At 38.1% G+C, this 72,089-nt stretch overlaps 1 pseudogene and 4 gene segments (V, D, J or C); all 5 read left to right on the top strand.

Annotated features, from left to right (window-relative positions):
* Window positions 1-8,011: 8,011 nt before the first annotated feature.
* LOC130882864 (immunoglobulin heavy variable 3-21-like) lies at window positions 8,012-8,539 on the top strand (annotated as a pseudogene).
* A 10,502-nt stretch (window positions 8,540-19,041) lies between these two features.
* On the top strand, window positions 19,042-19,592 carry LOC130882865 (Ig heavy chain V region PJ14-like). The segment is given in 2 exon segments: window positions 19,042-19,087; window positions 19,171-19,592. Coding segments are annotated over 2 exon segments (468 nt in total).
* Window positions 19,593-26,252: 6,660 nt separating this feature from the next.
* LOC130882525 (immunoglobulin heavy variable 3-74-like) lies at window positions 26,253-26,654 on the top strand. The segment is given in 2 exon segments: window positions 26,253-26,298; window positions 26,395-26,654. Coding segments are annotated over 2 exon segments (306 nt in total).
* A 9,573-nt stretch (window positions 26,655-36,227) lies between these two features.
* LOC130883027 (immunoglobulin heavy variable 3-21-like) lies at window positions 36,228-37,759 on the top strand. The segment is given in 3 exon segments: window positions 36,228-36,273; window positions 36,377-36,697; window positions 37,758-37,759. Coding segments are annotated over 3 exon segments (369 nt in total).
* Window positions 37,760-57,245: 19,486 nt separating this feature from the next.
* Window positions 57,246-57,796, top strand: LOC130882866 (Ig heavy chain V region PJ14-like). The segment is given in 2 exon segments: window positions 57,246-57,291; window positions 57,375-57,796. Coding segments are annotated over 2 exon segments (468 nt in total).
* The last annotated feature ends 14,293 nt before the right edge of the window (window positions 57,797-72,089 follow it).

The raw sequence follows: 72,089 nt of genomic DNA on the forward strand, positions 1-72,089 counted from the left end.
AATGCAGGGCTAGTTCAACATACGAAAATTGATCAACAAAATCCATCATATAAATTAACTGAAAAAACATGATCAATTCATTAAATGGTGAAAAAGCATTTGACAAAATTCAACACCCCTTTATGATAAAGGTCTTGGAAAGATTAGTGATACAAGGTTCATACCTAAATATAATAAAAGCAATATACAGCAAGGCAACAGCTAATTTCAAATTAAATGGAGAGAAACTTAAAGCCATTCCACTAAAATCAGGAACAAGACAAGGCTGTCCACTATCTCCATACCTCTTCAATGTAGTGCTTGAATTTCTAGCAATAGCAATAAGACAACATAAGGAGATCAAGGGGATTCAAATTGGAAAGGAAGAAGCCAAACTTCCATTTATTTGCAGATGATATGATAGTGTACATAAACGACCCCAAAAACTCTACCAAGGAACTCCTACAGCTGATAAACATCTTTAATAACGTGGCAGGATACAAGATCCACTCCAAAAAATCAGTTGCCCTCCTATACACAAAGAACAAAGAATCAGAGAGGGAAATCAGAGAAACATCACCTTTCACGATAGCCACAAATAGCATAAAGTATCTTGGGATAACTCTAACCAAGGAAGTGAAAGATCTATTTGACAAGAACTTTATGTCTTTGAAGAAAGAAATTAAGAGGATACCAGAAAATGGAAGGATCTCCCTTGCTCTAGGATTGGGAGGATCAACATAGTAACAATGGCAATTCTACCAAAAGCAATCTATAGATTCAATGCAATCCCCATCAAAATCCCAACAAAATTCTTCACAGACATTTAGAGAAAATTAACCAACGTTATATGGGAAAAAAACCCAGGATAGACAAAACAATCCTATACAATAAAATCTACTATTTGTTTTTAACCAAGGAGCATATACTAACACTGTCTTCTATACTTTTACCAATATGTTAGTGCTTCTCTCAGCCTTGGTCAGTGAAGCCTTTCTGAAGTGTGTGACATGTAAAGTATGTACCCATGACTGCGCTAATACTGAAAATAAGTGACTACAAAATACTCACCTCAAAATATACATATTATGTATTTTCTGAAGCCCAAGAAAGGTAGCAAGAGACTGCTGGAAGAATGTGATACAGTTGGGTACTTTCTTTAGATACAGTGTGTCATAACAATTATGCACATATAGCAGAAACAACTTGCTTCATGAAGCAAGAAACAAAGGAACTGAAGGAAGTGATGGAAGAAAGATATGGGAGAGAGTCAGAGGGAAGAGGGGAGAGTAAATGAGGAAGCAGAAGTTTAGCAAGGAGGCAGGGAAGAAGGAGATGAAAAAACAGAAAAAATCATAAGTATATTTGTGTCCATGGAAGGACATCAGAAGTGAGGAGCAGAGGAAAGAGGGAAGTAGGAATGACTGATTCGTAGATCAGCTTGAATAAGATTTATTCTGCATAAATATACAAAAATTTCTGCTTCTGCAACAAATTTCCTTTTCCTATTTCAATTAAAATATTCTCCAGTTACTTCCTTGATAATATAAAGGGAATTTATCATTCCAATGTCGCTAAAATGACACTAGAGGCTTGTCTACAGGCCATTCTGGTGGGAGTATTTTCTTCCAACTGAGGTTTTCAGTTCCCAGATGATCAGATTTTCCTACAAAGACCATACAAACATAATATCTTGTTTTGTCATTGTAACAGGAGCCATTAATTAAACGTCCATGAATCCTGGAGACATGAGTGAATAAATGACTGGAGAAAGTCAAGTACAAGAATGCAGCTCTTAAAGAGAAGGTAAGTGTAAGTAATGTGCAGCTTTACTCTGAAGGCCTTTTCTTAAACACTTTTTAGTGATTCCTCTTAGACAGTTTCGTGGAGAAGGGAACCCCTAGAAGCATGAGAGAACAAAATGTGGACACAAACTCTGTCTGATGTAACAAAAGAAAAAATTCTTGAGTAAAGGGTCACATACCAGTCCTCCAAAATGGTATGAAAAATATTCTTCCCAGCCTCGGGAGGCAGAGGCATGCGGATCTCTGTGAGTTCGAGACCAGCCTGGTCTACAGAGCTAGTTCCAGGACAGGCTCCAAAGCCACAGAGAAACCCTGTCTCAAAAAACCAAAAAAAAAAAAAAGAAGAAAAAAAAAGAAAAATATTCTTGTGATCTTTTGTAAAATCTAAAAAGCACAATGAAGAAAATTAAAAAAAAAAACTACAAGTGCAAATTTTAACTAATACATAATAATCATATGAAATTAAAAAAATATAAAAAAATAAAAAGCACAATGAAAAATCAGGCAAAGCAAAGATGAGACACACTGGGCATAATGTCTTAAAATGCTCTAACAAACAGTGTATCCTGAACAAGGTTGACAAAGCTCTTACAGGGGTGGATGTCCAACAGATCTGGGACAGGATGACAGTCTCCCCATGGTTAAGACCTGTCTCCACCGGGGCTACTCACAGTACAGAATATGCTCAGAGGAATAAGGGATAAAACATGTGGGGTGTCCAATGTGAAACCATTGGCGGATATTCTCTGGGATTTACTGATAGATTGTTTTGAGCTATTCTCTGCCATTCCCTGATTATTTACATTACTGAGGCATAGAGAAAAGCCATGAATTCCTTTTCTCTATGGTGATCTTCATCACAAGACAATCAGTTCCCATTGTTCAAGTATGTCCTCCTTTTCTTCTTGTCATCACTTAGGGTTCTCATATTTTTATTGCTTCAAGTAACATAACCCTGAAGACTGGCTCCATGCAACTGCTTTTAATGAGGTGTCATGAAGAGCTGACCCTCCATCACTCACCAATGCAGCAATCATATTTAGGAACCTTCTTTTGCAATGTGCTTCAAGTGGTAAAAAGACGAGGAAGGAAATACAAAAGAACATAATGACTTCTTCCTTTCCTATTCGAATCCCCTTGATCTCCTTATGTTGTCTTATTGCTAATGCTAGATCTTCAAGAACTATGCTGAAGAGATATGGTGAGAGTGGACAGCTTTGTCTTGTTCCTGATTTTAGTGGAATGGCTTTAATTGGGAACTTGGGTGTGGGTGTGGGATAGGGGTAAGTGGAGAGGGGAAGGGAGAAGGGAGAAGGGGAGGATGGGGAGAGCTTGGGGGAATGGCGTGGTTGGGATGGAGGAAGGGTGGATATGGGAGCAGGGAAGTATATATCTTAATTAAGGGAGCCATTTTAGGGTTGGCAAGAGACTTGACTCTAGAGGGGTTCCAAGGTGTTCAAGGAGATGTCCCCAGCTAGTTCCTTGGACAGCTGAGGAGAGGGCACCTGAACTGGCCCTATCCTATAGCCACACTGATGAATATCTTGCATATCACCATAGAACCTTCATATGGCAATGGAAGGAGATAGAGACAGAGACCCACATTGGAGCACCAGACTGAGCTCCCAAGGTTCAAATGAGGGGCAGAGGGAAGGAGAACATGAGCAAGGAAGTCAGGACTGCGAGGGGTGCGCTCACCCACTGTGATGGTTGAGCTAATCTAATGGGAGCTCACCAAGGCCAGCTGGACTGGGACTGATGGAGCATGTGATCAAACCAGACTCTCTGAAACTGGCTGACAATGAGGGCTGACTGAGAAGCCAAGGACAATGGTACTGGGTTTTGATTCTACTGCATGTACTGGCTTTGTGGGAGCCTAGCCTGTTTGGATGCTCAGCTTACTAGACCTGGATGGAGATGGGAGGACCTTGGACTTCCCACAGAGCAGGGAACCCTAACTGCCCTTTGATCTGGAGAGGGAGGGGGAGGGCGACTAGCGGGAGAGGGAGGGAAATAGGAGGAGGGGAGGAGGTGGAAATATTTAATTAAAAAAAAAGTACATAATGACAGAGACACAGACAAACAGAAACAGAAACTAGGATATATCCAGGTTTGGAGTTCCTGAATGGACAAGCAAATACTGTGAGACCACTTGTGTGAATGAAAATCAATTCTTTGATTTTTACCGCTGAGTAGTACTCTAATATGTATATATTCCACACTTTCTTCATCAATTGAATCTCCTCTCAGATAAAAAGTTAAAATCACATGCCTCTAGAGAGTTCTTATCTCTGCCAATGCTCAGACTAAATGGGGGAAGATCCTGTCTCTACAAATGTTCTCACTGAATGTTTTCTCTCCAAAACCTCAGACAGCTTCTCTTACTGAATCCTCAGACTACATCTGAGCTCTTGTCTCTTCCTGTCTTATATTCCTCTTCTGCCCATCCATGTTACTCCTGTCGCTGCCTCCCTATTGCTAGGACTAAAGACATATGATCCCTGGTGCTGGGATAACCTTTGTCTGAACTCTGTTTCTGTTTTGTGAATATTCAATCTCTTGTAGCCGAGGTTAAGGTTTTACTCACAGAGATCCATTCACCTCTTTCTCCCTAGTGCTGGGATTATGGGTGTGTGGTACCATTTTCTGGCCTCTACGGCTAACTAGTGTCTTAGTTCTGCAGTCTGATCTTCAGGAAGCTTTATTTGTAATATGACAAACATAATATCACTACACCTGCAGGAGCTGTGTTTTCATAAACCTGAACAATCTGCATACTTCAGACACAGCCATGTTTTACTGTGCCAGAGGCACAGTGAGAGAACTCCAGTGTGAGCTTGGACAGAAACCTCACTACTCAGACCGGCATGGGATGCTGAGGACAAACAGGTACTTCCAGAAAAAGTGGTGGTCATTTTAGAAACTAGGAAGTTCAGGAATATGCTGCATTTACACCAGTTTGATATCGTATTTGTTTTTTTTTCCTCAGAAGTAAATCTTCTAGTGTACCCTTTACTCATAATAACATATTAATCTTGCTTTTTAATTGCACACTAAACTTCTTTGTTCCCCCACAATACTCTAAAATGTCTAATTGCCTCTTGTCAGACAACTGAGCACATTAATTATATATTTTATATATACATATATATGTATATCAGATTCTGAAATTATGAAACTTGTTGACTGTAAATTTTGTAAGACAGATTCAGAATTTTGAATAATCATTAATTCATCTTTATTTTATACTTGTGGTAGAGAAACCACAGCTTCCCTGAATTGATGCTAACTTCCACAGTTAGCTTAGAAAATAAACCATCCACAGATTTCTATTTCTGAACTAATAGGACCTTATAAAAGTGTACAATTGTTAAATTGCTCTAAGATTCTATTTTTGAGTCTTTGCATTTCTGTAAAAATTAGCTTGCACCTCAAAGTCCAGGCTAATGATTTCCATATAGACATATGGTGCAACTCAGACCACAAAATTCTCAGCACATCCCAGCAGACAACAGCTCCAGTCCCTGGTTCGTCTCTCTTCAACCCTTACCACAGACAACTGAGTTCTATGGTTTTCAGAGTTTGTGCTTTTGTTGGTACTTTTGTTTGCTCTCAGAATTACTCCTCTGCACTCTCTGATGTTGCTGACTAGAAGAGCCTGATGTCTCATATTTGAGTTAGAGACGTGTCCTTCAGAGAAGCCGTGTTGCCTGTAGGTTCCATGTTAGTAGATCATAGGCTTGGGGCAGGTTTAAAAAGGAAAAAAAGAATCTTTTCATCTGAGGCTTAAGCTTCTCTGGAAATTTACGCATAGACACCATTAGTGTGTGACAAAGCTTTGGAGACCACATTGACTAGATTCTTAGAATCCTGAAAGAAGAACACAAAACAGTGAATTGAATAACTCCACACTATATTGAACTCAAAGTTTCCACTCTCATATTTTCCAGGGTCAGTGTTAGGATCAGCTTACATGGTTGCTCCTGAAATGGATGAACAGGGTAAAACTTTTAATGAGTTTGTTGGGCATAAAATATATCAGAACCAATACCTTTATTTTAATAAGAATTATTTTACATTTGACCAAGAATCTCCAGAACATTTTATGGAGAGTCTACCAATATGAATTAAAAGACTTCACATATCTATATTAATGTAAAAAAAATTATTGAACAAATAGGCACAGGCAAAGTTTTCCCTCTGGAATAGAAAAAAACATAACAGTTCTTTATAGAGATGCCCTTGAAATTCTCTTCTCTTCAGTATGTCCTCTGATTTGTTCTAGATAATTTTAAAGAAAAAGGGAATCTAATATCAGAATAATTGTTATTGCAACATGAGCCCTGAAAGAGTAGCAGGAATTATGTGTATTTCTCCTAATTCTGATTGATGATGAGATAATGTCACCTTAGAATAAAGTAACAGTTAAACAATTGTGAAAAGAATTTTACAAATTATGTATAGGATTATCTGCAAATTGATTTATTTTAGAAATCAGTGAAGGACACCACCAGCCCTTAGTTGGATGGGAAGATGGTCCCTGATAAAGTTGGCCTACCAAGTTATTTGATTCTTACTAGTGTTCCTAAATCATTTTCTTTCTAAATTTATTGTTATGAACCTCAGTTATATAGGATTTACTATTTTTCCTTATTATATAGAATCTCTACATGTGGTATTTTTCCATTAAGCCCCTCCTGCATATTCCAAACATGGGGTCCTACCAACCTTACATGTGTTTAAGCACAGTTAGTGCTGTCCATTTGTGCATGAGTGTGAACTCAAGCACTGCATTATTGCAAACATACCAGGGACCATACCCTCAAAAAAGTGACTATATCCCTTGTCCAGAAAAATATATTTCCAACTGCTCCTCAGTAATAAGCAGGGACAAGGAATTATCAGTCCTACCTATATCAGGGTTTTGGCTGGCTTGTCTCTACTTACATCTATAAAGACAACAGCAGCTATTATGAGTCCATGATTGTCATACCCAGAAGACAGCATTTCAAAGTACCCCTCCCTGTGATCCACTCCTTACATTCTTCCTGCCTCCTCTTCCTCGGTGTTCTCTGAGCCTTGGAGGAACTTGAATGATACTGGAAATCTTATATCACACAACATATTGAAGATTGGGAAGGACACTTTCTGCCCTATGTAGAATCCGGATTGTATATTTGAGACTCTGTGTATGTGGTGTTTCGGCTTCTGTTTTGTAGGCTTGGAACTAGAATGGAAGACAAGACATCTGAAGTGAAGGACAAGAGGGAAATAACACTGGGTAATACATGGGTTTTCAAAGGAAAATTTGGGTGTAGTGAGAAATATGGGCTGAGTGGTTAGAAAGCATGAAAATTTGGAAAAATAAACAGAGCCTTCTGAAAATACCAAACTGATGCCAACATTCTGTGTTTTGCTATAAAAATTTATTAAATGCCCCATTATGCTGACTACATAAATATGCAGAAATAAAAACTGACCTAAGTCAACATGAAGGCAGCCATGTGTTGCCTGGTATCAGGTTTGGAAAAGGAAAGGCACAGTGAGGAATAAAAGTGATCATAGGGAGAACTTCAGGATGAAAACAATGGAGTGCTGTAAATACAAATATGTCTCCATAGCAATCACTGAGAGAAAGACAGACAGCAACAAGAAATGTTTTATTTGCAAACATCCAGGGTCCATAGGACAGGATCTCTCAGAACTGAGGAAAATTCAGAAAAATCTCATGTGTTCTTGTTACAAAAATGGAGTTCCACTTAGAGGCAGATGTCACCCTATCCAAGATTCACCTCAGGATGAAGCCATGTCCAGTAGAGACAAAGGGACAGACAGAGATAATAATATCTAGGAACACAGCTGTGTAGAGCTTTTAAATTTCACATTGATCCTAAAAAGACATGATGTGTGAAAACACAACATTTACTACGCATGTTGGTAAAGGGAAGAAAATACAGTGTGGTGAATCCCTAACAAGGAAAATGTGTACTCAGAGCTATGTTAATGCTTCCATTTCCATAACTGTCATCAGTGTATATGCTCTGAGTACTGCCTTCTGCCGAGGTCCAACTACAGAGCCTGCTGTAACAGGAAGATATGCAAATAAGGCTTCTTTGTACCCATAAATTCTAGGCCTGCCCTGACCCTGCAGCCCTGGCAGAGGAGACCAGCCCTGAATTCTTAAATCCTCCCAGTCAGGGTTCAGCACTGAACACAGGTCATTCATCATGGACTTAGGACTCATATTGGTTTTCTCTACCCTTATTTTAAAAGGTGATTCATAAAGATTAGATGCTGTGTGTTGTGTGGACATGAAAAAGAGAAAAATACCATCTGTATCAGTTTTCTAACCAGAATTCTTTATGTTTACAGGTGTCCAGTGTGAAGTACAGTTGCTGGAGTCTGGGGAAGACTTAGTGCAGCCTGGAAAGTCTCTAAAACTCTCCTGTGCAGCCTCTGGATTCACCTTCAGTAGTTATGCAATGAGCTGGGTCCGCTAGGCTCCAGGGAAGTGTCTGGAGTCTGTCGCATACATTAGTGGTAGTAGTAACTACATCTACTATACTGACACTGTGAAGGGCCGGTTCACAATCTCCAGAGACAATGCCATGAACACTCTGTACCTGGAAATGAGCAGTCTGAGATCTGAGGACACAGCCATGTATTACTGTGCAAGAGACACAGTGAGTGAATGTTACTGTGAGCTCAGACAAAAACATCCCTGTGGGGCACACAAGACCAGCAGGGGGCGTTGAGAGCACTTAGATATCTGGGTCACAGAAGTGCCTGCTCAGAGAAGCATGGAAGACTGGACTTCTTTGTGTCTGCACTGCCTCTCCGTATCACACTTAGGGATTTTCTCTACAGGTATAGAGTGTACTAATCCTCGAATGTCCAAATGTTTATTCCAATTTCATTTTCCTGCTGGGTTGTCTGTGTTTATTTATTACATTGTTTTCCCCTTAACTCTGTCTACCTGTCTCTCTCAGTGTCTCACTCTCTCTCACTCTCCCTCTTTCTCTCTCTGTTTTGCTCTCTCACACTTTATAACTTCTCTCTCTCTGTGTGTCTCTCTCTGTCTCTCTCTCTGTCTCTGTCTCTCTCTCTCTCTCTCTCTCTCTCTCTCTCTCTCTGTGTGTGTGTGTGTGGATGCTCAACAGTCTCTGTCTTTCTCTTTTCAGTGTGTGGCAGACACTGTTACTCATATGTGCAGTCTGCTCTCATTTTTACCTTTTTATTCAGGTGTGTGAGTTGAACATGAATAGTGAGATTCCAGCACATGTGTTCAACTACACAGTAGTCTTGAAAAGGTCAAAGAGTCCAGACTCAGAATAGGAGTCACCAGCTGAGTGTGAAGTTTCCCTCTACTTCTCCTTGTCCTCTTCCTTCTGTTTTCTTCGATTGTTTATCCTCCCTACCCCAACATTCTTGACATCCATGCTCAGAAGATTGATCCTTTACAGAATCTGGTAAAAGTGCTGGGCATAAAGGAAGAAAAAATTGTGGTTTTTGGTGTATATTTTAGTAGTGCATAAATGCAGTCTTCAAAAAATATTTTCTGTAGAATAATGTGATGTTTTAAAATATTTATCTAAGCTTGTAGCTCTGTGATAGAGTGCTTTGTGACCATGTGAAATTTCTTAAGTTTAAGAACCAAACACTCCTAAAAATAGGAATTAAGCACTTAGACATATATCATATCTCACTTTCAGAGACTTAAATGAGCCACTCTCATGGCTGGAAAAGGAATGGAAGCCCCCAGAATAGGAAGTGCAGTTGTAAAGTTGTTGAGAAGGAATAAGTATCCAGGAGTTTATCTCTTGACTTCCATAGCAAGCAGTTCATCCACGGTTTGCAACTTCCATGACACCGTTCCAAATAACTATAAACCACGAGTCCCATGCATGGTAAGGACAATGTTTGGATGGCTTGAAAGCACAACTGTCTAGACTGTGTATGCATTATGTATGGTTTACACATGTGTCTGAAGGCTAGAGTTGAGATTGAGTGTGTTTATTGGTTCATTTCTATCTTATTTTTGAGACAGGATCTCACAGTGAACCTGGAGCACAAATGTGCAGATGATTCTTAGGATGGCAAGTTTCAGAGAACCTCCAGCCACAACCCCCTCTAGTGCTGGGAATACAGGATAAACCATTACATCCAGCTTCTAAGATAAGTGTTGTGAATCAAGCTAAGCTACTAATACTGGAAGGCAGGTATCTTACCACTGAGCTAACTGTTGAGCCATGAATATTATCACTATATATTGATAAAAGAATTGTAATATGTAAAAACAAATACATGTATTGTAAAATAATTTTTAAAAGAGAAAATGTATTGCCAATTATGCATTTTTAAACCATTAACTGTCTATATTAAAATGAATGCCTCACGTCCAAACCCTTATATGTCCTCATAAATAACCCTCAAAACTGACCATTATGGAATTCTGGAAATGGCGAAATGGGTAGGATCTGAAAAAGAAGAGAGAATGTAAATAATTAACAGAATATATTATATTGAAGGTTTTCCAAGGAAATAGATGCTTTAATTATCGACAGCAATGCATTTGATGGTAGGGCACAGTGAAATATAGTCTTAATACATTCAATAGAGAGACAGAAGCAAGAAAATCTCTCATAGCTAGAGACCTAGATGACCCTGTTAAAAAATGAAAAAAAGTCATCCCTTCTACCAGTGAATCTGAGAGTGTTTCTGACTGTAGGTGTGTATGATGGGTATGGGACTGTATCTGGAAGTGGGAATCTCACTCTCTTTGGGTGTCTCTGTCTGTGTGTTGGAATGTGTGGCTGAGGTTGCAGAGAGTTGAAAATGACTAATGAAACATTTAAGAGTAAGGATCCACCTCTTAAATAGAAGATAATTGTAAATAATGTCTGGCTTTACCATCAACTCATTCCCTTTGAAATGACTTTTGCTTAGCGATTTCCTTTACCATTAACTCATTCCCTTTGCAAAATCTTTTGCTTAGTGAACTATTTCTAGGCAGATTCACAGAGACAGAAACCCAGAAATTAAGATAGTACAGAATACAAATGCAAACTATCTCTGCAACAGACAATGTCAAAAATATGTGAATAATAAGTTGACCTATAACAAGTTCCCAAATGTAGTATCAGAAATGTTTCTTTACTTCTCTGATATCCCTTCCCTGATTTTTGTAAGCACAGTGAGAATATCAGATGAACCCAAGATGTTACATACTAAACATGTCTAAAAAATATTCTTCTAATTTACTGAACATCACAAATGACTAGAACACAGCAATCATAGAGTTTTTGCATCAGTATTTGCATCAATATTCCCCATCAGTATTTGCAAGAATGACTGTCTTACCTATGTTAAATTCTATCTCCCCCACTGCCACTCACAGTAAATATATTGTGCACCACAACTTGAGGGACATAACATGTGGGATTCCAATAAAGGGAGTGGTGGGTGTTCTTTGGGAACTGACAGGGCAGGTTTGTTACAGCTCATTTCCCTTCCCTGGCGATTTATATTCCTAAGGCAAGGGACAAAGTCCTTCAATCCTTTGTCTTCTATAGTTATCCTCTCCACAAGGCAAGCAGAATCCCACTGTTCAAGTATACCCGGCTTCCATGTCTTGTCATCACATAGATTTCTCTGTCTTTTTATTACTTCAGATCATATAACTCTCAAGCCTGCCTGGATGCTATTTCTTTTCATGAGGTATTATTAACTGCAGGCTTTCTCATCCATCAACAATGCAGTAATCATAAAACCTAGTTCTTATGTGCTACAACCTGAGGATAGACAAAGTGAGAAATATAAAAATACAAAGAGAAAAGAAAAATCTGAAGTAAATAAAGATGTTCAAGGACAAGTTCCCAGGTATGGTGTCCCTAATTAGGAAGGTAAATAGTCTGAGCCTAATCAGATCAGATCCAAGTCAGTCACTTGTGTTTTATCCCAGATGAACACATGAGATCACATGTACTAAATGTTAGAAGTCACAAGTTATCTTCTAGATGAGGGATAAGAATAAGATGACACTACTGATACCAAAAGAATAAATTCTAAGTTTTCATAAGTATGATTTCTGATCTCTATGAACCCCAATTACATTCTAAATCAAATTTATGAATTTTCAGAGACATTCAAATACATCGAGTAAGTGATACCTTATTCTATTGTCATTGATTGAATGTGGACTTACCCTAAACATTTCCATCTTTTTCCTGGCAAATCTGCACAGTGTGACTCAAGTATTTTTTGTTTGTTAGGAGTTGGAAACCCAGCCAGAACCAGGAAAATGTTCCTGAGTATCCATTTCTATTTCTACTAAGAAGCAGAAAACAAATGTCAGTTACTGAAGGGGAAATGGAAACCTCCTATGCTTCCCTTTACACTGTGAAATTTCAGTTCACAGGACAACACATAACTCAGGGAACACAGGGTCATCCAGAGTGGATGCAGGAGAGAGAGGGTACTGGATGTATCAATATTATCAAGCTATATTATGAACGAACATGATATTTTAATTATAAAGAATGATATTCAAATAATATGTTGACATACATATATTTGCTTTAGTATATATGTCTTTGTGTAGGTTTTCCTCTGTTGTTATATGTCTGTCTGAGTCTATGTCTGGGAGTTTGTATTTGCTTAAGAGAGGTACATTTTCTCATACTATGTTAAAAGTTTACATTACTGAGGTTACCTCTGATTCCAGTGCCCAGCTCAGTTGTCAGTTGCCCTGGGAGACTTGGACTAGGGGATTGACTTCACAGCTGGGGCCTCCCTTTCCATTATAAAGGCTCTAAGCACAACCCAGATCCACTTTCTGCTTCAGATCCAAATTGACCATCAGAACACCAGTGATGGAGAGCACAACTCAATAGCCCCTGCCTTCCTCAGTTCAAAGGGTTCCAGACAATGAGTTTTTCATGTCACAGTACATTCTTATTTTTTACCATTTCATTCAAGTATGTGGTATTGAATATAAATAGGGAGATTCCTGCATGTTCTATGAATCTTTACATTACATGATTATTTTATTATTTAATGTACTCTAGATTGTGGATGGGAGACACAAGCTGGGAAGGAAGTTTCTTTCCCCTGGCCTCATTTTATTTCTTTGGTTTTATTTGTTCTTCCTACTCTACATTCTGGACATTGGTATTCAAAATATTGATCCTATACTATTTTTCTGCTGTGTTAAATGCAGTCATAAGTACTGGTTATCAAGTAGAACTTGGAGAGATTGGTGTTTGTTTTTTAATGTTTTTAACATTATTTTCTGATGTAAAATGTGATATTTTAAAGAATGGGAGGGCTAGGCTAGCTCTGAGTTATAGTACTTGCATTCCATCTACAAGGTATTAAGTTTAAGAATCAAGTTCAAACTAAAAAGAAAAATATCAGAATTATATACCAAAAGATATAATTTCTCACATTAACACACTTAAAACAAGCAATCTTATGAATGACTGGAGAAGGAATGATAATTCCTAGAATAGGAAGGGCAGAAGAATGTTTTGGAGTGGGAATAAGTATACAGTGAGTCAGATGAGTCTTGCTCTTGCTTTGCATAACAATCAGCTCTACCTAGGTCTGCAGCTTCCATTACTTGCTTCTAAATAACTATAAACTAAAAGCTCAACATATGGAAAGGGAAATGTTTGAATGAATGGAAACACTAATTATCACAGTGTATGTTTGCACATGTGTGTAGATGCCACCTGTTGATTCTGAGTGTATTCCTCAGTTGACATCTACCTTATTTTTTGAGGCTCTCACACTAAACCTGAAGTTCAGGAGGGTCAGATGGAATAGTTGGATAGCAAGATCCAGAGAAGCTCCTTTCTCTGCCTTACCAGTTCTGAGAATATAAGGATAAATCATCAGCACCAGCATCAGAGTTAAATGCTGAAAATCAAACTGAAACACTCATTCTGTGAGGCAGGCACCTTACTACTGAGCCATCTCCTCATCCCTGAATTGTTGCACTATTCATTGTAAAGATTAATAAAAAATATTGTAAACTATAAAACAAGCATATACATTATATAATAAATTTTAAAAGGAAATATATTTTCAATTCTGGATTTTCAAAACATTTATTGTCGATATAAAAATGAATGCCATGAGACCGGTCCCAAAATTAGCTGTAAAACTATGACGGTTATGGAGTTGGGCAAGTTGTAAAAGAGGAAATACATGAAAAGAGATGAGGGAAGAAAATAATGATCAGAACTTATAATATGAAAGAATTATTTTAATGTTTTAAGAACTCTGTATGATATGTTTGGGAGTGAAGGTGAACACCTTTGATTCAATCATCAGACAGTAAGATGGTTCAAAATCAGCTTGGTCTACATAGTGAGACCAAGTCAACCAGAGTGGCCCTGTGAAAAAGACAAGAAGAAAGAAATTAAGCCCCTCTGCTTATGAATAAATATTTCTGCATGTGAATGTGGTAGTGGTAAAGGTTGTGGTGGTGGTGGTGGTGGTGGTGTGTGTGTGTGTGTGTGTGTGTGTGCAAGTGTGTGTATGTACATTTGAGTGTATGGTATGCATCTGTATCTGTGTGTGTGTTTGCATGTGTAACTGCATCCATAAATGTGACTGTTGAGGTGTAATAATATTTGTGACTGTGTCTGTAAGTGTTACTCTGTGTGAGTGTGAATGTGTGTGTTGTGGATTATGGCTGTACCTAAAATTGTAACTGTATTGTGACTATGGTTGCAGTTGTTCATACTGTCTCCATTCCCATCCCCATTCTCTCATCAGAAAAAAATTTTAAATATGCCAGTCTGTTACCTACTAATGTGGTCAGCAACATGGAAAGGAAAGTGTTTGTGTAATCTTAAATATTACTGACAACTGTGACAGAAATTAGGACCTGAAATCAAGACAGAGACCTGAAAGTGGGAAGTGAATCAAAGATCACAAATAAACTCAATTTATAGACTTGTTCTCCATGGTTGTGCAGCCTGCTTCCTTATTCAATGCACAAACAGCACCTGCCCATGGATGGCAATGTCTACATCTGTCTGGGCCCTCTACATCAGTTATTAATCAAGAAAATGACATCACAGTCTTGTCTGCATACTAATCTAATGTGCGTATTTTTTCCAACTAAGGTTCCTTTTTCCTTAATGACCCTAGTTTATTTATTTATTTTTTATTACTTTATAAATAATACCAAACAAGATTTCCACTTCCTCTACTCCCCTCACTTCCTTCCTGCTCCCCAACACACCTTCCCTGCTCTCCCTCCAGCCCTGAATTAAGGCAAGGTATCCTGCTCTGTGTGAAGTTCAAGACCCTTTCCCTACATCCAGGCTTAGGAAGGTACGTATCCAAATAGAATAGGATCCCAAAAGCCAATACATGCAGTAGAGACAAATCTCAGTGCCATTATCATTGGCTTCTCAGTCTGCCCCAATTGTCAACATTCAGAGGGACCAGTTTGATCCCATGCTCTTTCAGTCCCAGTCCAGCTGGATTTGGTGAGCTCCCATTAGATCATGTATACTGTCTCAATGGGTGGACCAACCCACTGTGGTCCTGACTTCCTTGTTCATATTCTCCCCCCTTCTTTTCTTCAACTGTATTTTGGGAGCTCAGTCCAATGCTCTGATGATGGATGACCATAGTTTTTGTAATATAAAAAGTTTTTGACCACCATACAAGTGGACAGGCTGGATTGTTAATTCTACATGATCATTAAGTGAGTATCCATCTACCCCCTTTACATAACTAAACAAATGACTGAATAATCCCATTAAAAATTAGGATACACCTCTCAAATAGAATATAATAATAAATAATGTGTGACTTTACCAGGAATGAATTCCCTTTGCAAATTCTCTTTTCCCAGTGACTTTTTTCTAGAGAGTCTCATGGAAAAAGAGAAACCCAAGGAGTAAGAGAGTATGGAATATGGACACAAAATTTCTGTGGGAGTTTAATGAAATGGACCCACATAGTATCAAAGGGACTGACACTTTTAAGATATGTGGCATTGCAAGAGTGGGCATGGCCTGAATGGGGGAAATGTGTCACTGTGGAGGGTAGGCTTTGAGGTTTTCTATGCTCAGGAGGCTGCCCAGTCTGTAAGTTGACTTCTTGTTCCCTGCAAGATGTTAGACTCTCAGCTATTCTTTTTTTTATTATTATTCTTTTTTAATTAATATTTCCACCTGCTCCCCATTTCCCATTTCCCTCCCCTCCTCACAAATATTGCCCCCTCCCCCCACTCCCCTCTCCCTAACCCCACTCCTCTTCTCCACCCCCCACACCATTCCCCCTCCCTCTCGATACTGAAGAGCAGTCCAAATTCTCTGCCCTGCGGGAAGACGAAGGTCTTCTATCTACATCCAGGAAGGTGAGCTTCTAAACAGGCTAAGCTCCCACAAAGCCAGTTCATGTATTAGGATCGAAACCTAGTGCCATTGTCCTTGGCTTCTCATCAGCCTTCATTGTCCGCCATGCTCAGAGAGTCCAGTTTCAACCCATGCTTATTCAGTCCCAGACAAGCTGGCCTTGGTGGGCTCCCAATAAATCAGTTCCACTGTCACAGTGGGTGGGTGCATCCCTCGTGGTCCTGATTTCCTTGCTCATGTTCTCCCTCCTTCTGCTCCTCATTTGGACCTTAAGATCTCAGACCGTTGCTCCAAATTGAGTCTCTGTCTCTACCTCGATCTATCGCCAGATGAAGGTTCTAAGGTGATATGTAAGATATTCATCAGTATAGGATAGGGTCATTTCAGGTTCCCTCTCCTCAGTTGCCCAAGGCACCAACTGGGGACATCTCCCTGGACACCTGCGAACCCCTCTAGAGTCAAGTCTCTTGCCAATCCTAAGATGGCTCCCTTAGTTAGGATATATATTTCGCTGCTCCCGTATCCACCCTTCCTATATCCCAACCATCCCAATCCCCCAAGCTCCTCCCATCCTCCCCTTCTCATGTTTCTCATCACATTTCCCCTTTGCCCCATGCCACCTCACCCTCAAGTTCCCAGTTTTTGCCCTGCAATCTTGTCTACTTCCCCTCTCCAGGCGGATGACTATAAGATTTTCTTTGGGTTCACTTTCTTATTTAGCTTCTCTAGGATCACTAATTATATGCTCAATGTCCTTTATTTATGGCTAGAAACCGATTATGAGTGAGTACATCCCATGTTCCTCTTTTTGGGTCTGGGATACCTCACTCAGGATAGTGTTTTCTATTTCCATCCATTTGCACGCAAAATTCGAGAAGTCATTGTTTTTTACTGCTGAGTAGTACTCTAATATGTATATATTCCACACTTTCTTCATCCATTCCTCCATTGAAGGGCATCTAGGTTGTTTCCAGGTTTTGGCTATTACAAACAAGGCTGCTATGAACATAGTTGAACAGATACTTTTGTCATTTGATGAACTGAACAGAGAATTCTTAACAGAAGAAGTTCATATGGCCAAAAGACACTTAAGGTCATGCTCAACCTCCTTAGCGATCAGGGAAATGCAAATCAAAACAACTTTGAGATACCATCTTACACCTGTCAGAATGGCTAAAATCAAAAACACCAATGATAGCCTTTGCTGGAGAGGTTGTGGAGAAAGGGGCACACTCATTCATTGCTGGTGGGAATGCAAACTTGTGCAACCACTTTGGAAATCAGTGTGGCGATTTCTCAGGAAATTTGGGATCAACCTACCCCAAGATTCAGCTATTCTTACAGCACCATGACTTCCTGCACGCTGCCATTCTTCCTGCCATGAGGAGAATGGTCTGAACTTCTGGAGCTGCAGGAAAGCCCCCTAAATTATGTGGTTTCCTTATAACAGTTGTGGTCATGGTATCTTCTCACAGAAATGGAAACCTAACTTAGACATTATCTCTGAAGTATCTAAGAACAAAAAAAATTGAATGAGTGGATTTATATCTAGTTCCCCAATATAATATAATAAATGTGCATTTATTTCTGAGATACTCCTTCCCAGATAATTGTAACCACAATGAAATTATCAAACAAACCCAAGAAGAAACATACTAAGAATCATGTCTGAAAAAAGCTTTTTATAACTCTGAAGCATTCAAAAATATAGGGAACATTGAACTGATACTGTACATGATCATCAGTGCTTTCACAGGATGGCTATCTCCTTAAAGGCAAGAGCAGGTGTACCATAGCAACTCACAGTAAAAAGTGAAAAGACTATGCATAAAAAAATAATGGACATGAATTGTGACATCTCTAAGGCCAAATTAGATATATATTTCCTGAGTCTTGAATGAACAGGTTAGTTCCAGCTCTGCACTTCTCTTCCCTCGTGATTTGCATTAACAAGACACAGGGTTCTCCATGTCCATATCTGCTTTCCAGTTCTCTTCGTGTCACCACTTAATGTTCTCTGTCTTGTTATTACTTCAGTGAACATAACCCGCAAACATGGCTGCATGCTTTTGCTTTTTATGAAGTGTTATGAGTAGCTGAGCTTCCCGTAACTGACCAAAGCCACAGTCATATTTAGGAACATTGAATTGGCTACAAACTGAGAAGAGTAACAGAGAAAGATATGAAAGTACATGGATAGACTGACATAAATCAAGAGGAATGAAAACTAGTGTCCAGGTAGGATGTTCCTAAGTGAGAAGGTGAAATCTGAGACTAATAAGATGGGATCCAAATCAGTCCCAAATATTTCCTTTCAGATAAACATGTGAAATCACATGTATGAAATGTGTGTGAGTTGCTTCCTTACAAGTTATTTCCTGAAAAGTTATAAGAATGAGACAATTGCACAGATACCAAGACAAAGAATTTTAAGTAGTTCCTTAAACAGGATTTCTGATCACCAACAGTAACAATATCATTTAAATTCTCTGCTGGAAGTTACAGAGATACATAAATCCATTGAGAACCTGGTATCCTCCTCTGCCGTCACTGAATGAATGTGGACCTAGTTAATGTAAACACTTCCATGTTTTGCTTCTAAGGCATGTACTGTATGACTCATAATATTCTCTGTTTCTCTGGAATTGTAAATCCAGACAGCATCACAGCAATGTTCCTGATGCTGAATATTGAGTACCACTAAGACACACAAACCAAATCTCAGTTTCCTGGAGGAGAAATTGGAAACATTGCCTGTGCTTCATTTTATGCACTCTGGGACCTCCCCCAATGCAAAACAGTCCCCAAGCTCAGAATGAAATCCAAGGCCAAACTGAGAGGCCCCATCTCCTTCTGACTAGAGCCTCCAACACAGCATGGCTGTCCTGGTGCTGCTCCTCTGCCTGGTGATATTTCCAAGCTGTAAGCACTTCAGGGTTTCAGGAAAGGGACCCAGGTTTTTTATCTATGGGTTATTAACTGATGGTGATGCTGCTTCTTCCTAGGTGCCCTGTCCCAGATACAACTGAAGGAGGCAGGACCTGGCTTAGTGCAGCCCTCACAGACCCTGTCGCTTACCTGCACTGTCTCTGGATTCTCATTAACCAGCTGTAGTGTACACTGGGTCCGCCAACCTCCAAGAAAGGGTCTGGAGTGGATGGGAGAAATATTGGGTGATGGAAGCACATATTATAATTCAGCTCTCCAGTCCCGAATCACCATCACCAGGGACACTTCCAAGAGCCAAGTTTTCTTAAAACTTAACAGTCTGCAAACTGAGGACACAGCTATGTATTACTGTGCCAGATACACAGTGAGAGAACTCCAGTGTGAGCCTGTACAAAAACCTCCATATGGAGACACTCATTACCAGCAGGAGGTATTGGGAACCAACACTGTCTCCCAAAACCAGTATGTGGTTGCTTAATAAGATAAGAAGTTCTAGACTGTGCTGCATGAGAATATGTTTCAATATTAGAATCCGTGTTTTCCTCTTCCAAACACAAATAAGAAAAAAAAATTCTCTAGAGGCTACTCTTCACTGTCATAGTCTAATAAACTTCCTATTTGTTCAAATACTGTAACAAATAGCTTTTCCCACAAGACCTGTAAGAAAAAAATCTCCTTCTTGTTATTAGATAGAATGACATATAAAGTTGTATGCTTCACATACACACACATATACATACATATTCACACATTTTATTATATATTCAGATATTTTAAAGGAGTCAGCAGTTATGACACTTGTTGGATGTTAGGTTCAGTTATAAGCTAGAGAACTTTAAAAGAGCTGTAATTTGTCCTCTTTGTTTTTGCACCTTGATAGAGAATCCACAACTTCCCTAGTTTAAAGTCATTTTCCCACAACACCCTGGAAACTGAAATACCCGTAGTTTCCTTCTACACCAAGAAGCTCCCATAGAAGGATAGTACTGATTATCGCTTTTGACAGAACCCATTTCATGCATTTGTGTCTTAGTAAATTAGCTTTCCCATCAAACTTATAAGCAGTGGTTTCTCAGGCTAAATGAATAGTTATTTTTTGGGGGGGTCTGTCTAACTTTAAAACTGACATTGTCCATATATGCAAACAGTATGTGTTTGTATTAACTTTGGTCAACTTCTGTATAACTCATTATTTGGGATAATCAGTCCCAAGTAACTGATTAATCTTCCACTCTATGCTGTCCAAAACATAATCAGATTTCCTTAATTTTACTTTTCCTAAGATGAGCTTCTTAAGTTGCATAGGGTAAGTGGTCATCTTGTCCTCTTGATGCCTGGCTATTACTGATACAAGGCTCTCCATATTCATGCAGATTGGTTTTGTATTTCAACTATTGAGAACTGAGCTGCAGCAAACATAACAGGGAAGGATGCCACTGCTCATGTGCGCATTCGGGAAGCAACTCAGAGGTTCAGACAGCATACTGTTCTTGCAGGAAAACAGTTTCAATTTCTGGCACCCACAATTTTAAGGCATACCTACCTGTAAGCTAGAGAACCCATAGTCTCCATTTGTCCCCATGCACACTACACTACTCACATAATTAAAAACAAAATATTTCATTTTCTCATCCACTGTTAAGAGAACCCAAGGAAGGCAGGACCACGAGGGGTGCACCCACCCACTGAGACAGTGGGGCTGATCTATTGGGAGCTCACCAAGGCCAGCTGGACTGTGACTGAAAAAGCATGGGATAAAACCGGACTCTCTGAACATGGCGGACAATGAGAGCTGATGTGAGGCCAAGGACAATGGCACGGGGTTTTGCTCCTACTTCATGTTCTGGCTTTGTGGGAGCTAGAGAGTTTAGATGTTCACCTTCCTAGACCTGGATGGAGTGGGGAGGACCTTGGACTTTCCACAGGGCAGGGAACCCTGACTGCTCTTGGGGCTGGAGAGGGAGGAGAAGAGGAGGGAGGAAGGGGGAGAGGGGCGGGAGGAGGGGGAGGGAAATGGGAGGCGGGGAGGAGGTGGAAAATTTTTTTTCAATAAAAAAATAAAAAAAAGAAATAACCCTATAGCATTATGATCACTGTGAGTATTATTTATCAATAAAATTTCCATGAATGTTTAAATAACAAAAGAGAACCCAATGTGAGTGTTCCATAATTTATATGAAGCTTTGATACATAGAGAAAATTTCAAAAAGTATTCCTCATGTGGATTATTGAATATTGCTTTTGAAATACCACTACTTCTTATAAAAGGTTAGGACCTTTAACTCCTAAATTTTTGTCTCATCCAAGATATCAGTCTCGCCGGGCGATGGTGGCGCACGCCTTTAATCCCAGCACTCGGGAGGCAGAGGCAGGCGGATCTCTGTGAGTTCGAGACCAGCCTGGTCTACAGAGCTAGTTCCAGGACAGGCTTCAAAGCCACAGAGAAACCCTGTCTCGAAAATCTCTCTTATACAATATCTTCTTGTATCCCATGGTATTGAAAATAAGCACAAAGCATATATCTGTTAAATTTAACAGATAATTGAAATATAAAGATCTTCATGTTGTTATTGTCCACCTGTGAGACAACCTCCAACTGCTCCATAAGCCTGGGCAATGGAGACAACATCCTAAATCTCTTTGCTGACACTCACCAATGGGAAATCCTAAAATCTCCACCTACTGTCCACAACCTGGAGCACTCTGACAAGAATCCCTAGCACAGAAATACTTGTATTCAGAATGAATTTGAAGATGTGGATACTCGGTCCAATTTGCAGGCTTTATCAGAGAAGACCATGCTGTAAATATTGGGCTGCAATTTGGTCAAGGTTAGGCACCAGTTCTCATGTTTTCCTGATTCTCAGAGAGTTTAGAGAGAGTCCTATTTATTCATATGAGACAAAGTTATCCAGAAAATTTAAATTATAATATTTGGATTCTCATTGCTAAAATATATTCCGTTTCTATTAAATATGTAAGATATAACATTTTGTGGTTATAAATTTTGTAACTGCTACCCCCTCACTTTTCTCAACAAGGAAGCTTCTGCATGTTATAGCTTAAGATGACTTTAATGATTCTTCATTTGTCATCTAAAATATATTTGAAACTTTTATTTTTTGCCATGTTCACTTGAATTTTATCATCATATTTTCTCCAATGTATATAACACCTTCACAATGACTGCACCTGTAACTGCTGCTGTTTCAGAAAGTAATTGTGACTCCACGGTTCCTAGCCAGCCCAGGTCTGAGTCAATCAGATCCAAACCTGCCACTTCCACAAAATGTAATTTGTAGGTATATCTCTAATATTCTATATACCAATAAAGACTCCGAAACCAGAAGCTGGGCTGGCAACTCACTAGCTTGGAGAGTCGTGGAGCTGATATTTACTCTTCATCATGGTGTCAGAATTGAGAGCCTTCTACTACTCCATCAACTCAAAAATGATGGACACAAAGTCACCTCTTACATCTTCCTATGCATCTCTGTATCTGTACAAATATAGTTCAGTTCTCAAATCTTGAGTCGCCATCAGCAAGGACACCTCTTAAAATGCAACACTCTGCACACTGAGGGCACAGACATGTATTACTGTGCCTGACACACAGTGAGGGAAATCCAGTGTGAGCCTGCAGAAAGCCCCTCTTCAGAGGAGCATGGAAACGGGACTGGATGTAAAGGACCAACAGGAGTTCCAAGACCATTAGGGGTCACTTCAGAAATATGGAAGTTATAGACTATGCTGCATAAACTCTTGCTTTAATTTTAAAATGTGAGGATTTTTCTTTCTGTCAAAAAGGTCCAGTTGAGGTCCCTCTCAACAGTTGAAGCCTATAAAGCTTCCTATTTTTCCCAAGCTAGAACCAATGGATCATACCTACAAATCAAATCATCTGAGCTATACATTTGTTTCTTCTTGTCAGACAGATTGACATATAATTTTATATGTGCCATGTATTTACATATACCTTTCCACTTAATTCCATTCAATACATTATGTGTGTGTGTGTAAATGTGTATTTCAAAAGGAGACTTAAGTTAGGACACTTGTTAAGTGTAAGTTCATTAAGTATGCTTAGGAAGTTACAGTAATCTGTAATTTTTGGAATATTTTGTAGACATGATAGAAAAAACTATTTGTAGCCTGAATTAATGTTCCTTTCACAAAACATCTTGAAAAGTTAATATTCATTCTTTTCTTATCCTAAACCACCAGGGCTTAGAAGTGTTCACTTCATTATCATTTCTGACAATTCAAATTTTTATGTATTTCTCTCTTTGTAAAATTTATATTTCACATCAAAATACAAAGGACTGGTTCCTCTTCAGATGTGTCCTGAACCCCGAGATCACAAAATTCTCAGCCTCCAGTTTGCATGTTTCACCAGATGTCAGCTCCAGTCCTTGTCCCCTCTATCATCAGTGTTTATCATGGACAGCTTCAGTGACACAAGCAGTGAGTGTTGAAGATTCGGATAGATACAAAAGTGTCTAGATTCTTAGAATCTTGATATCAGGACTATAACAATGAATTGAATAATTCCACACAAAGCAGAAAGCAGCTTCTTCAGTTCATGTTACCCAGGGTGAGGCTGAGGATCAGAATTCATGACTGCTGGGGACTAGGTATGAGCAGGGAGAAAGTTTTAAACAAATAAACAGCAGGTGTCTCATGTATGAGCTAGACAAGTGTCTTCAGAGAAGTCATGTTGACTGTGGGTTAAATGTTAATGCATGACAGACTGGGGGCAGGTTTAAAAAGGAAATGATATTCTTTTCATCTGAGGCATCTCCTAAAATTCAGGTAGTAACACCAATAGTGTGTGATGAAACTTCGGAGACGACATTGACAACATTCTTAGAATCCTGACAGAAGAATACATAACCGTGAGTTGAATAACTCCACTCAATGTTGAACTAAAAGTTTCCACTGTCATATTTTCCTGGGTCAGTGTGAGGATCAGCATACATGGCTGCTCCTGAAATGGATAAATAGGGTAAGATTTTAATGAGTTTGTTGGACCTAAAATATGTCAGAACCAATACCACTATTCTAATACCAGGTTTATACTTTTGACCAAGAATATCCAGAACATTTTATGAAAGCCTACCAATATGAATTAAAAGGCTTCACATATTCACATTAAGGTAAATAAATTAATAAATAAATAGGCATAGGCAAAATTTTTCCTCTGGAGTAGAAAAGAAGTAACAATTGTTTATAGAAATGCCCTTGGTTTTCTCTTCTCTTCAGTATGTTCTCTGATTCATTCTAGATAATTTTAAAGAAAAGAGGATACCAATATGATACACATAAATGTATATGTATATATATATATATATATATTATATATACATATATATAAAATCTGACACCAGAATAACTGTACCTGCAGCATGAGCCCTGAAAGGGTAGGGAAAGAATGATATATTTCCCCTAATTCTGATTGAAGATGGGGTATTTTTACCTAAGGGTAAAGTAACAGCTAACTAAATGTGAAAAAAAGTATTTTAAAAATCATGTATAGGATTATATTCAAATAGATTTTTATACATCATTGAAGGACTCCACCAGTTCTTAGCTGGATTGAAAGATGGTCCCAGATAAAGTTGCCTACCAAGTTGTTTGATATTTACCAATATTCTTTAATCATTTGCTTTCTGAATTTTTCTTTTAACCCTCAGCTATACAGTTTTTACTAATTTTCTTTATTCTTTCAGTTTAGGATCCCTATATGCAAAGTTTTCCACCCAGCTCCTCCAACAACTTCCAAACATGGGTCCCTAACAACCGTATACTTAATTAAGAACTTAAGAACAGTTGCTTAGTAAGAAGTAGAATCAAGGAATTTTCAGCTTTATCTGTACCAGGGTTTTGGCTGACTTGTCCCTATTTGGGGTTAGACAGACAACAACAACCATTATGAATCCATGATTGTGATATCCATGTCATGTCCAGAAGACAGCATTTCACAGCACCCCTCCCTGTGCTCCACTCATTACATTCTTCCCACCTCCCCTTCATCAGTTGAGAATTGGAGGAACTTGAATGATACTGGAATCTTATATCATACAACATATTGAAGATTGGGAAGGACATTTTCTGCCTTATAGAGAATACAGACTGTGTGTTTGAAACTTCTGTTGTGTAGGCTTGGAACTAGAATGTAAGTCAAGACAGGAAAAGACATCTTAAGTGAAGGACGAAGTTAAAAATCACAGGGTAATACAAGGGTTTTCAAAGGAAAAGTTGGGTGTAGTGAGAAAGAGTTCCTGAGTGGGTAGAAAGCAAAACATGAGAATTTGCGAAAACAAAAACAAAACCTTCTGAAAATACAAAATTGATGCAGAAGTTTTGTGTTTGGTTATAGACACTTATGAAATGCCCACATTATGATGAAAATATAAATATGCAGAAATAAAAGTGAATTTAGACAACATGAAGCCAGCCATGTGTTGCCTGGTATTGAGGTGGAAAAGGCAGAGTGGGAAGTACAAAGTGATCATAGGGAGAACTTAAGGATGCAGACAACTAAGTGCTGAAAATACAAATATGTTTCCACTAAGAGGAAGACAGACAGAACAAGAAATGTATCATTTGCAAAATTCCATAGGGCGTATGATAGCACCTCTTAGAACTGAGTAGAATTCAAAAAAGTTTCAAGTGTTCCTGTCAGGATTCACCTCAAGAAGAAGCCATGCCAAGCAGAAACAGAGGGACAAACAGAGCTTATATCTAGAAACACAGCTTTGTTTGGAGGTTTTCTATTTCATATTGATCCTAAAGATACATGACAGTGTGGAAATACAATGTTTTCTATGCATATGGGGAAAAGGGAAGTAAATAAAGTATGGTGAATCCCTAACATGGAAATTATGTACACAAAGCTACATTAATGCTTCAGTATCATTAACTGTCATCATTGTATATGATGTCTTATACCTGCTCGGAGTACTGCCTTCTGGCCAGGTCCAACTACAGAGCCTGTTAAGGCAGGAAGATATGCAAATATGGCTTCTTTTGCCCATAAAAACCAGACCTGTCCTGACCCTGCAGCTCTGGCAGAGACCTGTCCTGAATTCCTAAGTCCTCCCAGTTGGGGTTCAGCACTAAACACAGGCCACTCACCATGGACTTAGGGCACATATTGGTTTTATTTGTCCTTATTTTAAAAGGTAATTCATAAAGATGAGAGGCTGTGTATTGTGTGCACATTAGAAAGAAAAAAATGTCTTTGTCAGTTTTCTAACCTGAATTCTTTGTGTTTACAGGTGTCCAGTGTGAGGTGCAATTGCTGGAGTCTGGAGGAGCCTTAGTTCAGCCTGAAAAGTCCCTGAAACTCTCCTGTGCAGCCTCTGGATTCACTTTCAGTAGATACTGGATGAGCTGGGTCCACCAGGCTTCAGGAAAGGGGCTGGAGTGGGTCGCATATATTAATACTGGTGGTGGTAGCACCTCCTATGTGGACTCTGTGAAGGGTCGGTTCACAATCTCCAGAGACAACGCCAAGAACACCTGTACCTGGAAATGAACAGTCTGAGATCTGAGGACATAGCCATGTATTACTGTACAAGATACACAGTGAATGAATGCTACTGAGAATTAAGACAAAAACACCTCTGTGGAGAACACAGGACCAGCAGGGGGCGCGGAGAGCACTTAGAAATCTGGGTCACAGAACAGCCTGTTCAGAAAAACATGGAAAACTGAACTTCTCTGTGTCTGCACTTCCTTTCCATATCACACTTAGGGATTTTCTCTACAGTTATAATGTGTAGTAATCCTTGAATGATCAAATGTTTATTCTAATTTCTGTTTCCTGTTGTGTTGTGTGTGCTGATTTATTATAGTGTTTCTCCCTATTACCCTTTATATCATTGTGTCTTTCTCAATCTCTCTTGCTCTCCGTATGTGTGTGTATGTGTATGTTGACATATGACGCAAATCTCTAAGAACCTGTAACACTTGTTTTGAGACAAATTCTATCTCCATGGGCCTGGATCTCAACCACTGGATTGTCTGATTTTACAGTTATTCGCAGTGATTTCTTAGTCTCCACATTACATACATGGTATACCTGGTTTGATATCACACCCATTTTTTTCTTCCTTCCTTCCTTCCTTCCTTCCTTCCTTCCTTCCTTCCTTCCTTTCTTCCTTCCTTTCTTCCTTCCATTCTTCCTTAGTTCTTTATTTATTATTCACTTATGTATTCTGAGTTCTGTGTTTAGAACTAACTGAAGGGTTCTTGTGTGTCAAAAACTTGATTTTCACAGCCCCATAATAGCTGCTTTTTAAATATAGGATGTCCTTTACCTGAACAAAATTCAGATCATCATACTGAGCTAGAGTGATCATGTCTTTTGACCTGCATCAGTTCCTGAAGAAGGCAAAGAAGATTAAAACCCTAGGTGACATAGGGAACTCAGAACCACAAGTGAGTCTAGAGGACTCTATGTTTGTCTCCATGAACACTACACTACCCACACAAAAGTAAATGCCCCTAATTAAAACAGTATATTTTTTAAAAGTTCTCATCCAATTCTGTGATTTAGTCCAATGATCTATTTCTTGTGTAGTTTATGTAAGACCTTGATTCAAATGGTAATTTGAGTTTTCAACAACAGTATTTATTATTCAATATGAGAAGTCCCATCTCCTTCTCACTGGAGCCTCCAACAGAGCATGACTGTCCTTGTTCTGCTCCTCTGCCTCATGAACTTTCCAACCTGGAAGTGTTTAAGGAAAGAGACCCAGGTACACCATGTTTGGAATGTATGACCGATGATTATATAGCTTGTCCCCAGGTGACCTGTTCCAGGTCCAGGTGAAGGAGTCAGGACCTGACCTGGTTCGGCCATCACAGACCCAGACCCTGTCTCTCACCTTCACTGTGTCTGTGTTCTCATTAACCAGCTGTCATATACACTGGGTTCATCAGACTCCAAGATAGGGTCTGGAGTTCATGGGAATACTATGGTATTATGAATAATTCAGTTCTCAAATCCTAAGTCACCATCAGCAGGGACACCTCCAAGTGTCAATTTCCTTAAAAGTGAACAGTCTGAAAACAGAGGGCACAGCCATATATTACTCTACCAGACACAGTGATGGAACTCTAGTGTGAACCTGCACAAAACTTTCCTACATAGACCTTGGGATGTGCAAGCGGTACTAAGAGCCAAAAGAGACTCCCCAGCACTAACACAAATCATTTCAGATGCTGCCCAAGACACACAGTGGGTGGATGTTACTGTGAGCTCAGACACAAACCTCCCTGCAGTGAATTCAGGACAAACAGAGGGCACTGAGAACACAGAGAGACCTTCGCATACAGTAATGGACTCCTTCCTCTTTGTCTGGACTGCTTCTTCATATCACATTCAGGTATTCTCTCTACAGGTGTAGTGTATAGGAATACTTGAAGTGCACAAAGGTTTATTCATTCAAATTTATTGATTCAAATTTCAGTTTTCTGCAGAGATGTGAGTCTGTGTGTTTATTGTTTATTATAGTATTTCTCTAGACCAATATCTGTATTTGTATGTATCTGTGTGTATATTTGTGTCTGTGACTGTGTCTATCTGTCTGTGTACATTTTGTCATGAGATTTCTTTCTCTGTAAATATACAATATACATGATAATTTTGAAATGAATTCCGTCACTGGTCATGGATCTCAACAACTGCCTAGACTGGTTGGCCAGTGAGTTTAAATGATCATTCTGTCTCCACTTACCATATATTTGATTGTTAGCTGACTAATATATCTTCTGATTTTTGTAATTACAGAGTACTAAACAAATTTCTTTGGTCTTGTGTGATTAGAGTTTGAACAACAGAGCTTTTTCAAAAGTCCCATTGTAAATGTATTTTTTAATATAGTATATACTCTCACTTGAACAAAATGCAGGGCATCACACAGGGCAGAAAATTCTTTTTTTTTTTTTTTTGAGACAGAGTTTCTCTTTGGCTTTGGAGCCTGTACTGGAACTAGCTCTTGTAGACCAGGCTGGTTTCGAACTCACAGAGATTCGCCTGCCTCTGCCTCCCAAGTGCTGGGATTAAAGGCGTGCGCCACCACCGCCCGGCCTCAGGGCAGAAAATTCTGTATGAAGAGCAGGATCAGATACTGAAAAAGCAAAAATCCCTGAAATTTTGGAATTCTAGACTCAGTGCAGAAACTAAGTAAGACTCTAATTTAATCACTATGTGGGATTCAAGTTAGAGCCAATAAATTAACCAGGCAGGGTCAGTGACACATGAAGCCCAATGACCTTCACACTGACCGTTATCCTCATGCAAATTATGAAACCCACTAACTCAACTGTGCTGCTTCTAATGAAATGTATGTGAGGCTCCAGCACTGAGGCTGTGAGAAGAATGTATCTAGTGACCCTTACTGAGGTTCGCTTATAAGCAAACATATCCTATCCTGCTTGTGGGTACTGTATCTTTTCTTTGCTTCTTTTCTATGGATCTGTTAGCATTTAGATTTTGTATTTCCAGCATACTTTAATGAGTGCAATGAATTTTCTGTTAACATAATTATTTCTTTTCTTCCCTCCTATCTTCTGTGTATCTAAGTGATATTGCTGCTCTGGGGAAATAGCATGAAAATGGTTCTCTGGTCATCTGTTCAACCATTACACAGAGATGTGAAAGAAGTAGGCAAAAACCAGGGCAATTTCTCCAAAGTGATTGTACCTTCTCTGTACTGCTCTGCCATCATCAGGTCCATCCACACATGTGAGGACAATGTTTCTAAGAAAGAATGGAGACTTTCCTTCACAACACAGCTTCACAGATTCAACAAGAGTGGTAAATGACGGAGTAACTGAAAACTGTTATGTGGAAAGATTTATGCCTGAAACTTGCAATTTTTGCAATTTCTTCTCAATTTCTAACAGGTCTTACTTAATCAACTCTAAAATATTTGATAGTGGATGTCTTCTGAGAACCAAAGACAGAAGATTTTACAATTTGTTAACATTTGCAAAGTAAATGTGTCTAGTTGGAGAGCAGTAGACAGGAAGAACACTCCAGAACCTGAGGAGGTAAGATGTAAGACTGAAATACTAAAGTAAATAAAAAGGGAAGTTTTGATGGAAGTTCCTGTCTTGCCTGCTCCCGCACTCAAACAGTCCCCCCAAAATACACAGAGGTTATGTTAATTTAAACTGTTTGCCCTGTTAGCTCATGATTATTATTAACTAGTTCTTTCATCTTAAATTATCCCATAATTCTTGTCTAAGTTTAGCCACATTGCTTGGTACCTTTTCTCAGTAAGGAATTCTCATCTTGCTTCCTCTCCATCTGCCTTATGACTACATCTCTGTCTTTCCTCCTCTCAGAATTTTCCTACTCTGGTTACTCCACCTATCCCACAGTAATCTGCTTTTTCTCTTTTCAAATCAAGAACCCTGAAACTAATCTTCTTGGTAAAGCTTCTTTCTGACCACTATCAATAATAATTTGTAACAAGCACTCCAAACAATGACAAACATTCATAATCCAAATTTTGGTAGCAGATATAGTTTTCCAGGCTACTTCCTGATGATTGGGGCACTTACAAACTTATGTGGACCCAAGGAAAATATAGGATTATGGCCAAGACTGGCCTAGAGAATTCTATGAGGTTGGATCATCAGAGTCAGCAGTCTTGAAGATATTCTGGATGTAAAACTTAGAGGAAACTGCAACAGAGCTGTTATAAATCATTGGATCGTATCCACTCCTATTTTTGATTTTTCAGGAGACTTTCTTGATCAAATCTTAATTGTCTTAAACTAGAATGCACCTACCAACTCTTGCACCTATCCTATCCAAGATAGGTCCCAAAAGCTGCCTGAGCTGTTTACAAGACAAAGATCCTCATTATGTGACCCATTTTCTTGACGCTCAATCCCTGAGCAATGGAGACCCAGAATGTGTGCTTAACTCATATGAATCACAAATGTTTACCTCACTACTAATTTTCACTGGTCATCTCGGTTCCTTCAAGCTTTCATTCACAGTATCCTAGTGAAAGAAAGGAGGCATCAGCAGGTTGTCATTTCACAAGAGTCTATGAAAAGCACATATTTGACCAAAGTGAATGGTCCACGAATTTTGTGTTTCTAGTTTTCAGATCTGTGAGTGATGAACTAAATTCAGCATATGCTTATTATTCTCATTTCCTGTGTGCTCCTAGAGATTCAGAGTGGGAGCTTAGCCTGTTTGGATGCTCACCTTCCTGGATGTAGATAGAAGACCTTCGTCTTCCCGCAGGGCAGGGAATTTGACTGCTCTTCAGTATCGAGAGGGAGGGGGAATGGTGTGGGGGGAGGAGAAGAGGAGTGGGGATAGGGGGAGGGGAGTGGGGGGAGGGGGGAATATTTGGGGGGAGGGGGAGGGAAATGGGAAACGGGGAGCAGGTGGAAATTTTAATTAAAAAAGAATAAATATATATATATATTTCTAAATAAAAAAAACAAAAATAGAAACAAGTATCTGATGAAGAAGGAGACTCCTGCTGTGACCACACTCTGAGTTGATGTGCTCCCAAATTATACCAGAGGATTCTACATGGGCTGAAAGCTTCAGTTTCAGTATATTAACCAAATATGGGAACCTTATGCAGGATCCACAACTACACTGGCAAGAACCATTGGGTTATAACACTGAAACCTCAAGTAAGTAGACTTTTCTGTGCTTTCAATTTGTCATTTCCCTAAAGAGCAAACATGTTTGGAACACAGTTCCAACATTCTGTGCTGATATCAGAGTAGCTCCTGTCTCCAGGTTCCTAGACTGCTTGATTACCTCTCGTAACTCCCTGTTATGATGAACAGAGATGTAGAATTGTAGTCAAATAACAACTTTCCTTCCCAGGTTGTGTGTCTAAAATATATTACAGCAACAGTAACCCAAATTAAGACAGCTTATTCTCCTGCAGACATGGCAGGTAGTCTTTTTGATAAAAGCCCAGGATCAGGGTCTTCTATCATATCTTCCCTGGCTACTTCATGTCTGAAAATAGAAAGTGGTTCTTATTTTCAGTAACTTTATTAAATTACTTCTTGTTAGAACCTTCTGAGAGACAAAATGGAAAAAAAAATGCATTGCATATGTGTTTCAATAAGGAAAGTATGCATCCTTTAAGATAAATGAGAGAGGGAGGTGGGACTCTCAGTACTACAAACCTTCCTGATGTAGGAGATGTTGGGGATAATTGAATGTTTCTATGCTTCTGAATTTATTTATAAAGAATTTTAGCAATGTAAGAAAGCAGTCCTTAGGACACAAGTGTCCCAAAGGATTCCAAGACCAAGGTTCTGTCTCTGCTTCAGTGTCACTGCAGAGTTTCACTCAATGAATGATAATGCCAATGAAGTTTATTCAGTACACAGTCACCAAATATGTTTGACACTCTGTATAGAAACAATAGAAACAAAACTGAGTCTAGAGTGCATTTAATGCAGGCTATGTTTAAGATGACTTCATCTCATCAGTGAAAGAAGGTCAGAATGGAAAACTCAGGATCACGTCCAGTGATTAAAGAGGGAGTGGTCTCACTGATTTGATGGGATGAGGACTCTGCCAAGATGATCAAGATGATCAAGGCTCTCACTATAATGTGAGAACACTTCTGTCATTTGTTACTCTCATACAGAGCATGGTCATCACATCCTCACTGATAAACATTGTAAAAAGCAGTTTATCGACTCTTCTATCTACCATTTGAGAATTTAATGCATATTTGTCTCAGTGATAAATATTGAAAAGTCTCATGACTGATAGAATTATTATAATCCCAAATACAAAGCTCTGATATTCTTAGATTCCATTTGACATTCACAATCTAAAGAAATGTGTCTCACAGTTTAGATTAGCACAATTATTTCATGGGACTCTCATATGGACATTTCAATGCATTTGTGTATTGGTTGGTAATGTTTGCCCACTTGAAATGCCATATTCTGAAGTCTTTGAAAAATTTGAAGAATCCCTATCCATCTGAAACTAACATGACTACAAGTTTGACTGTTATAGATGACTCTCTATTGACCTATATTACTTAATTACACATTACATTTTTCAGTTCTCTATATGCTTTTTCTTACTGTGACCCATTTAGAGGTCCTTTATGTCTGAATCTGACCTATTGTATATCTGTAATACTTACTTTGAGAAGCACTTTTTAAATAGCTAAGCACTTCTTATAAACTTAAGCTACGCCATTCCTAGGGGAAAATAGGCACTGCCCACTTGCCCCAACCAGTTTGACATGGCAGAACTGGTGGTTGTCTCTAAAAGCCATGCTCACTGCTCCATTTCTAGCCACACAGCGAGTTTAAGTTGCCATTAAGCAAGCTGTAGCACTCTCACCAACGCTGTGACCTATTTTAATGCTCCATAGCCGGACATCCAGAAAGAGTCAGAAGTTGCACTGGCAGCACAACCCAGAAAGCCTGCATTTCAAAGCCATGGTTTTTCTACTCACTCTGAATCAGGAAAACCTCCCTTAAAAGAGCCATGCCTCTGCTTGCTTTGAGCAAGCAGAGCCAACTCAAGAAAATGCCACTACCTAACCATGCTTAACTCTGTTCTTTTGTGTCTAGGATTTCTTTTAAAGTTTTCTTAGGTTTTACACACATTTAGTTTATCACATTGGCAGGGCAATTTGTTGGAGGATACCACTTTTCAGAATAACAAGCAAGTCAGTCTTTGTCTACAGCTTCCATGATTTGCTTCTAAATAGCTACAAAGTTCAAGAGAGGGGTAGGGAAATGTTTGAATGAATGGAAACAGTAATTGTCACAGTGTATGTTTGCACATGGTTGTGGACATCAGAAGTTGAACCTGAGAGTATCCCTCAGTTGACATCTATCTTATTTGTTGAGAGAGTCTCACACTGAACCTGGAGCTTGGAGGTTCAGGTAGAATGGTGGGATGGCAAGTCACAGAGAGTTTTCTGTCACCACCTCCCCAGTTATGGGTATGCCATCACACCCAGATTCATAGTGAAGTGCTTAGAATACAACTAAGGTACTCAAATTAGGAGGTATGTGTATTAATCATGAGCTATACTATCAGTCCTGAATTTTGTTGCTATATTTTGTGCACATTAATAAAACATTTTAAACTATAAGACAAATACATGCTTTATATAATATTTTTTTCTATGATAAAACATATTATCAATTATACTTTTAAACCATTTGTTTTCTGTTTAAAAATTAATGCCATGAGGCTGACCCCTTAAATCACCATAAAGCTCTGCCTTTTATGGGATTGGAAAAAGTTGGAAAAGAGGAAGGACCTGGGAAGTGATGAGGTTAGGAAATAACCTCATCTGTGTATACAGATGACCTTGAATTTCTCTTTTATTCTCTTCTCTTCTCTTCTCTTCTCTTCTCTTCTCTTCTCTTCTCTTCTCTTCTCTTCTCTTCTCTTCTCTTCTCTTCTCTATGTCCTCTGATTCGTTATAGACAATTTCAAAGAAAAGGGAATACCTAGAAGACACACAATGTATAATCTAACACCAGAATAACTGTTCCTGAGTATGAGCCCTGAAATGGTACGGCAAGAATGATGTTTTCCCCTGATTCTGATTGATGATGAGATATTGTCATCTTACAGTAAAGTAACAGCTAACTAAATGTGAAAAGATATTTTACAAATCATTTATAGGCTTATCTACGAATAGATTTTTCATACATAATTGAAGGACCCCACCAGTTCTTAGCTGGATGGAGGATGGTCCCAGATAAAGTTGCCTACCAAGTTATTTGATATTTACCAATATTCCTTAATCATTTGCTTTCTGAATTTTTTAAGCCTCAGATATACAGTTTTTTACTAATTTTCTTTATGCTTTCTGTTTAGGATCCCTATGTGTGAGGTTTTCCACCCAGCTCCTCCCACATCTTCCAAATTTGGGTCCCTACCAACCTTATATTTACTTAAGAACGGTTAGTGATGCCCATATCTGCATGTATGTAAACCCAAAGACTACAACATAGGAGATGTACCAGTGACAATAACATAAAAAATGACTATATATCTTGTCTTGAAAAATATATTTCCAACTGCTCCTCAATAAGAAGTACAACCAAGGAATTTTTGGCCCCATCTGTATCAGGGTTTTGTCTGACTTGGCCGTATTTGGGATAAAGAAATCTTGAGTAGAGGACAAGAGGGAAAAAGCACAGGGTAATACAGGGGTTTTCAAAGGAAAAGTTGGGTGTAGTGAGCAAAATGGACTGAGTGGTTAGAAAGCAAAGCATGAGAATTTGGGAAAATAAAAACAAAGCCTCTGAAAACACAAAATTGATGCAAAAGTTTTGTGTTTGGTTATAAACACTTATTAAATGTTCCCATTATGATAAAAATATAAATATGGAGAAATAAAAGGGACCTAAGAAGTCAGCCATGTGTCGCCTGGTATTGAGGTGGGAAAGGCAGATTGGGGGATAGAAAGTGATCATAGGGAGAACTTCAGGACATGAACAACTATGTGCTGTAAATACAAATATGTATCCATAGCAATCACTGAGAGGAAGACAGACAGAACAAGGAGTGTATCATTTGAAAAATTCTTTGTGGCATATGACAGCACTTCTCAGTACTGAGTAGAATTCAGAAAAGTTTCAAGTGATCCTATCGGGATTCACCTCAGGAAGAAACCATGTACAGCAGAGACAGAGTGACAGACTGAGTTAATATCTAGATACACAGCTGTGTATAGAGCTTTTAAATTTCACGTTGATCCTAAAAAGACATGACAGTGTGGACACATAACATTTTCCATGCATATGGGGAAAGGGGAACTAAAAAGAGTGTAGTGAATTCCTAACAAGGAAAATGTTTAAAGAGAGCTACATTAATGCTTCATTTTCTATAACTCTCACCTGTGTATATGATGTCTTATATCTGCTCTGGTTCCTGCGTTCTTCCAGATCCAAATACAGAGTGTGCTATAGCAGGAAGATATGCAAATAAGGCTTCTTTTGCCCTTTAAAACAAGCGCTGCCCTGACTCTGCAGCTCTGGCAGAGGAGACCAGCCCTGGATTCACAAGTCCTCCCACTCAGGGGTCAGCACTGAACACAGGCCACATACCATGGACTTAGGGCTCATATTGGTTTTCTCTGTTCTTATTTTAAAAGGTAATTCATAAATATGAGATGCTATGTGTTGTGTGGACATGAAAATTAGAAAAAAAATATTCTTCTGCATCAGTTTTCTTACCAGAATTCTTTGTGTTTACAGGTGTCCAGTGTGAAGTGCAGTTGTTAGAGTCTGGTGGAGGATTAGTGCAGCCTGGAAAGTCCCTGAAACTCTCCTGTGCAGCCTCTGGATTCACCTTTGGTGACTATGGAATGCACTGGGTCCGCCAGGCTCCAGGGAAGGGGCTGGAGTGGGTCGCATACATTAGTAGCGGTAGTAGCTACATCTACTATGCGGACGCTGTGAAGGGCCGGTTCACAATCTCCAGAGAAAATGCCAAGAACACTCTGTACCTTGAAATGAGCAGTCTGAAGTCTGAGGACACAGCCATGTATTACTGTGCAAGAGACACAGTGAGTGAATGCTACTGTGAGCTCAGACACAAACCTCTATTTGGGGAACACAGGACCAGCAGGGGGCGCTGAGAGCACTTAGAAATCCAGGTCACAGAAGAGCCTGCTCAGAGAAACATGGAAGACTGGACTTCTCTGTGTCTTCACTGCCTCTCCATATCACACGTAGTGATTTCCTATCCAGGTATAGTGTGTAGTAATCCTTGCATGACCAAATGTTTATTCAAATTTCTTTTTCCTGTTGTGTTGTGTTTATTTATTAGTGTTTCTCCCTGTTTCCTTTAATCTCTCTGTCTACCTACCTCTGTCTCAGTCTCTCTTACTCTCACTCTTTCTCTCTTACTACTCTCTGTACATGTGTTTGTGTTTACAGTGAAACATTTCTCTAGCAATCTGCACAACTTGTTTTGAGACAAATTCTATCTGAGGGCCTAGATCTCAATGACTGGATTATCTGATTTTCCAGTGAGTCCCAGTGGTTGTTCAGTCTCCACATTCCCTATATGGTATACCTGGTTTGCTGCCACACACATTTCTTTTGTTTTCTTTTTTTTTAGTTATGGATTCTGAGTTCTGTGTTTATAACCAGATGAAGGGTTCTAGTGTGTCAAAATCTTGATTTTTCACAGCCCCATTATAGTTGCTTTGAAATTTAGGATGTGCTTTTACCTGAAAAAAAATGTAGATCATCACACTAAGCTAGAGTAATCTTGTCTTTTGACCTGAATCAGTACCTGAAGAAGCCAAAGAAGATTATAAACTTTAGAAGACGCAGGCAGCTCAGAACCACATGTGAGTCTAGAGGACTTTGTGCTCTCTTTTTGACTCTATGAGCACTACACTACCCACACAGAAGTAAATACCCCTAATTAAAACAGTGTATTTTTAAAAAGTTCTCATCCAATTCTGTGATTTAGCCCAGTGGTCTAGTTCTTGTGTAGTTTATATGAGACTTTGATTCAAATGGTTATTTTTAATAATTATATTTCTCATATTGAATAATAAATACTGTCATAGAAACCTCCCTACCCCCTGTTAAAAGTTATAAGATTGTATTTGTCATCCAAGAGAACAGTTTAATTTTTCTTTCCAAGGAACTCTCCTTTCTCTCACTTCTCTAAGTTCTGAGTAAGGAGGTTAACAGATAGCTCTAGGAACCCAGAGTTGAGAGGTGATATTCTCATGATCACACATTATTCTGCCCTCCATGCTCTGATTGGGATGCTTTACCTTGACCTGGGCATGTGGGCAGAAGAGGTAGCATAAAGCTAACATTTCTAACAACCACAGAAATGGATCTTAAACTCAAAAGAATTGGTTGCCTGTAACCAATGATATGAGTGCCATTTACCCAAGGAAAGAATGACACCAAGTGTTATGGGAATGGAGGAAAGGGATGCCTGTGCTGTGGAAATGGATAGTGGTTCTATTAAAATCTGAGGGCCCCACAGAAAATTACACAAGATGCTGTGACCCTGTAATCCTGCTTCCGGATGAGCAGACAAAAGAAGCAGAGTTGGTGCAGTAAATAAGGAAAGGAGGGAGGAGAGAAGAGAAGAGAAGAGGAGAGGAGAGGAGAGGAGAGGAGAGGAGAGGAGAGGAGAGGAGAGGAGAGGAGAAGAGAAGAGAAGAGAAGAGAAGAGAAGAGAAGAGAAGAGAAGAGAAGAGAAGAGAAGAGAAGAGAAGAGACATGAGAGTAGGAGAGGCCAGAAGGGTCAAAGGAGTGAGAGAAAGAGGGAAGAGGGTAGTGGGGTAAATCAATATAGTCACAGTACATTATAAATGAGTGTAGTGATTTGTTTTTTAGCAGAATGAATGACATAGGTGGGAAAAGAAAATTTTCAAATAGCACAGGATGTTAATATACAGATACCCATCTGCTCTTGTAAGTGTGATTGTGGAAAGAATTGTCTCTATTGTTGTATACCTGTCTGTTTGTATATGTCTGTGTGTTTGAGTGCTGGCTTCAGAGATGCATACTTTCTCATCATCTATAGATAGTTTACATTATAAAAGTTCCCATAATATCATCAGACGACAGAAACCTGCTCTGAGGTCAGGTGAGCAGTGAGGCTAGGATTCTTGGTTTGACTTCAGGCTCAGGGCCTCTCTTACCATGAGCAAGCCCCTGAAGACCTTCCAGTTCCCATTCTTCTTTAAGAAGACTCTCCCAGTGACTCTCAAAGTACCAGAGGCGGAGAACACAACTTAACAGACCCTTTCTTCCTCTTTCCCGGTCTGTGGCAGACATTGTTACTAATATGTACAGTCTGCTCTCATTTTCACCTTTTCATTCAGGTGTGTGAGTTGAACATGAATAGTGAGATTCCAGCACAAGCTGTGGTTCAACTACGCAGTATTCTTGAAAATATCATGGAGTCCAGACTGAGAATAGGAGTCACCAGTTGAGGGTGAAGATTCCCTCTACTTCTTCTTGTCCTCTTCCTTCTGTTTTCTTCATTTGGTTTGATTTAGCCTCTCTAACCCAACATTCTCAAGACCATGCTCAGAAGATCGATCCTCTACAAAATCAGTTTTAATTGCTGGGCATCAAAGAAGAATAATTTGTGGTTCCTGATGTTTAATAGTGCAAAAATGCAGTCATCAAAAATTATTTTCAATAGTAAAATGTTATGTTTTAAAAGATTGAGCTTGGCTTGTAGCTCTATGCTAAGGTGCTCTCTGACCATGTGAAATGTTTTAAATTTAAGAATCAAACTCACTAAAAACAAAAATTAAGCATCTAGACAAATATCATTTCTCACTTTCAGAGACTTAAATGAGCCACTCTCATGGCAGGAAAAGGAATGGAACTGCCCAGAATAGGAAGGGCAGTTGTGAAGTTGTGGAGAAGGAACAAGTCTACAGTAGTTAATCTCTTGACTTCCTTAGCAAGTAGTTCATCCAAGGTCTGCAACTTCCATGACACAGTTCTAAATAACTATAAACCATGAATCCCATGCATGGTAAGGACTATGTTTGGATGGCTTGAAAGCACAACTGTCTAGACTGTGTGTGCATTATGTATGGTTTGCACGTGTGTCTGAAGGCTAGAATTGAGATTAAGTGTGTTTATTGGTTCATTTCTATCTTATTTTTGAGACAGGATCTCACAGTGAACCTGGACCACAAATTTGCAGATGGATTCCTGGGATGGCAAGTTTTAGAGAACCTCCAGTCGCAACCCTCTTTAGTGCTGGGAATACAGGATAAACCATCACATCCACCTTCTAAGCTAAGTGTTGTGAATCAAGCTAAGATACTAATACTATATCTCAGGCATCTTACCACTGAGCCAACTCTTGAGCCCTGAATATTATTACTATACATTGATTAAAGAACTGTAATATGTAAAAGCAAATATGTATATTGTAAAATAATTTTTAAAAAAAAGAATGTATTGCCAATTATGTATTTTAAACAATTGACTGTCTATTTGAAAATGAATGACTTGAGTCCAACCCTTTATATATACTCATAAATAACCCTTAAAATTGACCATTATGGAATTCTGGAAATGGTAAAATGGGTAGGATCTGCAAAAGAAGAAAGAATGTAAATAATTATCATAATATATTGTATTGAAGGTTTTTCAAGGAAACAAATTCTTTAATTATTGACAACAGTGCATTTGATGGTAGGGCATGGCAAAATATAGTCTTAAATCATTTAATAGAGAGACAGAAGCAAGAAAATCTCTCATAGCTTTGTCTATATGGAAAGTCCCCACCATCTAGATAACCCTGTCAAAAAAAGAAAAAGTCATCCCTTCAGTCAGTGAATGTGAGAGTGTTTCTGACTGTGGGTGTGTATGTTGGGTATGGGACTGTATCTGGAAATGGGAATCTCATTCTCTTTGTGTGTCTCTGTGTATGTTGGAATGTGTGGCTGTATCTGGAAGGGATATTATGTGTGTGGCTGAAGTTGCAGAGAGTTGAAAATGACTGATGAAACATTTAAGAATAAGGATTCACCTCTTAAAGAGAAGATAATAGTAAACAATGTGTGACTTTTTACCATCAACTCATTCCCTTTGCAAATGACTTTTGCTTAGTAACTTCCTTCTAGAAAGATTCACCGAAACAGAAACCCAGATATTTAAGAGAGTACAGAATACAGATGCAAACTATCTTCACAACAGACAATATAAAAAATATGTGAATAATAAGTTGACCTATACCAAGTTCCCAAATGTAGTATCAGAAATGTGTCTTTAGTTCTCTATTATTACTTCCATGATTTTTGTAACCACAATGACAATATCAGACAAACCCAAGATGAGAAATGTTAAACATGTCTAAAAAAATTCTTCTAACTTCCTGAATGTCAAGAATAACGAGAACACACCACTCATAGTGTTTGTTCCCCATCAGTATTTGCAAGGATGACTGTCTCACTTACATTAAGTTCTAGCTCCCCCACTGCCACTCACAATAAATATATTGTGCACAAAAAATAACAGGACATAAAATGTGGGATTCTAATAAAGGAAGTGGTGGATGTTTATTGGGCTCTGACAGGGCAAGTTGGTTACAGCTCTTCATTTCTTTTCCCTCATTATTTACATTACTAAGACAGGGGACAAAGCCCGTCAGTCCCTTGTCCTCACCACAAGGCAAGCAGTTCCCACAGTTCAAGTATACCCTGCTTCCATGTCTTGTCATCACATAGGTTTCTCTGTCTTTTTATTGCTTCAGATCACATAACTCTCAAGCCTGGTTGGATGCTATTTCTTTTCATGAGGTATTATTAACTGCTGGTATCGTCTTCAATTTCTTTCTTCAAAGATTTAAAGTTCTTGTCAAATAGATCTTTCACTTCCTTGGTTAGAGTTACCCCAAGATATTTTATGCTATTTGTGGCTATCGTGAAAGGTGATGCTTCTCTGATTTCCCACTCTGCTTCTTTATCCTTTGTGTATAGGAGGACTACTGTTTTTTGGAGTTGATCTTGTATCCTGCCACATTACTAACAGTGTTTATCAGCTGTAGGAGTTCTTTGGTAGAGTTTTTGGGGTCACTTATGTACCCTATCATATCATCTGCAAATAACGAAAGTTTGACTTCTTCCTTTCCAATTCAAATCCCCTTGATCTCCTTATGCTGTCTTATTGCTATTGCTAGAACTTCAAGTACTATATTGAAGAGGTATGGAGAGGGTGGACAGCCTTGTCTTGTTCCTTATTTTAGTGAGATGGCTTTGAGCTTCTCTACACTTAATTTAATGCTAGCTGTAAGTTTGCTGTATATTGCTTTTATTATATTTAGGAATGAACCTTGTGTCCCTAGTCTCTCCAAGACCTTTATCATAAAGGGGTGCTGAGTTTTGCCAAATGCTTTTTCAGCATCTAATGAAATGATCATATGTTTTTTTCCTTCAGTTTATTTATATGATGGATTACATTGATAGATTTTTGTATGTTGAACCAGCCCTGCCTAGCTGGGATGAAGTCTACTTGATCATAATGGATAATTTTTTGGATGTGTTCTTGGATTTGGTTTGCCAGTATTTTATTGAAAATTTTTACATCGATGTTCATGAGTAAGTTTGGTCTGTAATTCTCTTTCTTGGTTAAGTCTTTGTGTGGTTATGGTATCAGGGTACCTGTAGCTTCATAAAAGGAGTTTGGCAGTGACTCTTCTGTTTCTATTTTGTGAAACACATTAAGGAGTATAGGTATTAGCTCTTCTTGGAAGTTCTAGTAGAATTCTGCATTGAAACCATTTGATCCAGGGCTTTTTTTGGTAGGGAGGTTTCTGATGACAGCTTCCAATTCCTTGCAACTTACAGGTCTATTTAAACTGTTCACCTGGTCTTGATTTAATTTTGATATATGGTACTTATCTAAAAGAGTGTCCATTTCTTTCACACTTTCCAATTTTGTGGCATACAGGCTTTTGTGGTAAGATCTAATGATTCTCTGATTTTCCTCTGTGTTTGTGGTTATGTCCCCCTTTTAATTTCTGATTTTGTTAATTTGCATGTTCTCTTTCTGCCATTTGATTAGTTTGGACAGGGGTTTGTCAGTCCATTTATTCATTTATTTATTTTGTCTACCTTTTTGTTTGTGATCTCCATCTCCTTATGGCAGTTTTTTACCTCCTGTTTAAAGTCCTCAATTATTTTTATAAAGTTCTGTTTAAGGTCATTTTCTTCTATTTCTTCTGGAGTAGGGGTGTTCAATTCTTCTTGTTTTGGGATCCCTGGATTCTGGTGGTGTCATGTTGCCTTTCAGGTTGTTTGAGGATTTCTTGCTTTGGCGGCTGCCTATCTCTTCCTTCAGATGGAGTCAGGAGAGTCTTGGTGTCTTGGTCCAGTCTTTGCTGAGACTCTCTGGTTGGATCTCCTTAGTGCAGGAGCAGGAACTGTTCCTGTCCATCCGGATGGAACTCCTCAGCACTGAAACATTGATGTCTGGTAGCCCAAGGAGCCACGGACAAAAGGGCAAACTTAGGGTCAGGGCGGGGTAGAGTAGAACACAGCAGACCTTGCAGCTCAAGCTGAGGGTACCCGCACTCCCTTGTGGGAACCTTCAAGCCTGTCTGGCAAGGAGACACTCACCCCTCTAGGTGGATGTCCTTAGTGCAGGAGCAGGAAACTGTTCCTGAGCCAAGGACCTTGCAGACAATAGGGCAGGCTTGGGGAGGCCTGTGTAACAAAGAAACCCCTGCAGCAAGAGCTGGGGGAGGGGGGCTGTGCTCTTGCCCGGGATAGCACACACTCAGCTGTCCATATGGAACTCCTCACCACTGAAACAGGGATGCCTGGTAGCCTAAGGACACCACAGTCAAAAGAGTGAATGTAGGGGCAGGGCCTGAAAGTTTCTTTAAAATTTCCTCGCACCATGAGAGTAGCATATAATTATGGCATTTGCACAGAATCGTAAGGGCTTTGTTCCCCTTTACTTAAATTTTATGATTTGTAACCTGCCTTTTCTGATTTATATGCACCAATGTGGAATGTAGGGGATCTAGTTATTGCTGTGTTCCACACAATGCAAAGAAGGATCCAGTTAGCTCTCTTTAAAAGACAAATTTCTCATGTTTGGTTTAGTTGTTGTGAATCTCTTCCCAATAATTAGTAAAATATCTTTGCTTAGGTTCACTATTTTCCTATAATTTGTTAATTTCATCATTATAAAAAATTACTATATTTCTACTGGGTCCATTCCTGCTAATTGATAAAGTCTCAGTTGTCCTCTTATAATTAATTCATAGCTTTTTTTACATGAAATTTTAATTTTTTACTAGGCTTATACAACACAAAGATTCATTTGAAGATAATATCCTCCCTCTGCATTAAAATTCCTCTAGGGTAATATTTGGAGCATAATATGACCAGTATGTTATTCAGATTCAGATCCACATGGTCCATAAACACCTTTATAAATTCTCATTAATCAGAATCATTTCCTTTCATCTTAAGACGATTATTTTCTGGGACTATTAAGTCTTTGTCACCATTCAATGTTTTGCTTAAATTAGTCAGTTCATTAGGTTTTATTGCAAGAGTGGGCCATAGATCTGAAATGTCTTCTATCATTCTTTGAAAGTCATAAAGAGTGTGCAATTGATCTCTCCTAAATTATAACTTTTGTGCTCTAATTTTCTGTAAACCTATTTTATAACCCAAATAATAATTAATTCCTCTCAGCTTTTTATTTTGTCAGGAGCAATGTATAATTCTCAACAAGGCAAATTTTCTTTTCTTCTTCAAAAATTCTAAAGTATCCACATTTGAATCAGATAGCAAAATGTCATTAATGTACAGGTAAACTTAAGATTTAGGAAATAGTTTACATATTTTCAATGTCTGACTTACAAAATATTGGCACAGGGTAGGGCTATTTAACCTTCCCTGTGGGAGAATCTACCACTGATTTCTTCTAGCAGTCTGAGATTTATTATGAGTAGGCACAGTGAAGGCAAATATTTCTCTCTTTTTTTTTCTTTTAAAGGTATAGTGAAGAAACGAACTTTTTTTTTCTTTTTTTTTTTTTTTTTTTTTTTTTGGTTTTTCGAGACAGGGTTTCTCTGTGGTTTTTGGAGCCTGTCCTGGAACTGGCTCTTGCAGGCCAGGCTGGTCTCGAACTCACAGAGATCCGCCTGCCCCTGCCTCCCAAGTTTTAAATCAATGACTATAAAAGGTCATCATTTAGTCAATAGGGAAGGCAAGGAAATTCCAGATTGTAGAAAGGCCATTGGTGGAAATAGATTACTAATCATTCTACATTTCCCCATTTTTTTTTTACAACACATACAGGAGAATTCCAAGGGCTACTTGATTCTTCAAGATGCTGAATATCTTGTTGCTCCTTTACCAGATATTCTAGAGCCTGTAGTTTCTCTATTTTTAAAATTCATTACTTAACCAATATAGTTTTTTTAGTTAACCATTTTAAAGTTAGGGCCATTTGCTTCTATGAGAGTTTGCCAGTTGTTCTGTGTTTTTGGACAGCCTGAATGTTTGGTGTCTGTTTTTTTATAATAACTTATTATTTCCTTCCAAAAATATGAGTTGGCTTGTGATCTGTTCTGAGAATGCATAAATGTTTATTTGGGTATTCCTTGTGGTAAAAGATCACAACACCATTGAGTCTCTATTATATTAGTCACATATGGCCTCAGCCTCTCTCTCTGTCCTCTTGGCCCTATGCAATCAGTGTACCTCATGTTTGATTTATCTGAGATAGGTTTCCCATCCTTAAGATTTGAACTCTGCCTCCTATAGAGTCTAATTCAGATGCCAATATTCCGTAGTAAAATAGTCACATCTGCACCTGTGTCTAACAATCCTTCAAATATAAAGTTATTTATTTGTATTCTTAGCTTTTGTCTCTGATCATTTATAAAAGTCTACCAAATATACTCTTTCAATTTTCAATTATAATTTTTGATTTTTCCTCCATGTTTATTTTATCGTTTATAAAAGTGCAATTTTTTATACAGGAATTGGATTTTCTGATTTTCCTTGGGAGGCATGTTCTCTACAGTGACTGTGAATGACTAGACCATGTGTGACCTGAGGGATTGCAAGAAGCCCCTCAAAGAGTTTCCCAATGATAACAGGTTGCCTTATTTGTCTCTTTTTGCTCTACACTCATTGGTCCATTGTGAGATTTTGCCATATTGTTTACATAACCTAGGTGTTTGCGGTCTTCTATTTAGGTGATTCCAAGACAAAACATTATTTATAAGCATGTAATATCTACAATCCCTTCTCAGATGGCCTGTTCTACTACAGTTAAGGCATTGGAATTTGACAGCTCTTCATAACTTTGGACATAACTCTTCCTACCTAATCCTCAAAAGTCAAAGGATTCAAACTTGCCTTTGTGTAGGATCCATTTGTACATTGGTACTAATTTTAACCTCAAGGATCCAAGTATTTTTTTGCATTGTAAATTATCATTCTTTCAAAGACAAAGATTCAATGAGTACTCATCTAGCTTTTGGATCTGCTACCCCTACTTGTACAGCCTTCATTAATCTTTGCAAAAAATCACTAAATTTTTTCTCTTGGTCCTTGTATAACATTAATATATGATTCAACTGTTTGTTTTTGTTTTTGAATCTTGTCCCAAGCAGTCAAGACTGTTGTATGACCTATTTTCAAATGATTTCTTAAAAGATATAATATAAATTATCAAACTGTTAGCAGCTAGTGGTAAGAATTTATGTGTTCCAGGTAGGTCATATACTCTCCTAGATTTTAATCAATAATATATATGAAAAGGTTACTAAATTCCTGTATGGAGACCCAGGTGGTGGTAGTTTATTCCTTTAATCCAAGTACCTGGAATGCAGACATATATGGATCTTTGTGAGTTTGGGGTCAGCCTAGTCTTTTAGACCTATGTCCAGGAAAAAAAAAGGGCTAATACACAGAGAAACTCTGTCTCAAAAAAAAAAAACCCAAAAAATTCATAGATGGGGATATTATCTGACATTATCTTAGGAATGATTTACAAATTGCAAAAAATTAAAAAAAATAGTTAGCAGATGTCTTACCTCTGTTTAAAGCCTGTTTTGGTTAATACTTTTAAGGTATAATAATGATGTGGGCCAGGAAAATCTGTGGATTGCCCAAACTGAACATAATTTTGTTAGACACCAGCCAGGGAAGCCATCCAACAGTGCTGTGTGGGACACAGGAGTCAGGGGAAACTGTGGTGGTCACATGGGAACTACAAGTATGTGGGACTGGGAGCAAGCTATGGGGACCTGGGAGCCACAATAATCTCTGGGTCTGTGTAGGAAAACACATGAATGGCACATGAGTGGCAGCAAGGGTGGATGCAGCAAGAGAGGATGCTAAATTGGGACAGATTATAGCTGGGAGTGCTAGTGCCTAACCCAAACCCTGACTTCAAGGTTGGGTTCCAATTCCTAGGGCAGGAATTCCAATCCCTGCTGTGGCCTGATGCCTAAAAAGCCTCTGACAAATGTCTTTTTGGTGAATTTGTACCCCAAATTTGAGCACCGAATGTAACATGGTCAATAAAACTCAGACAGAAAAAGGGGTTATACCTGAAGGCCAGAAAAGCAAAACAGCCAGCTACTGTCTCTTACCTCTACCTCAGTCCAAAATGACGATCCTACCTTTAGAAATCTCAGAATGGGAGAGTCTGAGAACTGTCTCCTCCCGCTTCATAATCCATTCTAGTTCTGGGATTAAGGGCATGTACCACTACTGCCTGGTTTTAAGGCAAGCTAGAGTGGCTACTGGGATTAAAGGTGTGTTCATTGCTAATTGGTCTGTAATGCTGGCCATGGTGTTTGTTTTACTTTTCTGATCCTCAGGTAAGGTATAGTTATTGAAGAACAAATGAAATGCTACTGCATCTTTCAATGGGATCATGGTTCTGCTAGATATTGGTTAATAATGTGTAGAATCTTCGAGAATCAGAAACAAAGGCCATGTGACCAGCAATAGATTAGTTGTGTGGAAATGGAATGGGATTTTCATTTGGGATAGATTTTTTTTTGCATTTCCATGTGTATTTCCTGATACCACAGTTACTATCTTTCCACCTGGATTCTCTGTCTAAAAGCCTGAGCCCCACAAAGTCCCATAAAGACCCCCTCAATGAATTGTGCCTCTAACTCTCACATCCCCACAGTCCTTATACTATGTGTCATTAGTGTGGAGTTTGTCCTTGAATGAAAGTGGGGAGTTGCAACGTTCCAGCTTAGGCACAGCACTAGGATCAATGGGTCAGGGTCTCAGGAATAGGTGGGTAAGGAGTGAGTGAATGACAGAAACAAGACTCAAATGAATTGCATCTGAATGCATTTTTATTAGGCATGAGACTCATCGTTTACACAGAAAAAATGCTTAACAACATGTATTGTTTTTCATGTGATATGGATTATTCTTAGAATCATTATATCAGATACATGAGAATAGATTTTCATCAGACAGATGTCCCTGGTATGAGTCTGAGATTGGTCATGCTAGATATGGCTTAGCATTTGTTTCAATATAAATCTTTATCTAGGTTATGAATTCATTGCATTTTGAGCTAAGAGCAAGCAGTTGGGGTTAATAGTCAAATAGTCTACTGTCTTTTTATATTTCTACAATATATGCAGAAAAACTTCTTTTTCCCCCTCTATGTTTCTAACTAACTTCTTTTCAAACCTTCCCCCAAATCAATCTCACAACATTACAGGCATTTAGCTCTCTCTTCTTATACTTATCCCAACTTTGCTGAATCTATCTCAATTCCTTAATTAAGTTTGCCATTTGTTCTTTATTTACTAAGTACCACATTAAACCTGGAAACGTTTTTCTCTTGAATGTTAACCCCTTGTTTTCCATTAGATTATATACTTCTGTATAGGGCAATGGCTCATCAGTTGACTCTAGAAACATAAACATATTATCTTTCTTTCCAGAAGAAATCAGACTGTATTCCTTAGAACATAAGAAGATAATTCACAAACTTCAAGGGCTCCAAAGCAGGAAGGACAGCACATGCACACCTTCTCTGCTGGTACTCTTCCTTGAAGATTGTATTACATCTTACATGAGTGACCACACAGACACCACAGGAGGTGGCATCACAGCAACTGAAGTTACATTAGTCAGAATTTAAACAGGAAGTTTACTGAGGCATTTTCATCATACAACCATCTCTGCTTACTAATGTATATCTTGATTTACATTACACGAGTTGTCTTTTGAATAAACACTGTTAAAACATTCATTTCTCTCCTGAAATTCACATCAATATTACATCATACAATTTTTTACGCACTTTGAAGCTTATGTATTGAAATGTTTACGCTTTCTGGATGAGTTTTCCTGGTTTTTTCACCCTTAGAAATTTTATAATGGATTTTATACTTTTTATAATTTTCTAATCTCATAAATTGTCTTCAGTCTTCCTGATCAAATACCCAAGTCTTCAAGGGTGTTGAATCTATGTTATGAAACATCATTGCTTCACACTATCTTGAAACTCAGCAGATATTCAAGAAATTTTAATTAAATGTGCTTTTTACAAGTTTATGAAACATAAAAGTTTATGATTATTGTCCTTTTCTCCCTCCAGAAATCCTACAATTATCCCATAAGCCTGTAAGGCCCCATTAATACACCTGAACCTCCTAATCACTCTTACCAATAGGGAATTCCCAAATCCCCATTCACTGTCCAACCAGTATCTTATATTTCTCTTCCTGCTCTCTCTTTATTGAGGCATCCCCAAATTACAAGCACAGACTCTCAAGGGCTCTCTACTTTTCTCAATAAGCCTGCAGAACAATACAATGAATGATCTTACAACTTTTTCTCTGTGAACATCTCCACTAAGGAACATCATAAAATACCACTTGCCAATGACCCACTAATTTGTCTCATGCCCTCTCTGTTAAGATTCTCTATAGTTATGTTTTCACCAGTTATTGATTCTTCAGTTGCCCCATGTGTCAAGGAAGTAGAAGTGGTAAATTTTCATTTCCTCCTGGCCCCTGCTTTCTTCCCCAAACTCAGCCATCATCCCTTCACATCTTCTGGTTTTCTACATTTCAAATATCCCCAATGTCCTGCTTCAGCTGTCCTTAGATGGTTAAGGTAACCCATTTAGCATCCTAGCTATGTTCATTGTACTCTAGCCATCTCCCTAAACATCATCCACCCCAATTGGTCCCAAGCTGTTCTTCCAGACTCTTATTTTCTGGATCTGTGCTAGTACCAGGCTGATTTTGCTATCATGGTTCTGAAGTATAGCACCTGAAATAAAGTGTGGTAAACCTTCATCATCATTCATTTTACTGAGAGCTGCCTTGCTACCCCTGTATATTGCATTTAGCAGAGACTTGCTTAAAAATTTTCATTGAAGATTTCTTTTTATCTTAAAACCATTCAGTCTTTGAATAGGTACTTATTTTTCTTTATTTGAAAGAATCGTATAGTCTTCATGTATACAATTAAATAGGATCAAATTCCTATACTATTTCCCCTTCAACGCCCTTTAATACCCTCCCCAATGTGTCACACCAATTCATGACATTTAGAAGGTCAGTTAATGTTTCCCATTTATGAATATTTGGTAAGACAAGCTCTGTAACATAGGAAACTTCCAATGACCAGAGTCTCTGAAAAGAAGCATTCTTTCTTCCAGGAATGGTCTACATCCAACAGCTCTGCAGTAAGAGGTAGTATCTGAAAATAATCTCCACTAGTGTTTTGGCAGACTTGATCTTAAGTAGGGCTTACACACAAAACAGCAGCCATTATGAGTTCATGAATGTAATTACCATGTCACATCCACTACACAGGATTTCACAGCACTGCTCCTCATTCTCCACCTTTTATATTCTTTCTGCCTCCTCTTCCTCTGTGTTCATGCAGCCTAGGAGGAACACGAATGACACTAGAAATGTATGTGTCAAATGGTAGAGTAAAGATTGGTAGGGGAGGAACACTGTTTTGATCATTTTTCAAATTTAGATTATGTGTTTGGTGTTCTTGATTCTGTTTTGTAGATTTTGGAACTAGAATGGAAACCCTAGAAAGGGAAGGCATCTTATGTGAGAAACAAAGGGGATCAATGGCAGAGGAATATAGATGATGTGAAAGCAAAAGTGAGCTGTGCTAAGAGAAAGGGGATGAGTAGGAAGGAAACAAGAGAATTTAAAAAAAAATGTTAAAACCTAAAAAAGCAAGGTCATCCTAAAACTTAATCAAAATACCAAGATATGCTAATTATATTAATTGGATGAAATAAAAACAAGGCTAAAACAATATAAAAGCAGTCATGAGTTGCCTGGTGTAACATGAAGAAGACAATGGTAGAAGTTTAAATGAATCAAAGAGAGAACATAAGAATGCAGAAAGTGAGTTTGATGAAAATAGAAATATGTAACTGCAAAGTTGTAGTGAGACACTGAAAAGACTTGTCTAATTTGTAAGTCTCCTGTTGCCTGCACAACATTGTCTCAGAAATGAGTAAAATTCAGAAAATTCCCAAGTATTCCCATAACAGACAAGGAATTCTGCAAAGATCATGTTGCAGTTCTGACCCTATCTAAGAGACACAACACGGAGTAGAAATGTCCAGTCCAGACTACGGGAAAGAATGAGCCTAGCTATAGAAACAGAGGTATGTGTAGAACTCTTTAATTATACATTTATACAATGGAGACATATATCATGGAATGAAAGCAGGTTCTGTGAATTTGCACAAAAGAGAACAAAGGATGATGAATCCTTAACGAGGAAAGGATGGATACTGAACTACAATACCGTGTCAAGTTCTATAAATGTCCTAATTGCCTTTGATGATTATTATCTGCTCTGAGAAAAGCCTTCTGCTGAGATTCAACTACAGTGCTTCCTATAGCAGGAAGACATGAAAATAAGATGTCTTGTGCCCATGAAAACCAGCACTGCCTGATCCTGCAGCTCTGGCAAAGGAGCCCAGCCCTGAACTCCCGGGTCCTCCCATTCAGTGATTAGCACTAAAAACAGGCTACTCACATGGACTTGAGGCTTAGCTCACTTTTTCTTGTCAATATTTTAAAAGGTAATTTATAGAGATGAGATGTGTGTGCATAAGAATGAAATCAATGGATTTTGGTCAGTTTTATGATCAGATTTCTCTGTGTTTTCAGGTGTCTAGTGAGAGATGCAGGTGCAGTTGGTGGAGTCTTGAGGATTCTTAGTAAAATCCTGAAAAGCTCCTGAGACTCTCTGGATGCACCTTCAGTAACTATAACATGAACAGGGTCTGCCCAGCACAAGGGAAGGGGCTGGAGTGGTTTTCATCCATTAAGGGTGGTAGTAGTTCAACAACTACTATGCTGATGCCATGAAGATCTTATTCAACGTCTCCAGAGACCGGGACAAGAACACTCTGTACCTGAATATAGGCAGTTGGAGGTCTGAGAACACAGCCATGTATTACTGTGCAAAGTACACAGTTAGTGAATACTATTGTGAGCTCAGATGCAAACTTCCCTGCAGGAACCTAACAACCAGCAGGGGGCACTAAGAACACAGAGCTCTGGGTCACAGAAGAGCCTATTGAGAGAGGAGGCAAAAAGGACCAGAAAACTCTGTCTGTGCTGCTTCTCCAAATCACATTCAGGATTTTCTCTACAGGTTTACTGTGTAGAAATCCTTGAAGTGTCCAAATGTTTATTTAAATTTTTGTTTTTCAGTTTCATAAGTGGGAGGCAGGAAGGAGGCGGAAATTTTTTCAATAAAAAATAAATTAAAAAAAAATAGAAACAAAACAATACAAAAAAAAAAAAAAAGCCTGGAAAGAACCAAAGCTGTTGAAATAGATGGGAGCAGTGCATAATAGAAAACAGAAAGTGCTTTCCTCTCAAACGCACCCTATAGATTCCCAAAGTCACATACAAAATGTGAAACGACACAGTACATGAAACAATGCAAGAATGGCTATAATCAGTAGGATAACTAGAAAAGGAACATTTTCACAAATAGCAAAGATAGAGAGGTTTAAGCATGCATAAAAGGTTTTTAAGACAGTTGAAGAAATTTTAAGTTCCAAATAGAAGGGCATATACAAGAAATATATATATTTGAATCTTTATCAAATAATGTAAGATAATAACAAACCATATATAATTTTAAAATAAATATATCATAATACATTATTGTTATAATTATAACATTATAACAACACTAATACATGCAAAATTTAATTCAAATGGACACTTTTCTAGAAAATCTTTACTCAGTAAATAGTGGAGGAAGACAGAGAAACAATAAAAGAAATCAATGTGCCAAATGTTTTCTTATACAGATCTCATAAAATCACAAAAAAAGAAAAACAGAAAATTCAGTGTTAACAAAACTTCTCAATATATTCAATGAAATAAAAATAAAAGATAGCAACTATAGTCCCTTCTTGTATGATTAACTCAGTGACAGTCCACTTTTTCATCCATAGAAATGTGCCTGAGGTTGAGAAAGGATGAACAAATGCTGATCTGAGGGTCTGTCTTCCTTTGGGTCAGTAGACATCACCAATCCCAAAATATGTTAATGAAAGTGTAATCCCTTACACAGTAAAACTTTACCTTCTTAGACAAACCTATCTTTGATAAAGGAGCTCTTTGGACTTACACCAAGGTGGCTCTTCTGAACCCTTGAAGGACTAAGTTCACCTGTATTGCGTTCCTGCCCATAGCTCCTGTAATCTGCGTGTACCAATCTTATCATCTCCAGGTGATACATCATGTATACCCACCTATTGTTTTCAACTGTTTTATCTTCAAGAAGTAATATTTTCCTGCTTACTTTATTGACAATAGTGGATTAAAAATGTAATGCTTATTGAATAATTTTTTGCTCAACATTTATTAAAATCAACAATGATGATTAAAACCAATATTAAATCAAAATATAAAATTGTATTTATATATGTATCTATTTGTTATACTGTTTTTTCTTCTTCTCTCTCTTTCTTTCTGCCCCTAACCCCACCCCCGTGTATTGTGTGTATTTCTGTAGATTTTGATAAGTGATTAATTTATCTATCAATCTTCACCTTATTCTAAAGACAAGCTGTATTACATAGCCTTGTTTCCAGAGGCTGTTTGTTCATTCCCCAGTCTCCAAGACTCCCAAAATAATCACACAGAAACTATATTATTTAAATCACTGTCTGGCCAATCACTTAAGCATGTTGATAGTTAACTCTTACATCTTTGGTTAACCTATTTCTATTTACTTTATATTTTACCATGATGCTCATGCCATACTGGCAGGATTCTGGCTGGTGGCTCACATCTTTCTCCTTTGGAAGCTACATGGAGTCTCACTAACTCTGCCTACTGTCGATATATATATATATATATATATATATATATATATATATATATATATTCCAGCCTGGCTATATTCTGTTTAGCCATTGGCTGAAAGCACCTTACTTATTAACCAATAAAAGAAACACATAGACAGAAGGACTTCCTGCACCATGGCTTGGATATCAAAAAGGGTTAGACTAGTTTTAGTGAGTTACAGTAATTATGCTGTTTCCACATCCCATGAATGGGAAAACTGTGATTTGGCTGACACACAGCTCTTTTTGTAGCCTTGAAGACTTGAGGTCATAATTAAGATCCCAGTTGAAGATTCTGCTTCAGCAAGAACCTGAACTGCAGAGCTATTTCCATTGCCCCACTGAAGTTGCTTTTTAAATTTAGGGTGTACTCAGACATGAACTAAATGAAAACTATCATAAAGGGTAGAACTGATTCTGTGGTGACCACCATCAGATCTGAAAGAAACTAAATAAACTGGAGATTGTAAACCCTAGACTCAGGGAAGTTCATAACCACATGTGAGTTCAGAGGACCCAGTGACCACTGCTTGTCTCCATGATCACTACACCATCCACACAGAATCATTCATGTATAACTCAAAATAATGTATTTGCCTGGTGGTGGTGCACATCTTTAATTCCTGTACTCAGGAGGCAGAGGCAGTCTGATCATTTGAGTTTGAGGCCAGCCAGGTCTGCAAAATCAGTTCTAGGACAACAAGAGAAACCCTAGAAAAAAACAACAAAACATATTTATTTAAAAAATTACTCATCTAGTGATGGGAATTCATTTGATGAAAGATTTCTTGTGAAGTATAAATGCTGTTTTGATTCTAAAAGAAACATTTCAATTATTAATTCCTTATTTTGATTAATAAATGCTATGTTTGAATCACCACTACTCCCTGTTAAAGTTTAGGACACCTTTTCTCATGAAAAGTATTGTTTCATTTTTCTTCTCAACAACAACTCATTTCAATCACTTCTCTGAGATTTCAGTCCACAGGACAACACATAGCTCAGGGTCATCAAGGGTAGGATGTAGAAGAAAGAGGGTACTGGGATACATCAATATTTTCAAGCTATATTATTCACAAACATGATATTTTAAGTAGAATGAATGACACTCAAATAACATGTTGACATACATATATCAGTTTGCTCTAGTATATATGTCTTTGTGTAGATTTGTCTCTTTTGTTATATGTCTGCCTGTCTGTCTATGTCTGGGAGTTTATGTGTTTGCTTAAGAGAGGCTTATTTTCTCATACTATGTTAATAGTTTGCAGTACCGCAGTTACCAAAGAAAAAGAACACACCTCACAAATAGAAGATAATAATAAATAATGCGTGTCATTACCATGAATTAATTCCCTTTGCAAATGCTGTTTTACCAGTGACTTCCTTCTCCAGAGTCTCATGGAAAAAGATAAACCCAAGGAGTAAGAGAGTATGGAATATGGATACAAACTCTCCATGGGAGTTTGAATGAAATTGGCCCACATAACATCAAAGGGAGTGAAACTTTTAAGATGTGTGGCATTGCCTGAGTGGGCATGACCTGACTGGAGGAAATGTTTCACTGTGAGGGTAGGCTTTGAGGTTTTCTATGCTCAGGATGCCTCCCAGTCTGTCAGTTGACTTTTGTTCCTTGGAAGATATTGGATTCTCAGCTGTTCCTCCAGGATGATGACTTCCTGCACACTACCATTCTTCCGGTCATGATGAGAATGTTCTGAACTTCTGGAGCTGCAGAAAAGCCTCCTAAATTATATGGTTTCCTTATAACAGTTGTGATCATGGTGTCAATTCAGAGAAATGGAAAGCTACCTTAAACAATATCTCTGAAATAACTAAGGACAAAAAAATATTCGAATAGTGAATTTATACCTAGTTCCCCAATATAGTATAAGAAATGTGCACTTATTTCTGAGATACTCTTTCCCACATTATTGAACCACAATGAAAATATAAAACAAACCCAAGATAAAAACATACTAAGAATAATGTCTGAAAAATTCTTTTTATATCCCTGAAGCATTAAAAACTACAGGGAACATTGAAACCATAATGCACATGATGATCAATGCTTTCACAGGATAACTGTCTCTTAACGGTAAAGAGCAGTTTTTACCACAGCAATTCACAGTAAAAAGTGAAGAGATTATGCATAAAAGATAATGGACACAAATTGTGACATCTCTAAATGCCAAGTTAGACAGACCTCTCCTGAGTCCTGAATGAACAGGTCGGTTCTAGCTCTGCACTTCTATTTCCTGGTTATTTGCATTAACAAGACACAGGAAAAGACACTAGAAACTCGTGTTATCTATGCCTTAATTATCATTAAAGTCACAGGGTTCCCCATGTTCATATCTGCTTTCAAGTCCACTTCTTGTCATCACTTAATGTTCTCTGTGTTGTTATTACTTCAGTGAACATAACCCTCAAACCTGACTGCATGCTGTTGTTTTATATGACGTGTTATGAAGTAGCTGAGCTTCCCATAACTTACCAAAGCAACAATCATATTAGGAACAGGGAATTGGCTGAAGAGAGTGGCAGAGAAAGATATAAAAGTACATGGATAGACTGAAATAAATTAACTGAACAAAAACTAGTGTCCAGTTAGGATATTCCTAAGTGAGAAGGTGACATCTGAGCCTAATAAGATGGGAACCAAATCAGTCCCACAGATTTCCTTACAGATAAACCTTTGAAATCACATGTATGAAATGTGTGTGAGCTGCTTCCTCACAAGTTATTTCCTGAGAAGTTATAAGAATGAGACAACTCCACAGACACCAAGACAAAGAATTTCAAGTAGTTCCTTATACAGGATTTCTTATCACCAAAAGTACCAATATGAGTTAAATCACAGAGATACATAAATACATGAGAACCTGGTATCCTCCTCTGCCTGCACTGAATGAATGTGGACCTAGTTAATGTAAACACTTCCTTGTTTTGCTTCTAAAGCCTGTACAGGATGACTCTTAATATTTCCTGTTTCTCGGGAATAGGAAATCCAGAGAGCATCACAGCAATGTTCTTGAGGTTCAATATCAAGTACCTCTAAAACACACAAAGTAAATCTTAGTTTCCTGGAATAGAAATTGGAAACACTGCCCGTGCTTCCTTTTATGCACTCTGGGACCTCCCCAATGCAAAGCAGGCCTCAAGCTCAGGATGAAATCCATGGCCAAGCTGAGAGGCCCCATCTCCATCTGACTAGAGCCTCCAACACAGCATGGCTGTCCTGGTGCTGCTCCTCTGCCTGGTGACATTTCCAAACTGTAAGTGCTTCAGGGTTTCAGAAAAGGAACCCAGATTTTTCATCTCTGGGTTATATGACTGATGGTGATGTTGCTTTTCCTAGGTGCCCTGTCCCAGATACAGCTGAAGGAGTCAGGACCTGGCCTGGTGCAGCCATCACAGACCCTGTCACTCACCTGCACTGTTTCTGGGTTCTCATTAACCAGCAATGGTGTACACTGGGTCCGCCAACCTCCAGGAAAGGGTCTGGAGTGGATGGGAGCAATATGGAGTGATGGAAGCACAGATTATAATTCAGCTCTCCAGTCCCGAATCACCATCACCAGAGATACCTCCAAGAGCCAAGCTTTCTTAAAACTGAACAGTCTGCAAACTGAGGACACAGCCATGTATTTCTGTGCCAGAAACACAGTGAGAGAACTCCAGTGTGAGCCTGTACAAAAACCTTCATATGGAGACACTCATGACCAGCAGGGGGCAATAGGGAGCAACAGGGTCTCCCGAGACCAGTATGTGGTTGCTTAATTAGATAAGAAGTTATAGACTGTGCTGCATGAGAATATGTTTCAATATTAGAATCAGTGTGTTTCTTTTCCAAACACAAATTGGAAAAGTATTCTCTAGAGGCCTCTCTTAACCGTCATAGTCTAATAAACACGCAATTTGTTCAAAATTTGTTCAAAATTTGTACAAAAAAATTTGTAAGCTAACAATCTGCTTCTTGTTATTAGATAGAATGACATATAAGTTTATATGTTTTACATACACATACATATATGCATACATATTCACACATTTTCTTATATAGGCAGATATTTTAAAAGATTCAGCAGACAATTGTTAGATGTTAGGTTCTGTTATAAGCTAGAGAATTTTAAAAGAGCTGTAATTTGTCCTCTTTGGTTTTGCACCTGTGATAGAGAAACCACAGCTTCCCTAATTTGAAGTCACTTTCACACAACACCCTGGAAACTGAAATACCCATAGTTTCCTTCTACACCAAGAAGGTCCCATAAAAAATAGAATTGATTATTGCTTTTGACAGATCCTATTTCATGCATTTGCATCTTGGTAAAAATTAATTTCCCATCAGACTTTTAATCAGTGGTTCCTCGGGCTAAATGATTAGTTATTGTTTGGGGGTCTGTCTAACTTTAGAACTGACTTTCTCCATATATGAAAACAGGATGTGTTCTTATTAACTATGGTCAACTTCCTTAGAACTCATCATTTGGGATAATCCTTCCAAAGTAACTGTGTAATCTTCTCACTCTACACTGTTCAAACCATGATCAGACTTCCCTAATTTTACTTTTCCTAAGATGAGCTTCTTAAGTTGCACAGGGTAAGTGGTCATTTTGTCCTCTTGATTCCTGGCTATTACTGATACTAGGCCCTTCATGTTTGTGCAGATTGGTTTGATATTTCAACTGTTGAGAAGTGAGCTGCAGCACACATAAAAGGGAAGGTTGCCATTGCTCATCTGTGCACTCAGAAAGCAGCTCAGAGGTTCAGAGAGCATACTGTTCTTTCAGAGAAACAGTTTAAATTTCTGGCACCCACAATAGTTAAGTCATACCTACCTGTAAGTCTGAAAAATCTATGGTCTCTATTTGTCCCCCATGCATACTACACTACTCACACAGAAACATACACACATAATTAAAAAAACAAAATATTTTATGATCTCATCCACTGTTGAGAGTTAACCCAATGTGAGTGCTCCATAGTTTATATGAGCCTTTCATACATATAGTAAATTTCAAAAAGTATTCCTCATGTGGATTAATGAATATTGTTTTTGAAATACCACTACTCCTTGTATAAAGGTTTGTACCTTTAACACCTAACATTTTTGTCTCATCCAAGAGATCAGTCTCATTTTTTTCTCAGATATAACTCATTACTATCACTTGTTTGAAATTTGAGTCTAAGGATAGCACATAGCTCTATTGCCCTCATGAACAGACATTTTCCTGCATGCCATCCTCTCCTTTGGTTCTTTCATCTTGGCCAATGCATGTGGACAGAGTATGTTTCATAGAACAAGCATCTTTGATCAACATAAAAATGAAAATTAAAGCCAAAACAATAAGTTGTCTGCATTCAGTAATTCAAGACCCATTTACTAAAGTAAAAAAAAAGAAATCACGGTGCTATGAGGATGGAGAGAAATGGGCCTTGTGCCTTGTAAAAGGGAACATCGTTCTGTTACTTTACTGTAAAGGAATTTGGGCAAATCACAAAAATTTTGTATTACACATGCCTAACATTCTTACTTCGATGTGAGATCTGAAGAAAGTGACATTTTCAATTAAAATAGATTATTGCATTTCAATGACTATTTCCATATCCCACTTTATACTGTCTCTCACTGCTGAACTCTCTATAAGTGAAGCCTGAGGTGTCAAATCTCACAGAAACACCCACAATTCATTGTGATTATAGCTATCACATGCCTATAATTTTCACTTAATTTTTTTCAGTATGGCATTGTCCTTAAATAAAAGTGGGCACAAAAGTTACATTGGTTATAAATCTGTAAATTAATTTATTGAATTAATGTGGCTATATAATAATTTGTGCATTCAAATATCAGCATCCTTCAAAGTTTTCAAGTGAGTAAACACCTATGAAAATATTATAGTGTAAGACAGAAAAAAGAAAATATTCTTTGTTCCCTGGAATCTCCTTTCATGATTGCCTCATATGATCATTTTAGTGAACATGGAGCATTTCTATTCACAACAGTTATGCTCACTTGATGAGTTTGCAGCATTACTCACTGGCCACTGGACTTTGTTACACTTGGGCAGACACTGACTGTTTTTTTTTTTTCTAACTGAAGTAGACTGTCGTAGTCACTGTGTTCTCCATTCTAGTGGATTATTTTTCTCCAAGCTCTCACGTTCATCCTCTGTCTTCAGGTATAAGTAATATCTCTTATACAATATCCTTTTGTATTCCATGTTGATGTAGGTGGGTCTTCTATCTATCTGTTGTTTCATTGGTTAATTAATAAAGAAAACTGCTTGGCCTGATAGGTCAGAACATAGGTGGGTGGAGTCGACAGAATAGAATGCTGAGAAGAAGGGAAGTGACGCAGATGCCGTGGAGCCAGCCACCAGCTCAGACATGCTGAATATTTCCCAGTAAGCCACCACTTCGTTGCGCTACACAGATTATTAGAAATGGGTTAATCAAGATGTGAAAGTTATCCAGTAAGAGGCTAGAACTAATGGGCCAGGCAGTGTTTAAAAGAATACAGTTTCCATTTTATTATTTCTGGGGCTAAGCTAGCCGTGCAGGAGCCAGGTGGGTGGGACAAAAAGCAGGCCTTCCTGCAGCTTCTTCTACACCATGTTATTGAAAATAAACACAGACCAAGTATCTGTTAATTTTAGTTATTAAATAAAATAGAATAGAATATAAAAATATATAAATATAAAAATATAAAATATAAAAATCTTCTGGTTGCTATTGTCCACTTGTTAGACAACTTCCAACTGCCCCATAAGCCTTGGCAACAGAGACAACATCTCGAAGTCTCTTTGTTGCCACTTAACAATGGGAAATCCTGAAATATCCACCTACTTCAACAACCTGGGGCACTCTGACATGAAGCCCTAGGATTTTTCATAATGCACAGAAACACTTGTATTTAGAATAAATTGGAGGATGTGGATGCTGGGTCCTATTTGTAGGCTTTATCAGAGAAGACTATGCTGTAAATATTGGGCTGCAGTTTGGTCAAGGTTAGGCAACAGTTATTATGTATTCCTGGTTTTCAGGCAGTTTAGAGACATTACTGTTTATTCACATGCTACAAAATTATCCAGAAAATTTGAAATATGATGTTTGGATTTTCATTGCTAGAATACATTCTGTTTTTATTAGACTGGCAAGATACAACATTTTGTGGTTATACATTTTGTAACTGCCAACCCCTCACTTTTCTCAACAAGGAAGCTTCTGCATGTTTTAAGGTAACATGATTTTAATGATTCTTGATTTGTCACCTAAAATATATTTCAAACTGTTAATTTTTGCCATGTTCACTTTAATTTTATCATCTTCTTTTCTTCCATGTATATAAAAATAAAAACTTGTTCTTTTAACACCTTCACAGTGACTACACCTATAGCTGCTGTAGTTTCAGAAAGTAATTGTCACTCCACAGTTACTAACCAGTCCATGCCTGAGTCAATCAGATCCAAACCTGGTCCTTCCATAAAATGTAGTTTGTAATGAAATATCTAATGTTCTATTTTCCAATAAAGACACAGAAGCCAGAAGCTGGGCTGGCAACTCACTAGCTCAGAGAATTGAGGAGCTGACATTTCCTCTTCATCATGGTCTCAGAATTGAGAGCATCCTACTACTCCATCAACTCAAAAATTAGAGACACAGTCAAAGTCACCTCTTCCATCTTCCTTTGAATCTTTATCTGTGCAAATATAATTCAGTTCACAAATTCTGAGTCACCATCAGCAGGAACACCTCAAAGAGAGAAGTTTTCTTAAATTGTAACACTTTGCAAACTGAGGACACAGACATGTATTACTGTGACTAGCACACAGTGGAGTAAATCCAGTGTGAGCCTGCAGAAAGCCACTCTTGAGAGAAACATGGAAACAGGATGGGATGCAAAGGACCAAGAGGAGTTCCAAGACCATTAGGGGTCACTTCAGAAGTATGGAATTTATAGACTGTGCTGCATCAATTCTTGCTTTACTTTTAAAATGTGAGGTTTCTTCTTTCAGTCAAAAAACACCAGTTGAGGTTCCTCTCATCTGTTGAAGCCTATCAAGCTTCCTATTTGTTCCCAAACTAGAACCAATGGATTATGCCCACAAATCAAATCATCTGAGCTATGCATTTGTTTCTTCTTGTCAGACAGATTGACATATAATTTTATATGTTCCATGAATTTACATATACATTTTCATTTAATTCCATTCAATACATTGTGTGTGTGTATGTAATTGTGTATTTCAAAAGGAGACTGTAAGTTAGGACACTTGTTAAATATAAGTTCATTAAATATGGTTAGGAATTTACAATAATCTGTAATTTTTTGGAAATTTTTTGTAGAAATGATGGAAAAATATTTTTAGCCTAAATTAATGTTTCACAAGATATCTTGGAAATTTAATATTCATTTTTTCTTATTCAAAACCACGAGGATGTAGAAGTATTCACTTCATTATCATTTCTGACAATTCACATTCTTATATATTTCCTTCTTGGTAAAATTTACATTTCACATCAAAATACAAAGAATGGGTTCCTCTGCAGGTGTGTCCTGAACCCTCAGATCACAAAATTCTCAGCTTCCAGTGTGCATGTTTTACAAGATGTCAGCTCTAGTCTTTGTCCCCTCTATCATCAGTTTTTATCGTAGACAGCTGTAGTGACAACAGCAGTGAGTGTTGAAGCTTTGGATAGATACAGAAGTGTCTAGATTCTTAGAATCCTGATATTAGGACGTATAACAATGAATTGTATAATTACACACAAAGCAGAAAACAGCTTATTCAGTCTCATGTTATCCAGGGTCAGGCTGAGCATCATAATGCATGACTGCTGGGGACTAGGTATGAGCAGGGAGAAAGTTTTAAACAATTTGGTTCGAACTGAAATATACCAAAGCCAATAACTAGAGGTTCTAATTCTAAGCATTTACATTATTATAAAAATATCGATGACATGATATTAAGATTCTAACACACTATCCCAAATTACTGCTCACATATCCATATCACTGTCAGTAAATTAATAAAAAATACAAGTATCTTCCTCTTAAATACAAGAGAAAAATTAAGAGTACACAGAAAGTCCCTTGAATTAGTCTGCTCTTGACTGTCTAGGGATTTTTCTAGAGAGTTATAAAGGAAGCCATAGCTAGATGTTATGAGTGCAGAATCATGGCATGCACAATCTCAAGGTCAAAAACACTGGAGTAGGTATTCTTATAACATGTGTCCTGATAGTGTGTGACTAGAACGCATAGATTCTTATGCTGTTCTTTCCTTAATTCTGTCTGACCATCAATTTGGTGTCAGTTGTAAAATAAACAATTTCGTGCAAATAACGATTTTATAAATTATGTATAAATTTTTCTGTAAATAGGTCTTATACAAATAACTGAAGAATCTGACCAGTTCCCTATTGGTCCAGAAGATGGTCCCATTATAATTGACTGACCCTGGTTCAGTAATAGCAGACATAAAAATACATTTCATCAGTGCCTGGTAGCCCCAGATTATATAATATAATATGTATAATATATATTATTTTCCCACTTTAAATAATTTTCTAACTATTCATACTATAAACTTGTTTGAGTGAGATTTTTTACATTTTTTCTTACTAGGTAAAAAATAAAATTAATGATATTTGTAAAGTATTATAATTGATAATAAGAAATCCAGGAATGGATTTGTGATTGATTAACATTATGGTTATGAATATGATAGTAGTATAATTAAAAATACAGTAAATTATTGTTTACATCTTAAATTTTTAAATATATGTAAATGGTGCTATAATTTTTAATATAAAATAAAAATTTGTAAGTTGATATTTATGAAGTAACCTCACTAGAGTATGATCTAACTGATAACCAGAGAAATGTTCATAATCCATTTATTTCTCTTCTGCCTGTATTTTTAGTAATTTATACTACTGTGTGGTGTTTGAAACTTTATTTACCATGTCCAACATTATCTTCTCACATATGTGTCCACTGTTGAGTGACTACACGATTATTGTTTGGGGGTATATCTCAGAAGATCAACTCACTCCATAGATGAACATAATATCATATTAACTGTGGTCAATATCCATACAGTTCATTGTTGGAATAATCTTCTCAATATAACTGTTTAGACATCTCAATCTACAGTGTGTAAGCCAGGGTCAACCTCCCATCAGTGTTACTTAACATGAAGTCAGTTTTCTCAGATTCCACTTGATAAGAAGTCATTTTGTCTTCTTGCTGTCTGGCTTTCACTCAAACAGTGTCTTTCAGGTTCATTCAGCTCAATGTTATATTTAGGCCTTTGAGAACAGAACTGGAGAAAACATGACAGGAAAGGCTTTCATTGCTCATCCAAGTACTGCAGAAACACTTCAGTGGTTCAGAGAACATACTGTTCTTGTAGAGGATCAACTCCAGTTACTGACAAACACAATTGACAGCTCATAACCACCTGCAATTCTTGAGGACCCAGTACCCTTTTGGACTTCTATGAACACGGTTCTACCCATAATCAGCACTATCTTGTTCATACAGAAAAATATATGTTATCAAACATAAAATATTTTCTTAAAACTTGCTTGAAGTGTTCTTTTTTTTATTAATTTATTTAATTATTAAAGATTTCTGCCTCTTCCCCGCCACCACCTCCCATTCCACCCCCTCCCCCAATCAAGTCTTCCTCCCTCCTCAGCCCAAAGAGCAAACAGGTTTCCCTGCCCTGTGGGAGGTCCAAGGATCACCCACCTCCATCCAGGTCTATTAAGGTGAGCATCCAAACTACCTAGGCTCCCACAACAGAGAAGTCGACCAATGGAATAGAATAGAAGACCCTGACTTTAGCCCACAAACCTATGAACACCTGATTTTCGATAAAGGAGCTAAAAGTATACAATGGAAAAAAGAGAGCATCTTCAACAAATTGTGCTGGCAAAACTGGAAGTCAATCTGTAGAAGAATGAAAATAGATCCGTATCTATCACCATGCACAAAACTCAAGTCCAAATGGATTAAAGACCTCAATATCAGTCTGAACACACTGAACCTGATAGAAGAGAAAGTGGGAAGTACTCTACAACACATGGGCACAGGAGAACACTTCCTACATATAACCCCAGCAGCACAAACACTAAGGACATCATTGAATAAATGGGACCTCCTGAGACTGAGAAGCTTCTGTAAAGCAAAGGACACTGTCACTAAGACAGAAAGGCAACCCACTGACTGGGAGAAGATCTTCACCAACCCCGCAACTGACAAAGGTCTGATATCCAAAATATACAAAGAACTCAAGAAATTAGACTGTAAAAGGTTAGTCAATCCAATTATAAAATGGGGCACTGAGCTGAACAGAGACTTTTCAACAGAAGAAGTTCAAATGGCCAAAAGACACTTGAAGTGTTCTTGAGTATTGTATAAGGCCTGATTCAAATGGTGATATTTCAAAAACATGTTCATTATTTTCATTAAGAAATATTGTGTTTGAATTATTACCCCCTGTTAAAGTTTAGAATACTGTTAGTGACATCCAAGAGATGGGTTTCATTTATCTTGTCAAGAAAACTTTATATTTATCACTTTTCTGAGATATGAATCCAAAGGATAACATATAAATTAGACATCACATGAGTGAGAGATGTTGTCCTCTTGGGCAAACATCTTCCTGACCTCAATCTGAATTGGGTCATTTATCTTGGCCAATGCACTTATGTAGAAGTGATTGTATCAAGACATCATCTAGGGGAAGAGATCACATCTTTATTTCTACAGAAAACAAAAAGTTGTGGATTCACCTTCAGTAGCTATAGAATTCATTGTGTCTGCCAGGTTCCAGGGAAGGGACTGGAGTAGGTCACATCCATTATCATTAGTAGTAGGTATATCTGGTGTAGGAGGTCCTTTTGTCTGTGTTTTGCTTTCATTGGTTCAATAAAGAAACTGTCTTGCTCTTTTGGTAGGGCAGAACTTAGATAGACAGAGAAGACAAAACTGAATTCTGGGAGGAAGAAAGTAGAGAGTCTCCATGGAGCTGCCAGGTCAGACACGCTAAATCTTTCCCCATAAGCACCGTACCTCATGGTGCACACAGATTAACAGAAATGGGTTAAATCAAATTGTGAGAGTTAGTCAAAAAAGGGCTAGAGCTAATGACCAAGCAGTAATTTAATTAATACAGGTTCAGTGTGATTATTTCAGGTGTAAGCTAGCAGGGTGGCCAGGACAGACCAAAGGGCCCACGCACCATGTAACATTTGGTGCTTCAATGTGCCCGACTAACTCCACATAAAACCTGAGAGGGCTTGAAAAAGAATTCTAGACACAAAGAAAAAACAGAGTTTAACACAGCTTTTTGCTGTTTGCTGGCAGGGTACTGCAGAGAGATTTCTCTGTCTCAGCAATAGTATTAGAAAAAACGCCATGCCATTTTCAAACAAGGCTTCATGGACCCAGCCTCTGGTGCAAACATTTGTGGGCCCAGATGTTTGTGTGCCTGCTCGGGATCTGAAAGAAAGTACTCTGAGACCATGTCAATGGTTCAGCGCTTCCCACCTGGGCAGGTGGCTGGATCAGGTCTACTAGGCATGCACAAGCAGGAGAGCCTGGAGGATTCCTGCTGCCCTACACAGAGATGTTTCCCGGCTGCACGATGCTCTGCATGGCAAACTTGGCTGCAACTCAGATAAAAATAGTTTATGTGCTGCATGCTCATTCTCAGAGTTAAATTGCTGAGTGCGCCTCCTACCTGGTGGCCCCAAAACTAGTACATATGGTATGTCCACCATTTTGAAAGTGGAGAGAGGTGGAACCAACATTTGGAGCAGCCTCAACCAAGCTGCTTAGGATTTTAAAAGCTCTTCAAGACAGTAGAGAAAGACAATAGGAAAGATTCAGACATAAAAGACCTATAAATGGGTCATACTGTTAGATAAACATTTGTAGGCTTGGGAGAGAGAAGAAAAAGAGTATCAAATGTCACAAAATAAAGTTAATGTTTAAAAAAAGGGTAAAGTCTTTAAAGAGAGTAAGGTAATAGAGTAAAACTAAGCCACATAAAAATGGAAAATTCACAAAGAGTCTGGATTCTATATATTATTGTGCTTTATTTATTTATATATTTTTTTGACTGTGAAGGAGCTAAGTGCAGAGAAACATTTCATGGTGTTGTCTGCTAAGCTACGCCAACATGTATATTATAAACATGGTATGACTTCACAATTTGGGTGTAAGGATATGACACTTTGGAAAAGAGGTTCTTCTTTTGTTTTCACAGAGGAGGAGACCATGTGGATTGCTTCTAGACCAATATGGTATGATAGATCACACCCTCCTGAAAGGTTGCTGTAAACACCCTCAAAAATTACTTCACTCAATTGCTGATGGAGATGAACTTAGCACACACAATATACCATGAAGGACCTGATTAATAGTGCCCCTATACAGCAAGAAAGAGTTTGGAGAGAAATAACTATGCACATATTCCCAAATAATGTTTATAAATCTTTGTTTACATTTAAAGAAGGATATGATATAGATATGAATAATTGCATAGGTATGAAGTTTACTTTACTGATATATATTTAAGGTCAATCTTGTTATAAGTATATTTCTTCTCTTGAATGAGGTATTGTGTGGTTGTGTAGTTCATTTAAAAATGTAATATATAATTAAGAAATATAGGCTAATAGATAATCTTTATAATAGCCAAGTGTGTAGTCATGTTAGCTAGATTTTCTAGATTTGCATTTCAGATAGATAGGTGTTCTTCATATACTTCAAAGACTACAGAATATGGCATTTAATGTTTTAGTAACAATTTTCTACTTCTAAAATAATAGGACCTAAAGTAACAACTAAACAAATGTGGAAAGAGATTTTACAAATCATGTATAGGATTATCTGCAAATAAATTTTCTGAAACTGAGACACCTCTTTTAAGCAAAAGACACACTCAGCAAGACAAAAAGGCAGCCTACTAAATTGGAAAAGATATTCACCAACCCCACTTCAGACAAAGTAAAGCAAATAAAACTTATGTTTTACCCGAATGAGATAGAGACCAAGACGCAGGGAAGAACTGACTCTTCTGTGGGCACCAAGATCAAATGTGAAATAATTTAGGAACCTAACAAGTTGGTTTCCCTAAACTCAGAACAGAGTCTCAGCTAGGTTTCTTGATTGAAACAATATAGAATTCAAGTTAAACAGAAAAGTTAGGCATGGTAAGGGATCCATGAATTCAGGAAGATTTTATATGCAGAATAGTCCTCAGAACAAACACAGAAGATTAAAATCAATTTTTAAAACTAAGGTATACATTATTCATATATTAGTGGAAGTGGATGGATCTTCTCAGAAGCAAAAATATTTAGAGTTTAGATATATGTTCCTTGTTAACAAGAAAAAATAACAAAGGAAGGAAGGAAATAAAAAAGAGAGAAAGAGAATTCTTACTCACTTCATTTGAGAAAACTACAGAAAGGTGAAGAAGAAGTTGGAGAAGTTGTAAGTATCTAAAGAAAGCTTGAGCATCTGTAGCAAAAGAAGGAAAGTGAAAAGAACATTCATAAGAGTCTGTGTTTCTCAAGGACTTCTAGGAAGTGATTAAAGAAATTATCCTCAAGACACCGGATTCATTGAGAATTCTCCCAGAACTGGACTTTCCTGGTACTTCTTAAGAATGCAGATTCCGTTATAAGTGAGGGGGGTTGTTCAACAAATACAGTTGCAGTCAGGATCTGTTGAAGAAAAAGCAATAACATAAGGATGTCTCCAGCATTCATGGAGACAGTACAGATTTAAAGGACCTCAATTTATGAGGGTAGGAAGACACTGCTAGTGAACCAGATGTTCATCAGAATATTGGAGTATGAGACCTTTAATGTTCTACAGTGATGAGCATTAAATACATTTTACTATTTGAAACCATTTTTTTGAGACTTCATAAAAATCTGCAACATACCTTGGATATATTCTCAATCGAAATTTTCCTTCCAATTCCCTCTCCTTGGCCCTCCGAAGGCCTTTTACTCCCAAATTCATGTCTTCTTTTTATACTCAACAAATCCAAATAGTATTGCCCATATGCCTATGAGTGTGGAGTCCCCTAATGGGCAAAGACAACACATCAATAGCTACACCTGAAAATAAAATGAATCTCCATCCCCCAGCAACCATCATTGAATGCAGAGAGTCCATTACTGTTCCCTGCTAAGAATAGAAAACTGTGTGAGCGCTTGTCCACAGACAGAACGTTTATATCAAAACTCCTGCATACCGCACTGCCCAACCCCTCCATATTCCTCCAACAAAGCACAAGGAATATCACTGAAGAGTGGGCTGAAACAATGAAAATACCATAAAATGGGGAGGAGTTCTGTGAGATGGTTACCTCTGGACATCATATGGTATTATACACATGGACTTTTATGTGATCCTTTACAAAATATGTACAAAGCCAAGCAAGTTAAATGGTCCAGCATGTAGGGGAGAGAGATGGTACATGCCACACCCACCTGAGAACCTCAATATTTTTACTTTCATAATCATTCTTCAAAATTAAAACATGTTTTAATATTTTTAAAAATTACAACACAGAAATGTTAAAAAACCAAGAGTACAAAGGTCATAGTACTATAAGGAAATCTATTATTGGTGTTTATCAAAAAGCAAATACTAAAAATGTCTTCTATACTTTTACCAATATATTAGTGCTTCTCTCAGCCTTGGTCAGTGAAGCCTCTTTCTGAAGTGTGTGATATGTAAAGTGTGGACCCATGACAGCCCTAACCCTGAAAATAAATGACTGCTGAATACTGATCCCAAAACGAACATATTATGTATGTTCTGAAGCCCAAGAAAGGTAGCAAGAGACTGCTGGAGGAATGTAATAGAGCTGGTGCTGCTTTTTAGATGCAGAGTAGCCATAACAACAATTATACACATATAACAGAAACAACTGGCTGTATATAGTCAGAAACAAGGAAATGGAAGGAAGTGATCAAAGAAAGGATGTGGGAGAGGAAAGAGGAAATAATGAAGCAGAAGTTTAGCACGGAGTCAGGGAGAGAGGGGAAGAAGGAAAGGAAAGAAGAGACATGAGAGTAGGAGGGGCCAGAAAGGGTCATCAGAAGTGAGTAGCAGAGTAAAGAGGGAAGAAGGAATGACTGATTCATAGATTAGCTTGAATTAGTTTTATCTATTTAAATCTTCATAAAATTTCTGCTTCAGCAATAAATCCCCTTTTCCTGTTTAAAATGAAATATTTTCTTTCCAGTTCCTTCCTTAAAAATATAAAGGAAATTGAGCCATTTCAATGTTGCTAAAATGCTGCTAAAGGCTTGCCTATAGGCCAATCCAATGGGGGAATTTTCTTCCAACTGAGATTTGCAGTTCCCAGATGATCATAGCTTTTTCTACATTGACAAAGTTCTAACCATCATTCTGATATAAAATATCATACTGTCATTGTAACAGGAACCATTAACTCAACATCCATGAGTTCACTAGACATGACTAAGTAAATGACTGAAGAAACTCAAGTTTAAGGAAGCACCTCTCAAATAGAAGATAATTTTAAGTAATGTGCAGCTTTATCCTGAAAGCATTCCATTTGAAAACTTATTTCTTAGTAATTTCTTCTAGAGTGTTTCATGGAGAATGGAATCCCTAGAAGCATAAGAGAACAAAATGTCAACACAAACTCTGTCTGATGTAACCAAAGGAAAAAAAAATCTTGAATAAGGGGCCACACACTAGTACTCCAAAATGGTATAAAAATATGCAATTATTTTTGTGATCTTTCACAAGATCCAAAATGCACAATGAAAAATCAGACAAACCAAAGATGAGACACACTGAGCATAATGTCTGAAAATATATAAAGAACTCAAGAAACTAGACTTTAAAATGCTAATTAACCCAATAAAAAAATGGGGCACTAAACTGAACAGAGAATTCTCAACAGAAGAAATTCAAATGGCCAAAAGACACTTAAGGTCATGCTCAACCTCCTTATCGATAAGGGAAATGCAAATTAAAACAACTTTGAGATACCATCTTACACCTGTCAGAATGGCTAAAATCAAAAACACCAATGATAGCCTTTGCTGGAGAGGTTGTGGAGAAAGGGGCACACTCATCCATTGCTGGTGGGAATGCAAACTTGTGCAACCACTTTGGAAATCAGTGTGGCGATTTCTCAGGAAATTTGGGATCAACCTACCCCAAGATCCAGTAATACCACTATTGGGAATATACCCAAGAGATGCTCTATCATATGACAAAAGTATCTGTTCAACTGTGTTCATAGCAGCATTGTTTGTAATAGCCAAAACCTGGAAACAACCTAGATGCCCTTCAATGGAGGAATGGATGAAGAAAGTGTGGAATATATACATGTTAGATTACTACTCAGCGGTAAAAAAAAAAAAAAATGACTTCTCGAATTTTGCGTGCAAATGGATGGAAATAGAAAACACTATCCTGAGTGAGGTATCCCAGACCCAAAAAGAGGAACATGGGATGTATTCACTCATAATCGGTTTCTAGCCATAAATAAAGGACATTGAGCATATAATTTTTTTTTTTTTTTGGTTTTTCGAGACAGGGTTTCTCTGTGGTTTTGGAGCCTGTCCTGGAACTAGCTCTTGTAGACCAGGCTGGTCTCGAACTCACAGAGATCCGCCTGCCTCTGCCTCCCGAGTGCTGGGATTAAAGGCGTGCGCCACCACTGCCCGGCTGAGCATATAATTTGTGATCCTAGAGAAGCTAAATAAGAAAGTGAACCCAAAGAAAATCGTATAGTCAGCCGCCTGGATAGGGGAAGTAGACAAGATTGCAGGGCAAAAACTGGAAACTTGCGGGTGAGGTGGCAAGGGGCAAAGGGGAAATGGGATGAGAAACGTGAGAAGGGGAGGATGGGAGGAGCTTGGGGGATTGGGATGGTTGGGATATAGGAAGGGTGGATACGGGAGCAGCGAAGTATATATCCTAACTAAGGGAGCCATCTTAGGGTTGGCAAGAGACTTGACTCTAGAGGGGTTCGCAGGTGTCCAGGGA

Source organism: Chionomys nivalis, chromosome 10 (assembly GCF_950005125.1).
Source record: "Chionomys nivalis chromosome 10, mChiNiv1.1, whole genome shotgun sequence".
NCBI classification, from domain to species: Eukaryota; Metazoa; Chordata; class Mammalia; order Rodentia; family Cricetidae; genus Chionomys; species Chionomys nivalis.